Source organism: Neomonachus schauinslandi, chromosome 1, assembly GCF_002201575.2.
Source record: "Neomonachus schauinslandi chromosome 1, ASM220157v2, whole genome shotgun sequence".
NCBI lineage: Eukaryota > Metazoa > Chordata > Mammalia > Carnivora > Phocidae > Neomonachus > Neomonachus schauinslandi.
In genome coordinates this window covers 201,713,293-201,769,996 of record NC_058403.1, presented here as the reverse complement: position 1 = coordinate 201,769,996, position 56,704 = coordinate 201,713,293, and the positions used below count along the sequence as shown (strand labels likewise).

At 56.5% G+C, this 56,704-nt stretch overlaps 2 protein-coding genes and 1 pseudogene across 4 annotated transcripts; 2 read left to right on the top strand and 1 right to left on the bottom strand.

The window, feature by feature from the left end:
* Nucleotides 1–7,851: 7,851 nt before the first annotated feature.
* On the top strand, nucleotides 7,852–27,140 carry KCNN1 (potassium calcium-activated channel subfamily N member 1). Its single transcript, XM_044917473.1, has 8 exons — nucleotides 7,852–8,265; nucleotides 9,006–9,101; nucleotides 11,947–12,365; nucleotides 15,242–15,383; nucleotides 18,524–18,634; nucleotides 19,228–19,355; nucleotides 24,338–24,407; nucleotides 26,886–27,140. The coding sequence occupies exons 1-8, from the start codon at nucleotides 7,852–7,854 to the stop codon at nucleotides 27,138–27,140; spliced, it is 1,635 nt and encodes a 544-aa protein (XP_044773408.1).
* Nucleotides 27,141–28,976: 1,836 nt separating this feature from the next.
* Nucleotides 28,977–36,006, top strand: ARRDC2 (arrestin domain containing 2). Of its 3 annotated transcripts, none has more exons than XM_021683117.2 (8): nucleotides 28,977–29,426; nucleotides 32,366–32,432; nucleotides 32,671–32,818; nucleotides 33,571–33,673; nucleotides 33,762–34,018; nucleotides 34,119–34,281; nucleotides 34,541–34,698; nucleotides 34,928–36,006. In XM_021683117.2, exons 1-8 carry the CDS (start codon nucleotides 29,168–29,170, stop codon nucleotides 34,979–34,981), a joined length of 1,209 nt encoding a protein of 402 aa, XP_021538792.1. In that variant the 5' UTR covers nucleotides 28,977–29,167; the 3' UTR covers nucleotides 34,982–36,006. The 3 variants fall into 3 exon arrangements, with proteins under 3 accessions (XP_021538792.1, XP_044773413.1, XP_021538791.1); XM_044917478.1 differs by lacking the exon at nucleotides 28,977–29,426 and adding an exon at nucleotides 31,879–32,272 and having other exon boundaries at nucleotides 34,931–36,006; XM_021683116.1 differs by lacking the exon at nucleotides 28,977–29,426 and adding an exon at nucleotides 31,879–32,272.
* A 9,838-nt stretch (nucleotides 36,007–45,844) lies between these two features.
* LOC110574424 lies at nucleotides 45,845–46,069 on the bottom strand (annotated as a pseudogene).
* Between the last annotated feature and the right edge of the window lie 10,635 nt (nucleotides 46,070–56,704).

Below are 56,704 nucleotides of genomic sequence, written 5' to 3'. Positions count from 1 at the left end.
CTGTCACCCCCAGGCTCCCACCTCCTCCTCCAGAGCAGGGACCGAGGGGCTGTCAGGCAAAGCTCCTCCTCACCACTCCCTGGCCTCATTTCCTCCATGGACCATCTGCAGGGGCCAGTTGTATTTATTTGTTGACTCAAGATCTCATCTTGCCTGCTGAAAACATGAGTTTGGGGGATTCCGTGTGTCTTCTGCACCATGCTGTCTCCACTTCAGGCTCATCTCTTACATACAGGAGGTGCTCAATAAACATTGATAAAATGAGTGACGCTTCTCTAAGTCCCTGAGTTCCAGAGAGCCGAGGAACGAGCCCTCTAAGATGCCTGCCCCAGCTCCTGGGGCCTTCCTGGTCCCCTTCCTGCCCCTACAATTCACAGAACCCTAGGGGACTTAACCCTCCATGACTTGCACCCTGCTCAGAGTCCTCGTGCACACATCTCTGCAGGTGGGACCCCTGCCAGCCTCTGACTCGGTCCTTCCCTTTTGCCCCTTCCCTCTGGCCACATTGGTCTCTCTTCTCTTCCTCAAACATGCCCTCCTTGGTCCCACCTCAGCGTCTTGATCCTTGCAGTGCCCTCCACCCGGTGCCCCCTTCTAGCTCTTCCGGGCCTGGCTCCTTGGCCCCTTTGGAATGTTCCCCCTTCTGGGAGGCCTCCCATGACCACCCCAAAGTCTCCCCAGCTGTTCCTATCTTTCTCAACTTCACTGGATCGCTTTCTAATACTTGTGTATCTAGAATTCTTACTGGTCCTTTTGTTTGGAGAGGGTTGTTCCCAGAGTTCTAGAAATTCAGCTCCAAGAAGGACAGTTTTGTATCACAGACTCTGCATCCCCAGCACCAGACTCAGGCAAGGGGCTCGGTGGCTATGTGAATGAATGAATGAATGAATTGAATGAATCAGTGAATCAATGAATGCATCAATGAATGAATGAATGGGTAAATATATTCCGTACCCTGCCATCTCCATACTCATGGGGGATTCAGGGTCCAACCTCCTGGGCAGCCATCTGTCAGGCCCCAGGTGGGTCTGATATTTCTGTGGATGCCAGCTAGGGGTAGGGGTAGGTGGCCAGTCCATCCCTACTCAGGCAGCCTATGGGTCCTTCAGCCCCTGTGAGGCTCTCCCAGGTCTCTTGCACCTGGACCCTTGGTCACTGCCCTAGACTTGTGGCCCAGCCCTCAGGCCCCTGGACGAGGGGCTTCCTGATCAGCCACCACCCCATCTCCTGCCTGTTCTTTAGGCCATTTCCTGGGAATGTGAGTCCCCCTGGGTGCATCCCAACTGACAAGTTCATTTGTAGGCTCCTCTGGTCTCTTCCAGCCAACCATGGACTGATAAGAGGCTCTCTCTGCAGTGAAATCTCAGGTGGTGCCCACCCACAGCCCCACGTCCGTCCCCCGACCCCTATCCACCTCAGCCAGACTTTGTCTCCGAGAGGTGAGGTTGAATTAGGCAGGAGGGCAGACTTGGGTGGACAGTGGTCATTCACCAGGTCAACCATCCTAAGTTTAGCCCCTTGAAGGGGGTCCCTGATCCCTTAGGGCAGATGAGCCCAAAGGGGAAAGAGGGATCTTTCCAAAGAGAGAAGATGGGTGCAGAGCCTGCAGGGCCTGCTCAGGATGCGAGGGCCTAGAGGAGCCTCCAGGGTCTGTGGCCCATGCTTTTGTGAATATCCGGACGTTTACATGTTGGACTTGAATTCAAAAAGCATCCGATGTTGCGGGCACTCCACAGAAGCCTACACAGGCTGGAGTCAGCCTGTGGGCACGGTGTGAGTGCTCCTTGTGGGGCAGAGATCCGCACAGGGGCAGGCTCAGGTTGGCAGGGGCTGGGGCACTGAATGCAGTACAAGGATGTGTGCCAGGTCCCGAGGGAGGTGTGGGTGGTTCCAGCACGACCGTGCTTTAGAAAGAGCCCCCAGCAGCTCAGGCAGGCCTGGCAGGGGGGGGGCTGGTGAGTGGATGGGTGGATGGGGATTACAGAAGGCTGCTCCTTGAGCATGGCTGAGGATGCATCCATTTAGGGTCCCCCATCCTGACACCCCTGAGGTGCCCCGGCCTCCACGGCCACCACAGCCAGGCCTTCTTCAGGTGTCCCCAACAGGCTGGGATGAGATACAGAAGTCTTGTCCACCGACCCCAGGCCATCACCTGGTCCTGCTCAGCCTCATCACTGGCCCATGAGACCACCCCCTGCCCAGGCAGCCATCCACTCATCCTCATTTAGTCTAGCTCTTTTCCGGACACCACAGAGGAAACAGATCAGCTGCCTACAGGCAGTGACGAGCAGTCAGATGTTCCTGACCCTGTCCCAAGCTCCAAGCTGGGAAGAAAACAGTGGGGGACTGGGAGAGAGATGGGGGGGTCAGAGCTGGACTCAGTCACCCCAGCCAGGCGGGGACAGGGTAAGGCCTAGATAGTTTGGCAGCCTGGGGGAGGAGAAGGAAAGAGCTCCCCCTCCCCGTTCCACCCGCTTCCCCCCCCCCCCCCCGTCCCCAAGGCCCCTTCCAGCCATTATTAAGTTGAATGAATGAGTCGCCCAAGGACACCCTCTGTGCCAGGAGAAAGGAGCATGGTTTTGGACACCTCCCAAGCAGGCTTCCGCTGGCCTGCCATCCTGGTATTGTTGGTAAGGGTTAGAAGTGGGAGGAGGGGCTAAGTCTCACAGAAGATGGCCTTGAACCCATGGCCCTAGCAAGGCACCCCCTCAACTCCTAGAAGCCCCCACGTCAGGGTCCTAGGCACCCTGCACTCAGCAATAGACTGCAAGCAGGACTTCTGAGGAGGTCATTTCAGGAGGGAGGTGTCCAGTCGCTTTGCAAAGTTACCCCTCAGCAAATGCGTGTATTTGAGGGGTTGAGGGATGGTTGGAGTTTGGGGACTCGATTTTGGAAAGGGGGTGGCTAGGAGTTACCGAGAGCTGTCGGGGGCGGGAGTTGTCGCTTCGCTAAGTCAGGTCCCCTCCATTGCGTCCAGCCAGAGAGCGAGTTTGAGGACCAGCTGAGCGCTGGGGGCTTAAGGGGGCTCCCGGGAATGTGGGATCTTTAAATGTAGGCGGGGCTTGCGGGGTCGCCGGGGGCGGTGCCAACCCGGGCTCGACCAATCGGCGGCTTCGCCCGCGTCGCACCGCCCCCTCCTCTCCCGGCCCGCGCGGGCGCTCGCCCCCGGCCGGGCCCGTGGACAGGGCGGCGGGGGATGCACCCGCCGCCGCCCCCGGCCCGGCCGCCTCCGGGCCGCGCGTCCGCCGTCTGCTGCCCGCCCCGTCTGCGGCCGCGGCCCCCACGCGAGGGTCTGCGGCCGCGCGGGACCCTCTCCCCTCCAGCCTCTTCTGCCCGTGGGAGCCGAGCCCTGCAGGTACGGGGTGGGACGGACGGGAGCGCCCAAGGGGGGAGGCACGTCCCGAAGGGGGACGCGGTTCAGGACAGGGGCCAGGACAGAGGTCTCCGTAGGGTCTGGCACCCAAGGGACACAGAGAGGAGGGAATGTATGTATGTGCACTGCCTGAGTGAGTGGAGATTCACGGACCCCCCATTCCGGAGGGGGAAGGTACTGGGTTCACTTTGGCGGGGGTAGAGCAGTGAGTCTCCAAACTCCATAGATACGGTGGGGAGAGCTCTTGGGGTGAAGGCAGTGACCTGGGACTGACTTGGGAATAGGAGGGAGGAGACCCTCACCACGGCCGCCTAGATTCTGCCGTCAGGGTCGCCCCTGCAGGGCCAGGGAGCCGGGTCTCCCAGCTGTCCCTGGACAGAGGTTGGGGTACCCCAGACAGGGCACTGCCTTGGCTGTCCTGGAGGGCAGGGCTGCAGATGTGAGTGCTGGAGGCTGGGGGCCAAATGAGAGATGCTGATGGAGATGGGTCAGAGCGGAGGGTGCTGTTGGAGGCAGCCATGGGGAGAGCCGGGCAGGCTAATTGCACCCTGCTGACTGCTGGCAGGTTCTTGACTGGTGGTGATGGGGGCGGGGGTGCGCCCAAGGGAATTGGGCAGTCCGTGCCTTACTGTACCCACTTCCGGGCAGCTCAGGGCTGGGAGGGCAAGTGGATCCTTTCCACCCTGCAGAGCTAGGGCCAGAAGAGTGCTGGTGGGTGGGGTGTCTTGGGGTCCTTACCCACCCTCCACAGGGACACACGCCCCACAGCTTACCCACACATCCTGGAAGATTCCGCCATGTGATGCTCTGGCCATGGTTCCTAGAAGAGGTGGGGTGGGCATTTCGCCCCAAAGGGGCTCTGCCTTGGAGACTGACAGGCAGGGGGCACCTTCTTGCCCAGCTCTGAAGGACGGAGTGCGGCACTGGGCAACAGCGCCGCCAGAAGCGTACCCGCGACCGCGCGAAGAGCATTTTCCGCGTGAGATTTCACTTCCATCCTGGCCGCTGACCTGCTGCGGGGGGCACAGAGTCTTCCCTTTACTGAAGAGGCAGCTGAGGAGAGGGCAGTGACTTCATCCCGGCTAGGACGCCCAAGGGTCCCTCCCAGGCCGCCACTGCACCAACTCGTCATTTGTGAAAGGGCTCACTCGAGGACCTTTAGGGTCTGGCCAGTTTATATTTCTGTTGGGTGGGAAGCCTTGGAGGAGCCAGCTGCCCTGTTCCCTGCCACCTGCCTACCTCCTCCGACTCCTCAGGAGTCCACCTGGGGGCCCCCTGCCCTGTGTGGCTCACAAGATTCCCACAGCGTCTCTTGGGATGGTGTGAAAGCGGGGGCTCAGCTCATCGTCCCATCCCAGCCTTCAGTGAACAGAGGTCTCATGCCCCAGACATGTTAGGTGGTTTTGGCGATTCCAGGGACCCTCAAAACCAGATGCAGCTCAACAGTGTGTTTCGAACCTTTTAGAACTCATTGGCAAACCCACGGCCTTCACCCAGAAAAACACACCCTTCTGTAGACATCTAAACCTTGGCCAGAGTTTCAGAGGGGCTCCTGGTTCTTTGGGAATTTCTGAGGGGCCCAGGGACCCCAGCTTGATGCCCAGTTGCAGTGGGGGAGGGGAAGGCAGACCTGGAAAGGTGTGGGGTCTCTTGTCCTCTGGGCCCTCTGGTCCCACCCAGACCGCAGAAGCTGACCCTTTTTATGGAATCTCAGGCAGGCCACTCTGTCCTTCTGTGTCCTCTGAGATCACGGAAAGGGTCAGGCACCCACCATGCCTGTGTCTCGAGCTCTGTGGTCCTTCAAGGACAGGGCCGGCTGGCTCCCTTTCCAGATGGTGGCTTGTCAAGAGGGAAGTTGGCAGATCCTGCCACTCACTGCCCCCCAGATGGCACCAACTTAGTTCTTGCCCTTCCTGGCTTTGTGACCTTGGGCAAGGTGCTAAACCTCTCTGAGCCTTGTCTCCCATCTGTGAAATGGGAGCAGGATTGCCACCTGCCTCACTGAGTGGCAATGGGGATTAAGTGTAATAATTCTGATAAAGAGCTCAATAAAGCCCACAATAAGTGCTAGGTATACATTAACATCATGAGCCCCAGGAAGCCCCCGCCTCCCTCCCTCCCAGAGGCCACCTGTACCCATCCCCCCAACCCCTCCCTGCCCAGGGCACCTTAGGACCAGGCCGCCAGGCAAGGAGGAGCATGGCGGACACACGGCTGAATTTGGCCTGTGCGTCGGGCGGCTGAGTCACATCCCCAAATTGCATCTTCATCAGTGCGTTTCGGAAGGTCGTTTGCAGCACCCCCACCCCCTCCAGGCTCTGTCTGCCAGGCCACTTGCCTCTCCTGCCTGTGCCCCTGAGCCCCGAGTGAGGACCTTCTGCACTCTCAGGAGAGATGGTAGGAGTGGTGCCTGGGGTTTCCTCATCTCCTGGATGAGAACAGGGTCTGGGGTTGCTGCGTGTGTCCCGGTGACAAGCTCTCGGCCCCACCTAGCAGCTGATGGCCCTCTGCATGGCAAGCAGGGGCCCTAGCCCAGGAGGAGAGTGGCACCTGAGTGTTCGTGAAGGCGGAGTGAGAGATCAGGGCCAAGGTCAGCCTTATAAACTGAAGTACTGGGCCTGCAGGAGACCAGCCTGTGTAAACCACGAGGCGTTCGACCTGTGAGCACCAGGTGTCATCAGCAGAAGCCTCAGGCCGCAGGTGGCCATGGCTTGGTTGATGTAATGGCTGGGAGTGGCGAGGCAAGGGGCACGTTCTGATGCTCATGAGGTCACTGCCGTGGAAGGAATGTTTCTTGTGCTCCTACTCTGTGCTGGAACCAGCATCTGGGAAATGTCGTGGGTGGGACAGATGCTGTCTGGGGAGAGGCCAGACAAGGGGCTCAGGAGGTCCCGTGGTGCATGCGGTGGATCCCTGGCCAAGGTGGCCCGTGCCCTGCCTGGTAGCATGGCTCGTCTTGGCCTGTCCTGGTGTGACATTTTCCGTATCTGTCCCCCATAGAGTGTGGTTTCCAGGCTGGGGAAGCATCCTGTGTGTACACACAGCTCTCTCTCCTGGGCCTGGTACGTAGGGGCCCACAGCGCATACCAGCCTGGCCTTTTCAAAGGGGACAGCACTTGTTGGGGGAATCTCACAAGGCGGCCCAGTCTAGAATCTGCCCTATAAGGAGATGGCCCCTTTATAGCACAGTGCCTCAGTTTCCCTAGCTATAAAACTGGACCCCCTTCTTGGGGGCATTGTGAGGATGGAGGAGAAAATTTGTGGGAAGGCCAGAGCCTGGCACGTAGTAGATGTTCACTAAACATCAGCTTGTGGGAGGGGGAGATGGTGGGGTGGGAGTGCAGGGGAGGGTCTAGCAAGTTGTGACCCCGGAGGCGAGACTCCAGGCAGCCTCATCATATATGTGTTACTGTCATCAGCGTCCTAGCTCTCGAACATGATGCTAGAGGACACTGCCCTATGCAAGGGCAGAATTCAAGGATATCGGGGTGATCAGTCTGCTCCTTGGTAGCCTGGTGGGAAAACTGAGGCTGGCCTGAGGTCACAGGGCCGGGCTGAGCACATCTCCTAAGACCCTATAGAATCAATTCTGGGATCTTAGAGCTGAATACTAGGTTGCCACACTGGTCATGGAATCTCTTTGGAGATCACAGACCTCCTTCCACCCAGGCAGGAGGGAGCGGGGGTCTCTATGTGGTTTCATAGCCACAGCCATGGTCCTAATATCCCCACACTGATGTGTGTTCAGGCTTTTGGACAGCTCTAGGGGAGGAACTGGAGGCTCAGTAGGGTGAGATTAACTTGTCCAAGAGCCTGAAGGTCAGGAGGAGTCAAGCCTGGATTGGAACCACCTCCTGACCACACACTTACACAGCCTTTGGCCCTCCCCGGCAAACCTGCTGGCAAATTCCATCTCCAGACATTCAGAAGTATTTACTGAGCATCAGCTGTGTGCTGGGCATTGTTCTAGGTACCCGGAGACAGAACATCAGTGGGCAAAGTTTCGGTAAGAGGGTGTTCTAAGCAGAGGGCACAGCAGGTGCAAAGGCCCCAGGCAGGACCAGGCTTGTCCAGATCTGGTGATGGGGATGCTTATGTGGCTGGAAGGGAATGACTCTGGGGAGAGGGAGAAGGCTGAGGTGGGTGGGAGCCAGACCACAGAGGACCTCATGGCCCCAGTGAGGACTTTGGTTTTTATGCAACGGCACTCAGGAGCCTTGGGAGGCTTTTCAAGCAGGGGAGGAATGTAGGCTGACTCGGGATGGCCAAGCTGCGTGTCAGCCACTCTGGGTTCATGGCTTTCTGAGCCTCACAGTGTTCTGGGGTGGTGGCAATGGTTCATGGCCCTCTGGTCAGTTGGCCAGGCCCTGCCATGACTGTGTCCCTTATGCCCTCAGGTCAGTGCAGGAGCCCAGTCTCTGAGCCATGCTGGGCCCCGGGCGGCCTACAGCGAGCCCAAGCCCGGCGCCCACATAGCCATGAACAGCCACAGCCACGTCCACAGCCATAATGGCTGCGGGGGGCGGCCGCTGGGCAGTGGGCCGGGTGCCCTGGGCAGAGACCCTTCAGAGCCCGAGGCCGGCCACGCCCCCCAGCCCCCACATGGCCCGAGCCTCCAGGTGGTGGTGGCCAAGGGTGAGCCAGCCCAGCCCTCACCTGGCAGTCCCCGGGGGCAGCACCAGGACCAGGAAGATGAGGAAGACGATGAAGAGGATGAGGCAGGCAGGAGGAGGGACTCAGGGAAGACCCCGAACGTCGGCCACCGCCTGGGCCACCGGCGGGCACTCTTTGAGAAGCGGAAACGCCTCAGCGACTACGCCCTCATCTTCGGCATGTTCGGCATCGTTGTGATGGTGACCGAGACGGAGCTGTCCTGGGGGGTCTACACCAAGGTAGGCACGGCCCTTCCCCACGGCACCCCAGGGGGGCCCCTCTAGGCCCACCTGGCTCCCCCACCACCCCTTGCGCATGGGATTAGGGACCACATTGGCCGCAGGAGAAGCAGGTGGAGGATGCTGGGGGTGGGGGGCCCTAGAGGCCGGGGATGGGAAACTGGGCCTCCCACTGTGCCCACCTCCTGGGGGTAGCAGGCAGGCTGCACATGGGGGAGTTAGGCTCCAGCCCACTCCTTCTGCCCTTGCACCAAGAGGTCACACCCTGGCTTAAGGTGGGGGAGGGGGGCTGTCCCCCAGGCCGGGCCTGGGACAGGAGAGCACCAAAGAAGGCCTGGGCGACAGAGCCTGGAAAGAGCCTCTCCTTCTGAGAGTGGTTGGGCTGGGTTATGAGCCTGGCTATGTGTCCCCTCATGCCACCCGAGGACGTGTGAGGACAGAGAGAGATCAGGGCATATCATCCTGTAAACTATGAAACAGTGAAGGTGGATGAGGCCATATAAACTGTGAATTCCTGTGCCTACATGAGGCCAGGCCTCATAAATTGCCACATGGTAGGCCTTTAGGAGGCCAGGCCTTATACGCTGCGAAGTATAGGCCAGCCTTGCCATCACCCCAGGCCTAAGGAGTAAGGACAGGAGCATGGCTTCCTGAGTGGACAGCCCAGGTGGGGGGTCAGGAGGGCCGCCCACCCCCCAACATCCTTGTCCTCCAGCCCTCTGCTCTCTCTCTCTGCCCAGGAGTCCCTGTACTCATTTGCACTCAAATGCCTCATCAGCCTCTCTACGGTCATCCTGCTGGGCCTGGTCGTCCTCTACCACGCCCGGGAGATCCAGGTCAGTGCCCAGCTGGCCCGGGCAGCTCCCCTCCCCATGCCCCAAAGACCCCCCTCCACGCCAGCCACCTGGGACCCTAGCCCCCTAAAACATAAAAGGACCAATAGCGTCTTTCTAGAAAAAAGGAAAAAAGACCTCTGTGAAGACACACCCTTTAGATCACTCCAAATTTCTTTGGAATGCCTATGTTTTACTTTTCATTGATTATTTGGAAAAAAAAAAAAAAGAAGAAGAACAGTGAGGGAGCTGGAGATGAGCCGGGATCTTCTGAGGTTTGGCAGCCTTGGAAACCAGTGTTTATAACACCAGGCTTCTGTTCCTATTCGATCAGACCCTGCATTTGAAAGGTTTATTACATGTCAGAGAGTTTGTTCTCCTACTTCGGGAGTTAATTGAAACCTCGGTGGGCCCCAGAGAGCCCAGCTCAGGCAGGGCATGTTGGGCACCTGTGCCCACAGCAGGCAGAGGTCACCTGCAGCTGGTACCAGGGGCCTGGGGATGCCAAAGGGTATCAGGTCTGGCTCCAGAGTCTGGCCTCTGGCCTCTGACCTCTGACCTCAAGGAGCCATGGTCTGGCAGGAGACGGGTGTAGGAAAATCCTGCCTGGGTTGCACCACCCGTAGACATCCCTGGGGACACCCAGGGTCTGGCACGAAGGAGGGGCCCTGGACGTGGCTGGGGGCAGGGGAGGGGACAGTGATATGTGAGCTGGAAGGAAGCAGTTCTTAAGGTACAGCAGCTGGGGACAACGGTCAGTTCCTCATACAGTGAAACATGGAGGTACCATACGACCCAGTGATTCCACCACATCCAAGAGAAATGAAAACCTACATCCACACGGAACTTGTACTCGTGTGTACATAGCAGCCCTATTCACAATAACCGAACGGCAGACACGATCCAAATCAGCTGGTGGATGGATAAGTAAAATGTCGAATGTCCATACAATGGAGTAGGATTCAACCATTTAAAAAAAAAAAAACGAAGCCCTGGGGCACCTGGCTCAGTCGGTTAAGCATCTGACTCTTGGTTTTGGCTCAGGTCATGATCTCAGGGTTGTGAGATCAAGCCCAAGTTGGACTCCATGCTCAGCTCAGCACCGAGTCTGCTTGAGATTCTTTCCCCTTCCGTCTCCCTCTGCCCCACCCCCTGCTCATGGGTGTGCACATGCGCGCGCGCTCTCTCTCTCAAATAAATAAATAAATAAATAAAATCTTTAAAACAAAAACAAAAAATGAAGGACTGTGTGAGTGTGCTTGGGCTGCCATAACAAAGCCCCACAGCCAAGGGGCTTAAACAACAGAAACATATTCTCACAGTTCTGGGGCTAGAAGTCCAAGGTCAGGTGCTGGCAGGGTTGCTTTCTGCTGAGGCCCCTCTCCTAGGCTTGTAGGCAGCCGCCTTCTCCCTGCGTCCTCTCCGCTCTCTCTGTGTGTGCACATCTGTGGCCCTCTTAAGAGGACACCAGTCCTGTAGGATCAGGGCCCCTCCTTGATGACCCCATTTAACTTTCATTCTTTAAAGGCTCTCTCTCCAAATACAGTCACAATGGAAGTTAGGGCTTCCACTTATGAATTTTGAGGGACAGTCTAGAACACTCCACCCACCGGCCCATCCCCCAAGTTCCTGTCCTCCTCCCAAGCAAAGTGCATTTACTGCATCCCGACAGCCCACAGAGTTTTACTCCATCCCAGCACCAGCTCCAGGTCGCAAGACTCCGTTAAGTATCAGTTACGGGTAAGACTAAGGCTCACTTCCTCTCCAGCCGAGAGCCAGATAAGTCATTGTCTCCCAAAATACAGGGCTGGGACAGGAATAGGCGAGACATTCCCATTCCTAAAGAGAGAAATCCGAAAGAAGAAAAGGTGCCAGGTGCTGAGCATGTCAAAGAGCTAGCAAGGCAAATTCCATCAGATTTGCTCAAGAATAATCCTCTTGGGCTCAGTGCTCCAGCTTCCGAGCCCACTGGGGTGGCCGCATTGCCCCCTTGGCTCTGGGTGGTAACCTTTTGTGACTGCCGTCTTCGATTCAGCATGTTTATGAGGTTCTTCCACCTTGTAGCAAGTATCAGAGCTCATCCCCGCCCCCCCTTTTTTTTTAAAGATTTCATTCATTCATTTGAGAGAAAGCACAAGAGGGGAGAGGGTCAAAGGGAGAAGCAGACTCCTGCTGAACAGGGATCCTGATGTGGGGCTGGATCCCAGGACTCTGGGATCATGCCCTGAGCTGAAGGCAGACGCTTAACCATCTGAGCCACCCAGGCACCCCTCCCCCCCTTTTTTAAAAAGATTTTATTCATTTGAGAGAGAGAGTGGGGGGAGAGGAAGAGAAAGGCTCTCAAGCAGACCCCACATCCAGGACAGAGCCTGGTGCAGGGCTCGATCTCACCACCCGAGGTCATGACCTGAACCGAAATCAAGAGTCGGACACTTAACCAACTGAGCCATCCAGGCGCCCCCGGAGGGCTGAATAATGTTCCATTGTATGGAAGGACCCCGTTTTGGTTTTCCATTCATCCATAGACGGACACCTGGGTTGTTCCCACTTTCCACAATTGTTCGCCTACAGGGATTTGTTCCAATGCCTGTTTTCATCTCTCTTGCGTTATATACCTAGGAGTGAGCTGGCTGGGTCATTGGTGACTCTGTTTTCCTTTTTGGGGAGCACCCGTCCCCCATTTAACTGGAATTGTGGCTAACCCCGCGAGCTAGGGAGTTTCGCATCCAAGGCCATGTTTCTTGTAAAAGCCACGCGGGGGCGGGGCGGGGGGGGCGGCCTCGGGCTGGGGTCTCATCGCGCGGGCGCGCGCTCGAGTGCGAGCCCCACCACCGCCCGCCCTCCGCAGCTGTTCATGGTGGACAACGGGGCAGACGACTGGCGCATCGCCATGACGTGCGAGCGCGTCTTCCTCATCTCTCTGGAGCTCGCCGTGTGCGCCATCCACCCGGTGCCCGGCCACTACCGCTTCACGTGGACCGCGCGGCTGGCCTTCACGTACGCGCCGTCGGCGGCCGAGGCCGACGTGGACGTGCTGCTGTCCGTGCCCATGTTCCTGCGCCTCTACCTGCTGGGCCGCGTGATGCTGCTGCACAGCAAGATATTCACAGACGCTTCCAGCCGCAGCATCGGCGCCCTCAACAAGATCACCTTCAACACACGCTTCGTCATGAAGACGCTCATGACCATCTGCCCGGGCACCGTGCTGCTCGTCTTCAGCATCTCCTCCTGGATCATCGCCGCCTGGACCGTGCGAGTCTGTGAGAGGTACGCCCCCCGCCCCCGGCGCCCGCCGCGCCCACCCGTGGCTCCAGAGCCCCAGGGCTCCCCCGGCCATCACCCCCCCCACCCCACCCACCCATGGGATATCCACCCCCTACCCCCACTTCCTGGCCTCAGTGACCATCCCTCGAGCGCAGCCCCCTCATCCCGGGGACTCCAGCCTGGCGTGCCCCACCCCCACCCACACCCACACCCACACCCCTCTGGGACACCGGCCCTCTCCCCCAGGGAGGGGGGTCTTGTGCTCCTTTCTCTGCTCCTCGGCTGCCAGCAGCCGACCTCTGATCTCTGGCCCGGGGCAGTGGAGGCAGCAGGAGCAGGATGGCCCCCATCTGCCTGTGTTCCCCCACAGTTTAACCTGCTCTCCTTCTCCCCTCTGCCCGCCCCACCGGACTATAGGGAAAACATGTGAGTCCTACCCTTGGCCGAGCTGTGTGCACAGAGCTGCTGCCGTCCTGCCCGCCAGGAATTTAAGATTAGCTGCCGCAAGGGGAGGGCATAGGGAGGTGAGGCGGGGTGGTCGTGACCAACCCCGAGTCCCAGCAGGGCCGGGGCAGGCAAGTTTGGGGTCGGGTGGAGGACAGCGGGAGGCAGGCTGCTCTCGGGCCGTGTCCACTGGGCATCCTGGAGGGCCTTGTGTCCAAGGTTTGGGAGGGTTTTGTTTGGACAGCTGACCTTGGGGGACTGGGACATCCCCTCCCAAGAGTTGACTGGGTCTGGGGTAAATAAAAACTGGCCCAGCCTTTAGTACCTCTCCCTGCCCGGGGTTTGTTCTGAACAGCCCTGGAAAGGTGTGGGCCATCAAACCAGTTTACAGATGAGGAAACAGAGACTCTGGGGCAAAGGGACATTCCTGAGGCCTGATTCCTGGTCGGCTCTGGAGACCCGCAGGGTGCTTCAGGAAAAGGAGGGTCCCCACTGGGCCTCTCAGGGCGTGGGAGTGCCTTGCCTGGGAAGGAGCCTCTTCTACCTCATGCCTTGCTGGGGAAGGCCCTGGAGGGGTCTGTGGCACGTGGTGCTGGGACTGGGCTTCCTGGGGGGTCTCTGGGCTGGGCCTGCCCCCCAGGACCCCAGTCTTCACCCCTTTATGCCTCTCTCCATGGCTCCTGCCTCAGCCTGATGTGGGGCTCATGGCGGAGAGGCCCCAGCTCTTGCTGTCATCGAGGCCTACCCTCTCGGGACCCAATAGGGTCTCCTTGGACCCCTGATGTACCCCCATGCCAGTACCCACAGCCAATCCCCCACCCTGTCGGGGGGGTCAGGATTGTGGTCTGGGAAGTGAGAGAGGGCACCCCTCATCAGGCATCCTTGAGGTGCAGTCTGGGTCACTGCAGGGGTCCCCGGGTTGGGGCAGGGAACGGGGCAGGACCAGGGGGGCAGCCAATCCTAAATTCTGAGCCCTATGATGCTGCTTGAAGCCCCCTCGCCTGCCTCGCTCCGCCCCTGCGGCTCTGTCCCACCCCCACCCTGCCTCCCGCATGCCCCCACTCCCTGGTCCTAGGTAGTTCTGGGTGGTCCTGCGGCCCCCACCACAGCTCCAGCCAGGCCTGGGGCTCCCCCACCCACTGCTGGGGGGCCTCCCTCTTCTCTTGTCCCCTGGGTGTGGGATGCTGGTTGACCGAGAGGTGGAGACCAGGGTAACCTGGGGCTCAGGCGCCTCAGTGAAAGATAGGATTCAGTCCCAGGTCCCCCTCACCCAGCAAGCAGACTGCAGCCCAGGCAGAGGGCCCTGGAGTGGCATCCGGCACCCAGGGGTGGGCAGGGACTCCCAAACACCAGACCTGCTGGGAAGGGCTCCATCGCTCCCATCTGCCTTCGGGGCCCCTGTCGTCTCCCCCTCTCCAGCCCCTGACTCCAGCCCTCCCCACCAGCTTCCGCTGTCCTGCCCACCACCTCTGTGCCGCCTCAATTGACCTCTAACCTTGAAGTCCCCCCCCCACCCCGTCAGGGCCTGAGGCCTGGGAAGGAGTCGGTCACCTGGAAAGGGCTCCCTGAGCTGGAGGGGTTTTGCAGGCTGGGGGCTGGGCTAGAGCAGAACCCTTGAGCTGACCCCGCAGACCCCCAGCCTGGGCTGACCATTGGTAGAACTTGTTTGTAGCCCACGTGACCAGGTTCACAGGGTTGGCTATGATCAGGGACAAAACCCTGTCCCTTGGGGCCCCCCATACCAAAAGGTTAGCCCCAGGCCTCCCCACAGTGTCACGCTGCCCCCTCCCTCCTCACTCCCAAGCAAACCCCAGGCCCAGATTGGGGTAATGGGTGCTGCCCCAAACATAATGACTTCCCTTTTTCTCCCAAGTCCTGCAGTACTGCAGTCCTCCAGCCTCCTGGGTCCCCCAGTGGTCCTCTTCCCCTCATGGGGCCTTGCTGGCTGGGGAAGTTCTTCCCGGTGTCTGACCTGAATCCTTACCTCTACTCCCTGCCGCTTCTGGTGCCCGTGGCCACCTGTGTCTGCGTCTGTCTGTGTGTCTGTCTTTGGGAGGGGGATCGTGTGCACACGTGTGGACATACCCTCACTTGGCCAGCTCTGCCCCATAACCAGGGCCAGGGAGGGCACACATCCTGGGCAGTAGCTCAGGGTGGGGGTGAAGGGAGAAGATTGGAAGGGATGCTGGGAAGAGGGCGTGGGTGCCTTCTGCCCCATGGTACCCTTGGGAAGATGCTAACCAGCCCCCTCTCCCTGGCCCACAGTGGTGCCTTTATTACTTTGAGCCCTCAGAGGGATCAGCTTCTTGCAGTCAAGGTCCCCACACGGCCGGGTGGACCTGGGGCCCTGGTGTCCTGGTGCTGCCTGCCCCAGGGGGATGATGAACTCAGAGAGACCAGTGTGGACTGACTGGGCCTCCCCTGGCTCCCCTCAGGTACCATGACAAGCAGGAAGTGACCAGCAACTTTTTGGGGGCCATGTGGCTCATCTCCATCACCTTCCTCTCCATCGGCTATGGTGACATGGTGCCTCACACCTACTGCGGGAAGGGTGTGTGCCTGCTCACTGGCATCATGGTAAGGGCAAGGGCCCTTGCATACCCCCTGCTGGTGGGGAGCTCACCCCATTGCGAGCTATAATGCATCAGAGTTCCTCCTTGTGTCATCCTGCCCCTTCACCGCCCCCGCCCCTTACCTCTGCCATGACTCAGAATCTGCACCCTTGGGCTTCCTGGGGGCATCTCTTCTTGGTTCCTTCCAGCCCTAGGTATGGAGCTCCTGTGGTACCCACGGGGTTAGATGCTGTGGCCCACTCTTAGCACAGAGTTTTCTTTGCCTTTTATTCTCTGCAACCTGCTTAATTCATAGCCCTTGGGTCCAGGGCTAGGGGCTTGATGCTGCCATGCCTCAGTTTCCCCCGCTGTAACCAATGCCCACTTCTGCTCATTGTAAGGTTCCAGTCTGTTCCTTTATATAAAATGCCTAGAATCATGAATGCTGTGGACAGCCAGTCAACACCCTCTGGGTTGTGCATCACAGCCCAGTTCCCCATCCTTGCCTGACTACTGGGGTATCCCAAGCACCCCACTGAGCCCTGATGGTGTGAAGTTTGTCTCATGTGACTCAGTAGACCCTGGCAGCACCCCATCTCCCCCAAAGACTTCTCAAGGCCATCTGTGAATGTGGGCAGCCTTTGATATGGAGCACCTTCTTTCCCTGATTCCATCCTCAGTTTTCCTGTTCATCCCTTCCTTCTGGAAGCTTCTTTCTCCAAACTTCCACCTCCTTCACAAATGCTTTTCCATGTTTTGGATTATGAATTGTTGGGTGCACGGTCCCCTACTCCTCTCCCCAATGCCCAGTTAATAACAAGTTCAGTTGTGAAAATCAATGAACACCAGTAGGCCATAGAAGCCAACCTGATCCCACCCTCAGGGTCCACCCCAGGATACACTCCTTGGAGTGTATCCTTCCTTATCTCTGCACAGAGAGATGCATTTGTTCTTGCGAAAATAAGACCCCATCCCCACAACAGTGTCCTTTCCTACTGCAGACGGGAGGGCTTCTCGCAGTGGCTGTACCCATCCTGTTTCGTGGCTTGTAGACTGCTCAGTTGTCACTATCCCCCGAGGCCCGTGGCTCTGTCCCTTCTTCACCCCTCATCCCCTCTAAGCCATTTGGGCATAAGCCAGGGGTCCATGTCCTCTTCCTCCCCCCCACCAGGGCCTCCCTTCCCCTGGCCAAGCTGACATGGCCCCTGTCTTGTGAAATGGCATCACACCGATTTGTTTACGTTATTTTGCAAGAGGGGGAAAGGGGAAAGATCGGCCACAGTCCAACCCCCACAACAAGCAGATGAACTTTGCAAAATGAGCAAAGAAAAGTATTCGGGCAAGGTGAGGTCAAACCCAGAAAGCCCAAGCCAAAATGGAAGAAAAGCTGAGTTCCATTCTCTGGGACTTGGCTCCTTCCAGAAAATGAGATCCGTGTGTGGCCCGCAAATCTTGCTAGCTGCCCTCGCACCTGGCGCACACACGAGCAGTCACACTTGGGTCGGTCTCCAGCTCTCCTGTCTTTCTTTCTTTGAGAGAAAGAAAGAGAGAGCACGAGCAGGGAGAGGAGCAGAGGGAGAGGGACAAGCAGACTCCGCACTGAGCACGGAGCCCAACACGGGGCTTGATCCCAGGACCCCGAGATCATGACCTCAGCCGAAATGAAGAGTCAGTCACTTAACTGACTGCGCCACCCAGGCGCCCCGGTCTCGAGCCCTTCTGTTAGCTCTCTCCTCTTCCACCCTTGCCCAAGTGTGTCCCCTCCCGGTCACTGCCCCTCCCAGTATCTCAGCAACCATGCATTTGCCTGTTCTTGCACTTCAGGGCATCCCAGTGTGGCCCCTCTGAGCCCGGCATCTTTGGCCGGACATGGTTTCCATGCTCTTATGCAGAGCCGGCAGATGACCTTTTTTTCCACATGCATAGTATTCCATGTGGAGGCTTCCAGCACTTTTCTTTGCCCCAGTGGACAGGGCTTTTTCCAAGATCGGACCCCAGGAACCCATGACCGGGTTTTCTCAGAGGGTGACCTTGTGCCCATCCCGCCCAGGTTGGGCATGTGGCCATCCGGACCTGCCCAGGACCATCCGATGGTGTCCCTGGCCCTTGCCCACCCCTCCCCATAAGTGTTTCCTTCCATCCCTAAGAACAACTGAACTACAGCCCAGCACCCCCCACCCCGGCTCCCCGCCCCCCAAGCCCCAGGGGCTGAGCCCAGCCTCTCCCTCCTTCCTTCTTAGAGGTAGCAGCCTGGCAGGTAAGGCACCAGGAATAGACTTCGGTGCAGTTGGGGACCACCTGGCCTCACCTGCTCCTGCCACCTGCCTTGGGCACTTCTGGAGCTGATGACACCTCCTGGGTGTTCTAGGCTCCCTGGCCCCTGCTTCTTGGTGGCAGACCCTCCCCATGTCACTTTTTGCTGCCCCCCTCCACCTGTCAGCCCTCTCCTCTCTCTTGGGTCCTCACTCCTGCCCTTCTGTCACCCCTAGGCTGCCCCCCAGTAGACAAGTGAGTCCTCTCTGACCTCTTTCACTAGCCAGGAGGTCTGGCTGCCATTTAGGGCATCCTGGGGAACGTGGTTGCATCAAGCAGGGAGCCTGCCATGGGAGAGGCATCCTCCCCTCCACTTCCTCACCTCCTGGGACCTCCACTTTGCTTCTTCCTACCTGCAAATGCCACCCCCGCCAGGCAGTCAGCCTGACCCTTCCCTCACGCTGCCTTCTTCCTGCCAGCTGACCCCTACCGTGAGTGTAGGAAGACATGTCCTCTGGGTCTCTGTCCCCAGCACCCAGACCCCAAAGCCTTGATGGAAATGCTTCCAAATTCTCCCTCCTCCATGGTCATCAGTGCTGAATTTACCTGCAGATCCTTCCTTTTCTTCTCCCTTTCTTGTCTCTGAGCCTCAATTTCCCCCTCTGCCCAGCGGGGATAAGAATGGTCTTACCTCCCAGGGCTCTTGGGGATCAAATGAGACATTTGATGGTAAGCAGGTGGGGCCGGGAGTCAGTGACCTCAACAGGTGGGATTTGCCAGCTCTGTGGGCTTGGAGGGTAAAGGTGAGGGTGGAATCAGGGCAGGCTTCCCGGAGGAGGGAGGGTGTCCTGCCTGTGGCCTGGGACCTACATGAGGCAGGACACTGATGTGTTCCCCACCCTCCACATGCAGGGGGCTGGCTGCACAGCGCTCGTGGTGGCCGTGGTGGCCCGGAAACTGGAGCTCACCAAGGCAGAGAAACACGTGCACAACTTCATGATGGACACTCAGCTCACCAAGCGGGTAAAGACGTGCATCACAGCCACTTCCTTTCCCAGTCATCAAGGGCAGACGCTCCCCACCTTACTTCTGTACACAGTGGGCATGTCCACAAGCCCACAGGTCACTGCACTGCCTCGTGCTCTGCCGCCCATGCGAATGTTCATGAGCCATGCACAGAGACAGGGCCGTGGCCCCGGGTGTCCACCCATGTGCCCAGTCATCGGCCCACCCTGAGCCACACAGCAAGAGGCAGGCATTTTAGGGCCAGTCAGCCAGATACAATCTATGAGCTGTCTGACCTTGGCTGGTCAACCTCTCTGTGCCTCAGTTTCCCCTTGTATAAAGTGAGAGAGATACCAGCATGTGGAAATTCACGGATTTAACATTTGCAAGGTGTATAGGAAGGGTCTGGCCCATGCTGAATGATATAAATGAAATGCACACACACACACAGACCCAGAGAGCACAGATGTGGACATGTAAACATGGCCTCACCTTACACGTCCAGGACCCCAGAGGGGCATGTCCAGGAGTTTCGAAGAGTTTCTGGAAGTTTCCAGAACCTTCTGCAGTTTTGTGCCTACCTTGAGAAACTGTTCTTTTTCTGGGCCCAGGTAAAAAATGCCGCTGCTAACGTTCTCAGGGAGACGTGGCTCATCTACAAACACACCAGGCTGGTGAAGAAGCCAGACCACGCCCGGGTTCGGAAACACCAGCGTAAGTTCCTCCAAGCCATCCATCAGTAAGTCCAGCACCTTTCCCGCTCACGTTTCTGTGTCCACCTGGTGCAGAGGCAGCTGTGGTCCTCGGGAGGAGGCTATGGGCCAGGCCAGACAGCTCAGCATGGCCTCGTCATGGCCCCTCCCATTCTGGGTGGTCAGTTGTCTGGGGCTTGCAGCCTCTGTGCTGGGTGGGATGGTGGGATGGTCAGAAGGAGGCAGGTGATGGGCCCAGAACTTGTCTAGGGCAATCACCTTTGATAAGTCAGGCAACTCAGGGGCACCTGGGTGGCTCAGTCAGTTAAGCATTTGCCTTCGGCTCAGATCATGATCTCAGGGTCCGGGATCAAGCCCTGTGTCGGGCTCCTCACTCAGCGGGGAGTCTGCTTGTCCCTCTTCCCTTCCCCCGCTTGTGCTCTCTCTCTCTCTCTCTCTCTCAAATAAATGAAGTCCTAAAAAAAAAAAAGAAAGAAAAAGAAAAGTCTGGCAGTCCACCCAACATAAATGGCAAGAAGCATATTTTATTCTCCAAAATAGCCAAAATTATCTTACCTTTTAGATATTAAGCAATTTCCCTTTTTTGCTTTGGCTGCTAGGAAGCTCAGAATTTACTTTGTGTCCTGATCCATGTGATCAAGTGGGGTAATTAGAAATTACTTGATTTTCTCTGTTGCCCCTTTGTCCTGAGAATTTTTTAATCAAGTTAGTTCTCATCCCTCACTGCTCACTGGAATCACCCACAGGGCTTTAAAAATCCTACAGGCTGCACCCAACGCCAGTTACAGCAGAGTCTGCGATGCACCCTGGGCTTAAGTTTAAGTGAGTCCAGTGAGTCCAGTGAACAGCTGGAGTTGGCAAACTTTACCTGTAAGGGCCAGAGAGTAAATATTTGAGGCTTTTTGGACCAGACAGTCTGTCGCAACTACTCTGCTGTTGTAGCAGGAATGCGATAAAGAGTAGTGGGTGGACCATGCTCTAATAAAACTTTATTTTCCCCAACAGGCAGCTGGCCAGATTTGGGCTGGGCCAGGCTCTAATATGCCACTCACTGTCCACTAGAAATATCATGTAAACCACTATATAATTTTAAATTTTCTAGTAGCCACATTTAAAAAAAGGTAAAAGAAAACAAGTTACAAAGATTTTAATATATTCATTTAATATATTATAAATATTATTTTAATACGATCAATATAAAAATCATTTATGAGATATTTTAAAGTTTTCGACACTAAATCTTCAAAGTCTATTGTGTATTTTACATTTATAGTCCATTTGTATTCAGACCAGCCACATTTCAAGTGCTTAGTAGCCACATACAGGATGGATGGAACATGGGGTGCCTGGCTGGCTCAGTTGGTTAAGTGTCTGCCTTCGGCTCAGGTCATGATCCCAGGGTCAGTTCTGGGATCGAGTCCCTCATCAGGCTCCTTGCTCAGCGGGGAGCCTGCTTTTCTCCCTCTGCCTATGGTTTCCCCTGATTGTGCTCTCTCTCTCTCTCTCAAATAAATAAAGTCTTTAAAAAAAAATAAAATAAAATAAAACGGACAGTCTGATCAGTGTTAACATGTATATACCCAGAGTTTCCGGGGGCTCTGAACTGTTTGTCTTTTAGCTAGAGAGTTTAGTCCATTTATATTTATTGTGTTTACTGTTATAATTGGATTGGTTTCGAATGATAACAGTCTCTACTTCACAAGACTGCAGGGAGATCTAAATGGGATGATAGGCAGGAATGCCTGGCATAGTCCCTGATAACACACGGTAGCCCCCCAAGCCCTGCTCCTGCGTCTGCCCCCACCATCTAAAAAGCGGGGAGAGGAGCTGGTACCACACCTACTCAACCTTACTGTGTCCAGGTCTTAGTCCTACCTCCTCACAAGACCCCAAGGCCCTTGAGGACAGAGATCCCTCCTTGTTGAGCCCCCTACAGTTGTTCACCAACCACTGGGTCCCAGTCTGCTGTCTGCCACCTAACTGTGGGGCCTGGGCAAGTGACTGTGCTATTCCAAGCTTCGTTTTCTTATTTCTAAAGTGGAGACAGTGGTAATTAATGTGCCTTTCCTCCAGGGATGAAATATGGATCAAACACAGTTGGGGACTCAACCATGCATACCTGCCATACAGTATTTTTTACACATGGGAAATAGCGATGTTGTCATTACTGCCCTTCATACATTCACTTGTTATCGCACCAGCATTTCCTATGCCAGCTGGTGTGCCAGGCATGGGGGACACAGACGCGGCCCTGCCCTGGACTTTGCCCCAAGGAATGTTCCAGAAGTTTGTTGGGGGAAAGTGGGAGGATGGGACTTGGGAAGAGCCAAGTCTATGGAAGAAGGCACCTGCTCTGTGAGTTACTTGTGTCCCTTTGTTCTGGGGCGGGACTGTCCCACTCTTATTTATTGATTTATCTATCTATCTATCCATCTATTTATTTATTTATTTTAAGGTTTTATTTTTAAGTAATCTACTCCCAACATGGGACTTGAACTCAGGACCCCAAGATTAAGGGTCACACACTCCCCCAACTGAGCGAGCCGGGTGCCCCTCACTCATCTTTAGGTCCCCTCTAAACCTACTCCCTTCCCAGCAACAAAACAAAACAAAAAAACAAGATGCCCTGTAAAGCTGAGGAAATCAAAGAAGTTTGAACTAGGGCCTGAAGTGTGGATGGGATTTGGTTACGAAACCAAAAGGTGGGCAGGCATACCAAGGATTGTCCACAGTCTGGGCAATGGTGGGAAGGTAGGAATGAGCATGGCGCCAGGGAGACTGGAGGTCTGATACACAGGCATGAGGGAGCCCAGGCATGTTCTTGAGCTGGGGAGTCTCCATGATGGGAGCACTGTATGAGCAGCCAGTGAAAAGGAAGAAATGGTCTCAGGATGGATTGAGGAGCACAGCATGTGTCTGGAGAGTGTATGGATTTGCTAAGGATACTGGAGCAAAGTACCACAACCTGGGTTATTTAAAACAAGAGAATTTATTTTTTTTAATTATTATTATTTTTAAGATTTTATTTATTTATTTGACAGAGATGGAGACAGTGAGAGAGGGAACACAAGCAGGGGGAGTGGGAGAGGGAGAAGCAGGCTTCCCGCGGAGCGGGGAGCCTGATGTGGGGCTCGATCCCAGGACCCTGGGATCATGACCCGAGCCGAAGGCAGGCGCTTAACCACTGAGCCACCCAGGTGCCCCTAAATGATTATTTTTCAAGATTTTATTTATTTATTTATTGGACAGAGAGAGAGAGAGCAAGCAGGGGGAGGGGCAGAGGGAAAGGGAGAAGCAAACTCCCTGCTGAGCAGAGACCCTGATGAGGGGCTCGATCCTAGGACCCCAGGATCACAGCCTGAGCTGAAGGCAGATGCTTAACCAACTGAGCCACCCAGGCGCCCCAATTACGATCTCACTGTTCCAGAGGCCAGAAGTCCAAAACCAAAGAGTTGGCAAGGCCGTTTTCCCTCTGAAGGCACTAGGGGAAGATCTGTTCCAGGCCTTTCCTAGCTTCTGGGAGCCTCAGGTGGTCCTTGGCTTCTGGATATATCACTCCAGTCCCCCATCTTCACATGGCCTTCCCCCTGTGTCTTCACATCATCCTCCCTCTGTGCATGTCTGTGTCCAAATTTCCCCCTTTTTATAAGGATGCCAGTCATATTGCGTTAGGGCCTACCCCAAGACCTCATTTTAACTTGGTTAGTTCTAGAAAGACCCTGTTTCCAAATAAGGTCACATTCTGAGGTACTGGGGGGTTGGACTTCAATATATCTTTTTGCGGGGACACTGTTCAACACATAACATGGAGGTTGCGAAGAGGTCAAGACTGACTTCCCTGGGAAAGGCACCCCGGAGCTCGGCAGGCCTCAACTTCCAGTCAGGGCAGCCTCAGACCTCCAGGGCTGGGGGTGTTTGTACCCACCGTTTCTCCAGACGGAGGGCTGGGTCCTACCAGGGGTCCTAGTACCCAGCATAGATGGGCCCTGAGGGGCCTCCCCGAGCATCTATCACATGTGGGCACGCAGGGATTGAGTTTGGACCAGTGAGGAGGAGTCCTACCTGGAACTGTTTCCCTGGGCTGGTTTCACTGCACCAGGGATGGAGATGAGGGTCAAGGACACTCCGTGGCCAACTCCCCACCCCCCTACAGCTGTTGGGAGGCCAAGGTGCGAAGGCTGAGTGGCAGGTACAGGTACTGTACTGCTGGAGGGCCGGTGGGCACGGCTTTGCCTCTCCGCGCCTCGTTACCCCCCCCCCTTGGGAAACAGCATGGGCATAGTTCTCTGGACTAAGTGCCACCTTTGGGGCCAGGTGCCTGGCACACACTAGGATACAGCGGGCCCACAGGCTGAAATCAGCTGCATTGCTGGGGGCACTGTGGAGGGAGGGGAAGAGAAGAGATGCATCCCCAAGGGGCTGGCATGGCCCCCGCAGCCACCCAGGGCCCCCAGCTTGGTCCTGGGGTTGTGTGGGTGGGAGGCGGGCAGGGTTGGGCACGTGCCAGCCAGCTGCACTGAGGTTAAAATTGCCTTGTGATTTCTCTCTGCTCTGCCGGGTCCCGCCAGAGCTCAGAAGTAAGTCTCTTCCTGGGGGTGAGGGGTGCATGGTGGTCACGACGCAGGGCACAGGCCCAGGGCAGCTTTCATGGAGCACTACCCCTGGCCTCAGGTGGTAGCCAGGGCTTGTATTCACCCTGCGGATTTGTGCAGTCTTCACCTAGGCCGGGGGCCAGGGTGGGGGCGTCCAAGTTCCCCGGGACATCCTGAATCAGGCCGTGTGGACATGGCTAGAAGGGGGACACTGTGGGAGGTGGCTTAGCCACCCCCCAGGCCTTGCCACCCGATGTGTGCTGGGAGGGAACGGGCTGCATGGGGCCCGACCCTAACTCCCACCCCATCCCCCCCCGCACGTCTCGCAAGGCGACCCCAGGTGGGGTGGGTGCATGAAAGACCCCACTCCCCCTGCAGCCTCCACCCACAACCCCACCCACCCACCTGTCCCCCAGGCTCCGGAGTGTGAAGATTGAGCAGGGGAAGCTGAATGACCAGGCCAACACTCTCGCCGACCTGGCCAAGGTGAGCAGGGTGGGGCTGGGCGGGGTGTCTGCTCAGGCCAGCAGAGGCTGCTCAGGCCCCCACGGCAGGAGAAGAACTGAGCCCACCTCCTGCCAGGGAAGGAATAGTGGTGGTGCCTATCGGACCGACAGCTGACGCAGGCAAGGGATGCGAAGCAGGCAGGCACCAGCCTCCGGGGGAGACAGGCGCTGTCTGCAAGAGTCCGGAGGTTCTGAATATAAGAGAGATGCTAGGAATCTACCCCTGCATGTTGACCACTTTTTAACTTTGGCAGCTCTTTTATTAAAAAAAAAAAAATAGTATCTAATAAAATAGCTTTCATCAGAATATCTAATTAGTGGGTGAAACTGGTGAAGTGTCCTTTTGTTTTAGGCATATCTACATACAGGCTCTAAAATTGAAGAGAAAAACGAAATTCTTTTGCTATGGATATAAATTCAAATTATAGAATCAGCAGAAAGCTTATTTATGCAGCAATTAAACATCTCTTAGGAAATTAAAGTTGGTTGCAAGAGCTAAGACCAGTTTATGTTACAAACTAATCTCTCTGTTGGTTTTATTATCAAGCCTGACCCCATTTCCCACTTTTTATTCATCCACTAAAGGTGGGACAGTTGACCCAACTTCAGTCAGGCAGGCTCTTAGAATATTCGTCCCACTATTCCGAGCTCCCTTCTGAGCAGCGGCCTACCTTTCACAAGTAGTTCACGCATGAACTCTGCTCACTGGCTCCATCCCCTAATCAGTTAATTAGTCTGAGGTTCATTTAATATTATCTTTGGAAGATGTTAAGTCCTATTCTCCTTCTTATACCCAGAGCGTTTTGAACTCATTCTTTTCATCATTATCAAGAGAATGCAGTATAATATTAACCTACATAAATTTAATTTGGAAAGAAACATTATAGAGGGAAAAAAAAAATATTGTAGACCCCTGAAGAAATCACTCAGTTGGTAGTAGAAAGAACATAATCCTAAGAGATATAGAAACCCTTGCCAAGTTAATTTGATGTCCTATGAGATTATAGCTAGAAATACATATGAAATGCCTTTGAAAAACTCAGGTACTAATTATTATAATTTGGATTATCCATATCGCTCTTCCTTCCATTAGCATAGATGATTGAAGTTTGAATTTTTCAAAGTTATTTAAACCTTGCAATCATAGTAGTAGTATGCCCCTCTGAGTACATTTAACAAAGCCTGCTTTGAAGTCAGGCTTTAACTGGATGGGATTATATGGGTTCCTAATTTCTAGAATTTAACAAGGGTAAAATGTTTTCCAGCATTAAACTTTAATGCGCTCCTACCCAAGATTGCTGATTTAATTTGTGTATCTCTGACAAAAGTACAAGGTGTATTCTAAGTTTTGAAGAATTTAAACCGCAGGCCAGAAAAAAATCATCAGAGGCTGGATGCCTCCAGATGTTACCCTCTGGCCCTGGGGACTGTGGGTAAGAGGGGCCCCAAGGTGTGTGTTCGCCCTGGGGCTGGGGCCAGTAACGAGACATGGTGGGGGTCACCACTGAGGCTCAGGCACGGAGGCTGGAGGGGAGAGGCCAGGGGTGGAACGCAGCAAGATGCTGTGGTAGGTGCCTCGTCCTGTCCCCCTCCCGTGGAGCGAGGGGGTGGGGGCTCTTTCCCCACCTCAGCATCCATCCTCCCATCTCAGGCCTCCGGGTGCTGAGCCGCTGTCTGCCTGGGGGTCTGGTCAACACCTAGTTGAGGTTAGAGATAGAGGAACGATGTTCTACCGCCACCTGGTGGCAAGATTGGGCACCGCACCCAGGTCTGTCTGAGCGGCCAGCCTTCCCTTCCTGGGCCCCTGGGGGACAGTGGCAGAACCAGTTCCGGCTTGCTGGGTGGTGGGGAGCAGTCGAGGTGGTGGGGGTACCCCATCGCCTACTGCAACAGTAATTGTGGCTGCTAGGCTCCCCAGTCTGTGATTGGGTCAGATCCCTGGCGTGGTCACTGCCCCCCCCTCCCCGCTGACCCTGTCCCCTCCCCAGTCTACTGTGGGGTGCAGGGGGGCAGTTCACAAACTGAGCCTCCTCCCCAGCCTGGAGCAGCGTCAGCCCAGAACCTGCCCCTCTCCCCCACCCCGCAGCTCTGTAGGCCGTGGTTCCCCTGGGTGAAGGCAGCACCCAAGAAGACCACCCTTCGGCTTCATGTGCCTGCTGGCCAGTTCATCCCCTCAGGGCGGCTCCGGCCACATCCACCCCAGGACCTCCCCCAGCCTTCCCCAGGCCTGCTGGCCCCCAGCCTGGCATTCAAGATCTCTCTCTCCTCTTGCCTCTTCTCCTACCATTCCTTGGGGTGTGGCAAGAGACCTGTGGGCTTAGGGTGTCCTCACAGCTGTCTCCCACTTGGGTCCCTATTAGTGGGCTCCCACCAACTGGGGCTGGTCACCCATCTCTCTCTGTGTCTGTCCCTCTCTCTCACTTGGCCTCTCCTTTCTCTCCCACTCTGTCTCTGGCAGACCCAGAATGTCCTGTACGACCTCATGTCCGAGCTGCACGCCCAGCACGAGGAGCTTGAGGCCCGCCTGGCTGCCCTTGAAAGCCGCCTGGATGCACTGGGCACCTCCCTGCAGGCCCTGCCCGGCCTCATCGCCCAAGCCATACGCCCGCCCCCACCACCCCTGCCTCCCCGGCCTGGCCCCGGACCCCTGGACCAGGCAGCCCGGAGCCCCCCATGCCAGTGGCCACCCGTGGCCGCTTCAGACTGCGGGTGACAACCCTGCCCACCACCAGACCCCTCAATCTTGGCCATCGTGTGGCCGCCACCTCCACGCCATCCAGGAAGCCCTGTACAGTGGCGCCTCTTGGAGTTCAAGGAGCCGAAGCTGAGTTGGGCTGAGTGGCCCAGGGCCCTCCCCACCCAGACTGTCTGGGCAGAAGACAGGGCCGGACCGCAGGCGAGGGCAGGGGTGGGCCACCGCCCGCTTCCTCCCTGATTGGAGCCGGGCGGGGAGCCAGGAGCTTCCTTTGGTCCCCTGGCCCCCCCGACTCTCCCCAGGCCCCTGGTGGGCATGGATCAACCAGGAGAGGGGTCCTTGCCAGTTCTGAATAAAGCAGGACCCACCCAGTTGCTGCCTGTTTTGCGTAACTATGGGAGCTCATAATCACAACATGGGAGGTGACCACCTGACTCCAGGGCTCAGAACAAATGTGGGGGTCTAGCTGAGCCCGTCCCATGACTATTCTAGCCTGGTAGCGCTCCAAGCCTGAGCTCAGTTGGGTACACCTGAGGACGTCAGCATTCTCCTAACAGGCATTGACAGCCCTGGCCTGCAGGAGGCAGCAGATCGGGGAGACCTCCTTCGCTTCCCATTCTAGCACCCGACTTTGCTGGAGCATCCAGTGTGGGCCAAGCTCCAGGGGGACCATGGTCCAGTGGGGAAGGTGACATGAGTAAGGAGGACCATTCAGTCTTCGCTGGACATACGTTGAACACTTGCCCTATACAGGGGACATAATGTAAATTACCACAATTCTTCACCAGAACCTGACTAGGGTAGGATGGGGAAACTGAGGGTCAGAGAAGTGAAGCCACCTGCCTGGGCTCCAGAACAGGGTGGGGGTTGGCGGGGAGGCAGGATTCAAACTCCAGCCCATAGGCCAAAGTGAAGAACCTGGACTTGGGGGAGGGTATAGTGTGATTCCGGGGTTAGAGTGGCCTCAGGGCAGGCTGGAGGGGAAGGTTCTGGACACCAGTAGAATCAGAAAGGTCCCTCCAGGCCTTGGGCTCAGTGTGCTGGGGTGAGGCAGGGATGGCAGGCCCTTGGCAGCCGCTGGGCTCCGGGCATAGCAAAGAGATAGAAGCCTGCCTCCTGGGGAGGCTAGTCGGGACCCAGTTGAGAGCCTCAGGCCCTGGCAGCCTCTGATAAAGCCATTAGCCACCTGGTTCAGGAGATAACTTGGGCGCAAGACCCAGAAGAGTGGGGAGGTGCCAGTAGGCTCCAGACCTGCGTTGGGAGTCCTGACTGCCACCGCTGGGTGCTTCTGGGCAGAGGCTGCCCCCTATGAGAGCCTCAGTTTTCCCATCTGTCAGATCTGGTGAGGAGGACAGGGCACAGTGCCCACCTTCGGGGAGCACCTAGTCTGATGGAGGACGAGGCGCAAAAAACATAGCAGTCACAAACACAGCGACCAGAGCCTTAAAGAAAAAAACAAGACCAGGGTGTGATTAGGGGACTCTGAGAAAGTGACATTTGCGCATGGGGGTGGGGATGGGGAGATGGGAGAGCCCATGTGGGGAAGGGCGTTCCTAGCAGGGGAACCGTCCGTGCAAAAGCCAAGAGGCAAGCCTTGAGCTTGGTGTGTGTCGAGAACAGCCAGGAGACCAGAGGGGGAGGCCGGGGCGGTGCCGGGTGGGGGACACATGAAGCCACCAGATAGCCGCCTGGCTGCTCTGCTCGGGGCCAGCCACATCCGCCTCTGACTCAACAGCGCCGACCCTACAAAAACGGCCCGCCCGTGCCGGGGAGGGGGGGGGGGTGACAAAGTCAACAGCGCGGGCACGCGGGCGGCACGTCCCCGGCGGCCGGGGCGCGTCACGGGGGCGGGCGCCGAGGACCAGGAAGTCGGCGGCCAACGCGCCGGCCCGAAGCCCCCGGGCGCCGGCCCGAGTTCGCGGGGGGCCAGAGGGAGCTCGGGGGCGCCCGGGGCCGCGAGGAAGGGCGCCGAGCCGCCGGAGGGCCGCCCACACGCCCAGCCGCGGCCCGGGGCGCCTTCCCCGCCGTGCGCCCAGGCCTGCGCCATGCGCCCGGGGGCTGTGCGCAGCTTCGCGCTGGAGCTGGCCCGGGGCCCCGGCGGCGCGTACCGCGGCGGGGAGCGGCTGTGCGGCCGGGTGCTGCTGGAGGCGGCGGCGCCGCTGCGGGTGAGAGCGCTCGAGGTGGCGGCACGCGGCGGGGCGGCGACGCACTGGCTCGAGGGCCGAAGCGTGGGTGTCAACGCGGTGTCCAGCGACTACGCGGCTGCCGAGACGTACTTGCGGCGGCGGCAGCTGCTGCTCCGAGGTGAGCCGCTCGCTCCGCACCCCCCCAGCCAGGATCCCCCCGGGGCCCTCTCCCCAGGTCTGGGCGCTCCTCCCCAGTGCCCCGAGCTTCGACTTAGAGGCTGTGTGGCCGGGTGACCCTTCTTAAGAAGTGGAGACCTCCTCCCCCAGGGTCTGGACCCTCTCGCCGGGACACACACCCACCTACCCCCTCGCCCCCTACCAAACCCTCTTTCCCAGGAGCCCCTCTCAGGGTCTGGGCGCGCCCCCCCCTTTCCAAAGTCGGGAAGCCCTCCAGGTAAAGGCTATGCGGCAGGACCCCCCACTCTCCGGAGTCTGGAGAACCCCTGGGTAGAGTCAGGACATCCTCCTCTCTGGACCCAAGGATCCCCCTTTAACTCCAGGCCTGGGGTCCCTGATTTCCCAAAGAAGACCCCCACCTCACGTTCTACCCGTGCCTCCTCCCTCAGTTTACCCCTAGTGCTTGCAGCAATGAGTTCAGACCTGGGTGGGGAGTTCTGGTGGTGTTTGCAGGTAGGTTTGCATCCCGGAAAGGGAGGAGACTTGGGGTGGGGTCAGATCAGGCTGAGAGGACTCCCATCTGTCTCCCAGCTCTGAATTTCAGTCCCTCACACTCAGGCCACACAGCCGGTCAGGAGCAGGCCAGGGGTGAGTCTGTGCCTCAGCACTGAGCTATGTTTGCTGTGGAGGATGTTGGCTCCCCGGGTTGCCTTTCCACCCCCTCAGCTAAGCCAGACCTCACTATACTCTTCTGTAAAATGGGCACAGGCAGGGCTGTACACAGTAGATCCTTTGCCCACAGCCTTTCAGACTTTGCCCAACAGCCCCAGATGTGGGGACTCTCCCCTTACTAGCTGTGGAAATCCAGGCCTAGAAGGCCCTAGGGCGGGACAGGAAGAGGCCCCGGAGGCACTTCCTTTCCCCTGAGACTTAGGGAAATTGGTCCCACACCTGGTCCCACTCAACCAGCTGCTTCGTTAAGACACTGGGGTGAAGCTTGCAGAACTGCTGTGTAACCTCGAGTGAGGCCCTGCCCCTCTTTGGGCTTCTGGGGACCCATCTGTGAAAAGGACTCACCACATCCTCTACCTCCCCCTGGGCTTACAGCCTCCAGGGCTCCACTTGGCCCTGGGAGAAGGCACTAGCCCTTCATTTCAATCCGAGTCCCCTCCTCCATGCAGCCCCCCAAGCTGATCGCTGTGTCTACAGCCTCTGTTCCTCCCTTAGGTACTGCTCTGATCCAGTGCCCCTGTGGTCACTCTGACTGCAGGGGACCATGTCCGGTTATGACTGCCCCCCACTGGGGGTTCCGAGGCCTCAGGAGGTTCCCAGGGCCATCTGAAGGCAGGTCAACGGTGGCTTCCAGGTTAGGGGGTGGGTTCGAGCAGCTGCGCATCTCGCTGCCACCAGAGGGCGCCGGCGCCCTGCAGACCGCGACCAGGAAACCCTTTTCTCAGACACGCTCTTTGAGGTTCTTTTCTGAGTAAACTGAGGCCCAGAGAGGAATCATACCGTCTCGAGGGCACACTGCAGCCCTGGCCCCTGGGGTTCCTGGGACGTCCCGTCCACTTGGCTCTATCTGTGAGGGGACTGGGGCGGGGAGCGGGCCCAAGGGCTACGCCTAGGGGGCTCGTAGGAGTTTGCTGGGGGCCGCAAGTTGCGACAGGAACATCGGGTGGTGGGGAAAGCTTGGGCAAAAGCGCCGAGGCGTGACCGAGTGGTGACATGTGGGGAGTGGGTTGATGACCTGGGAGCGAGGCTCTCTGGAAGGGGAAGTTGTCCGAGCGTAGGCTACACCGCGATTCATGCACAATACTCTGAGGTCGAGGCCGATTTTCTTCCAGCTCTACAAATGACAAACGTGGAAACTTAGGTTCAAGAGGTGGTCACTAGCCCGGGGTCATCCAGCTGAGCGGGATTCGAATCACAAGACGGGGGGCAGCAGGTGCCCAAGCAGAGGGAGGCCCTACCTACTTCCTCCTCCTTCCCCCATCGCTCGGAGTGGGGAACTGACGCCCAGGCTGGTCCTAGGCTCTCAAGGCCCCGACTGGGGCTAGGCCATTCCACAGCCTTCCCGCGCGGAGCTGTACGTGCCTCGAGTCCGATCTGCAAGCGGTGGCCAGTTGATGATTAAACCTAGTGGCAGAGTGCTCTTGCTGGGTGACCTCAAGCCCGGGGCCCAACTCCGACCCTAAGTTTCCCCCGCTTTACCCCCGGGGTCCGCGAGAGACCGGCTCGGGCCCGCGATGCTTCAGGTTCACGCAGGGGTCCACGAGGGTAGAGGGTAGCTGCAGAGTTTGTTATTTTGTTTCACGCCTGGGCGGAGCCACGCCCCTCGCCGCGCCATTGGTGTATTCCTTTCTGGGGGTGGGGCCCGCGTCTCGCCCCGCCCCGCTCGCCGTATAAAGGCAGCGCCGGCGCACGGCGCATAGGAATTTCTGACCTGGTCGGCAAGTGCGCCTGCGCACCCCGGGCAGGTTCGCGTTCTGAGGCTGTAGCCTCCGCACCTCGCGCCGCCGCGTCGCGGGTTCGAGGCCAGGGTTTGTGCGTCGCGGGTTCGCATCCCGGGCGCGATGCTGTTCGACAAGGTGAAGGCGTTCGTGGTGCAGCTGGATGGCGCGAGCGCGGGCGCCGAGCCGGTTTTCAGCGGCGGCCAGGCCGTTACTGGCCGGGTGCTGCTGGAGCTGGCGAGCCCGGCGCGCGTGGGCGCCCTGAAGCTGCGCGCGCGGGGCCGCGCCCACGTGCACTGGACCGAGTCGCGCAGCGCGGGCTCGAGCACCGCGTACACGCAGAGCTACAGCGAGCGTGTGGAGGTCGTGAGCCACCGTGCCACGCTACTCGCGCCAGGTACCGGCCGGCCACCCCGACGCGGCGCACGTGCTGCGCGCTCCTGGAAGTCGGAGCGGCCGCTGAGCCTCCCCCTCTTGCTCCTACCTGCAGACACGGGAGAGACCACGACGCTGCCTCCGGGGCGCCACGAGTTCCCATTCAGCTTCCAGCTGCCTCCGTAAGTCCGGCATCTGGGGCGCGGGATTGTAGGGGAATCCCTAAGCCTGCAGCTCCTTTCACGTTTAGGTCTCCATTGCTCGGTTTCTCGGGACCCTCTGGACCCCAAGACTCCCCCCCCCCGGGGGGGAGGGGGCCTTCAGTGTCTCTGTCTCTCATTCTCCTAAGTCTCTGGGACCACCCCCACCTGCGTGTCTGTGTTTTTCTCCCCCTTGAAGTCCCTTCCTTCCACCTCGCAGGACACTGGTGACATCATTCGAGGGTAAGCATGGCAGTGTCCGATACTGCATCAAGGCCACCCTGCACCGGCCCTGGGTCCCTGCCCGCCGGGCAAGGAAGATATTTACTGTCATTGAGCCGGTGGACATCAACACGCCTGCCCTGCTGGTGAGTGGCTCCTCCCAGGGCAGATGGGTAGAGAGAGCTTTGTAGGTGGGGGCCTGGCTGCTGGGTGACCCCAATTGGTTCCTCACCCCTTCACTTCCTGCACAAAGTGGGAATCACAGCTGGGCCCTGGCAGGGCGGGGGGCAGGCATGGGAATGCTTTTGGAGTCCGGCGGAGCTGGGGGCAGATCCTACCTGCACCAATTTGGGTGTGTGCTCTGGGCAAGTGTCTCGCTCTCTCTGAGCCTCAAAGGCCTCATCTGTGAAATAGGGGACAGCCAGGGCTTGGGATAATAATGGCTTTCTGAGGACTAATTACCCGCTAAGTAATTAGCTTGTTCACTTTATCTTCAGCTTTATAAGATGGGTTTCGTCTGTGGATTTATTTTTACAGACGGTACCTGGTAGTTAAGAAAAAACCAGGAGGGCGCCTGGGTGGCTCAGTTGGTTAAGCGACGGCCTTCGGCTCGGGTCATGATCCTGGAGTCCCGGGATCGAGTCCCGCATCGGGCTCCCTGCTCGGCAGGGAGCCTGCTTCTCCCTCTGACCCTCCCCCCTCTCGTGTGCTCTCTGTCTCTCTCATTCTCTCTGTCTCAAATAAATAAATAAAATCTTAAAAAAAAAAAAAAAAACAAAACCAGGAACCCTGCCCCCCCCCCCCGAATCCTCCCTCAGCTGGGGGTGGTTTGGAAGCTCCGCGGGATCCGTGGTTTGCACAAAGCGGCCTGTCTGTATCCCTTTCCTCCACCCCCCAGGCCCCTCAGGCCGGAGCTCTGGAGAAAGTCGCCCGATCCTGGTACAGCAGCCGTGGTCTCGTCTCCCTCTCCGCCAAAATCGACCGAAAGGGTTACACACCAGGTACCAGGCAGGTGGGGCTGGATGGGGAAGAGGGCCGACCTCAAGGCTGCAGACGGGGAATCTGATGCCCCCCTGCGCCCCACCACAGGTGAGGTCATCCCAGTCTTCGCGGAGATCGACAATGGCTCCACGCGCCCAGTGCTTCCTCGGGCAGCCGTGGTCCAGACGCAGACCTTCATGGCTCGAGGTGCCCGCAAGCAGAAACGAGCGGTGGTGGCCAGTCTCGCGGGCGAGCCTGTGGGCCCCGGGCGGCGGGCGCTGTGGCAGGGCCGGGCGCTGCGGATCCCCCCTGTGGGACCTTCCATCCTGCACTGCCGGGTGCTGCACGTGGACTACTCCCTCAAGGTAGAGTCTCCCATTGGTCCGAGGGGGGCAGGGGTGGCTGCATCTGCCCGGTCCCCCCAAGGCTGCCTGGGCGCTCTCCCTCATGGCTCGCTCCCCCCAGGTCTGCGTGGACATCCCTGGCACGTCCAAGTTGCTGCTGGAGCTGCCGCTGGTCATCGGCACCATCCCCCTGCACCCTTTCGGGAGCCGCTCATCCAGCGTGGGCAGCCATGCCAGCTTCCTGCTGGACTGGGGGCTGGGAGCCCTGCCAGAGCGGCCTGAGGGTGAGCGCCCCGTCCTGCTGCAGGGGCTGGGTGGGCAGAGAGGCGGCTGCTAGGTGGACTCTCCGTCCCCCCAGCCTCAGCGCCCCCATCTGTAAAAGGGCACAGTGGTGATTACACGGGCGGCCGCAGGTCCTCCCAGAACCTCAGCCTGAGGGCCTGCAGCCCCAGAATCGGCCCAAGCCGGCTCCTGGCCGTGGTCCCCGATTCTGGGGCTCCCCTTCTCTACCAGCCTCACCCACCCCATCTGTCTCACTTGCAGCCCCTCCTGAGTACTCAGAGGTGGTGGCAGACGGGGAGGTGGCAGCCGCGGGGCAGAGCCCCTTTCCACCACTGCAGGACACCGACGTGAGCCTCGAAGGCCCCTTCTTTGCCTATATTCAGGAATTCCGTTACCGCCCGCCACCCTTGTACTCCGAGGTGAGTGTGGCGGTCCCAGAAGCCCCCGTACCTCTCCAGGCCCTGGGAGCCCAGGTGGGGGTGGGACTCAGATGAGTTTGGGGCCTGAGCCCACCTTGCACCCCAGTCTGCTCCACACGCTGCCCCCCCCTCGCTGAGTGTGGGAGTTGGAGATAAGCAGGGTGGCGGAGGGGTGTTTCTGAGCCTCTGGTGCCCCCCCCCCGAGACTGGATGGGACTGTTTCTCTCAGGAGGATCCAAACCCACCCTCAGAGGCCATGAGGCCACGCTGCATGACCTGCTGAGCAGCGAGGGGTTACCTCGAGGGATGAGGTCGCACACGTGCTTCCAGCTGCCGTGGACATGGGCAAGTGCTGGGTCAAGAGCCGACCGACCTGACTGCATTGAAGTTGGGGACTCCGAGTCTCAGAACAGGGCACAGCTTTCTGACATCACACAGGACAGAGGAAGAGCCAGTCTGGAATCTGATGTATCTGGACAGGTCCTCGTAAGGCATCAAATGCCCATTGTCGGATCCTGTCGGTCTGTGCTGGCCCGTGGACAGGGCTCGGGTCCCCCGGGAACCTCTAGTCTGGGAGAGACATAGCCAGACGTAAATACTTCCAGTCTCGTGGGACCAGAGGAAGAGGCCCAGGGCGGGGAGAGTCCCAACAGGAGCAGAGAAGGCTTCTGGGAGCAAAGGGCCTTCTAGCTGAGGCCTTGGCCTACGAACGAATGACAGCTCAGCAGGCAGACAAAGAGGAAGAAGAAGTCGGAGAAGGTCAGAGCTGAGTGATGTTTGAAGATCACCCCCTTTGGGGCTCAGAGGGCAAGTGCCTCAGTCGAGGCCACACGGCAAGGTCCGGCAGGCAAGAGGGCCCAGGAATGGGGCATTCAGGGATGCAGGTCATTGAAGCTTTGTGGGACCTGTGGGTGGCAGGGGCATCTGCCCCAGCCTTTGAAAGCCAGAGAGAGGTTGCTGGCCCAGGCTGGGACTGTCTGGGGGCTCCTCCAAGTACACCAGGACATGAGACCTTGTCTGCATATTGTATAACCCAGGAAACCCAGTTCAGGACATTGAGCCAGGCCCTGGGGACACAGGTCAGCCTGGGGTAACAGCAGGCCCCCAGTGCAGCTCTGGAAACCTCCTGGAGGGAGGGAGGGACAAAGTATGAGGGGGCAGCCGGACCAGCCCCCTGGGTTGTAGAGTCTTAGCCCTGGCTGGGGCAGGGCCCCTGCCTGGGACTCAACATTTCTGATCAGCCTTAAATTGTTCTCTTTTTTACAGTTTTGGTTTTTTGTTTTTGTTTTTTTTAAATAAAAGTGTGGGGAAAGACTGGGCTTATTGGTTTATTTCCCACAACTGCCAAAGAAGCTGAGTGGCTTTGACCTCCATCTTGGGTCAGAATCTCCGGGATTGAAGGCCAGGCCAAGGGGGGATTGAGGGGCCCATTGTCCAGCAGGAGAAACAGGCTCAGGGACACATAGGGAGGCTGAGCTCAGGTTGGAACTGGACCCCATTTCCCCTTCCCTAGTGTAGTCGTGGAGGCTTGGAAGCATGAATGGGGGAAGGCTTTTGTTTTCAAGACACAGTCTGTATACCGGGAAATGAACCGTTTTTTTGTTTTGTTTTGTTTTTAAAGATTTTATTTATTTGACAGAGAGACACAGCGAGAGAGGGAACACAAGCAGGGGGAGTGGGAGAGGGAGAAGCAGGCTTCCCGCAGAGCAGGGAGCCCGATGGGGGCTCGATCCCAGGATCCTGGGATCATGACCTGAGCCGAAGGCAGACGCTTAACGACTGAGCCACCCAGGCGCCCCGGGGAAATGAGCCGTTTTAAAGTGTACAGTTAGGTGGCATTTCGTGCGCTGACAGTGTCGGGTACCTGCCACCTCATCTAGCTCCAGGACATTCCTATTACCCCAGAGGAGGCCCTGTTGCCAGGAGCGGTCACTGCCCACCCCCTTCCCTCACTCCCAGCACCCACTGATCTGGGGATTTGCCTGTTCTGGACATTTCCTATACATGGGATCACGCTCCGTGTGGCCTCACTTGTGTTCGGCTTCCTACTCAGCTTAAATTTCCCTGGTAAGTTTCATCCACGTGGTAGCCTGCGTCAATGTTTCATTCCTAATTTTTATGGCCAAATAATATCCTGTTGTGTGGATGGACTCCCATTTTGATTGTCCCTTTACCCCCTGATAGACGTTTGGGTCATTCCCACCTTTTGGGGACTGTGGACAGGGCTGCCGTGGACATGGGTGTCCAAGGATTTGTTTGAATACGTACCGGGCTTCCAGGCAGGCCTGGCGGCACGCAGGTTCTCTTCTAGCGTTGAAAGTAGGGAAAGTGAGTCCGACAGAGTGAGGTGACTCGTGCAGGGTCCGGAGTCGCCACTCAGAACCCCCACGCCTCAACGATCAGCGGCACCCGGGGTGGGGGTGTTCCCTGCAGGGTCTGCGCTCAGGCCCCGCCCCAGGCCCGAGGCCCCTCCCTCAGCGGGGCGGGGCCAAGTTAGAACCCCATCTAATAGCTCTAGCTGGGCTCACAGTTTGCCCAAGACAGTGAAAATTCAGTGACAGTCTAGGATGACCAGTGGCAGGGCTGAGGGGCAGGGATGAGGATGGAGGGGGGCCGGGGTTGGACACTGGCAGGTATGACCACGGGCAAGTCACTTGCTTCTGAGCCAGTTTCCTCATCTGGGACTCTGGGGCACCTCTCCACCACCGCCCCAACTGCCTCCCATCCCTGGTCTGAATTTGGGTCCTGATTTCCACCTGCTTCTGGTCCTGGGGTTTACCCAGCCCTCCCTGTCCAGCAGCATCTGCCCTGGGCAGTTGACCTGGCATCAAGTTCGGAGCCTGTCACACTGGGGGTTCCTTTGGGCCCAGCAGAGGGGAGATATACCCACACAGCACAGTCACCCCAGACCCCCTCTCAGTCTCAGGAAGAGGTAAGATCCCTGTCGTCTTGGGTGTGCAGGACACAAGATCCCAGCTTCCGGATCCATGTTCCCAAACAGAGAAGAGTCTAAGGTGTCTATTGCAACAACAGATGGGGGTACTGTTTTACGAAAGGTTTCCCCCGGCAGGCTTGGGAGGATAAGCCACCTCGTGTCCCCAGGACTCCTGGGTCTGCAACTATCTGGAACCTGATCCCTAGAAGAGGTGGATTATCTGGTTCGGATAAATGAAAACCAGCATGGAGCCGTCGTCTTGGGTCGTCCAGGATTCAGGGAACTCCCCGAACACAGAATGAGGCCCACAGAGTAGAGAGGAGGGTGGCCAAATACTCTTCTCCTAAAATAAAATCCCACCCCTCTCTAGGCCCCTAAGATCTCTCACCCACCTCTCCTTCCAGCTTCCCCTGGATCTTGACTGTCACTCAGATATCCCAAGCTGGGTCCTACCTCAGGACCTTTGTACATGTGGCTCCCTCTGCTGAAAGGCTCTTCTCTAGGACTGACTCTTCTCTACCTCCTAGCCTCATCTTTTTTTTTTTTAAAAAAAGATTTTATTTATTTATTTGAGAGAGAGAGAATGAGACAGAGAGCATGAGAGGGAGGAGGGTCAGAGGGAGAAGCAGACTCCCCGCCGAGCAGGGAGCCCGATGCGGGACTCGATCCCGGGACTCCAGGATCACGACCTGAGCCGAAGACAGTCGCTCAACCAACTGAGCCACCCAGGCGCCCCCTAGCCTCATCTTTTCAGGAAACACCCCAACCTCCTGGCTAAAGGTGCCCCTCCCTGTTACTCCCTCTCCCATCCCCCTGTCCTGTTGTCTTCATAGCCCTGATCACTCTCTGAAATTTTTTATTTAGATATTCACTTGTTTGTCTGAGGTTTGAGGGCAGGGCTGGGGCAGGGCTGGCCCCAGCACACAGCAGGCATGAGAGGCATGAAGGGGGGTTGTTGACTGGAGGAGACTCCCCAAACTCTGGTGTGGACCAAGATTCTGATGGGGGTGGGGGTGTTACCACCTTACATTGTTCCCAAGACCCCCTAGAATCAGAACTTGTCACCCGTTCAGAGAGTCAAACACCGAGTCTCTCTCTGTCTCTGCCTCACCCTCCTTATCCCCCCACTGCCTCTCCATGTTGTTTTCGCACTGTCCCTTTTGCTCGATGTTTCTGTCACTCTCTCATTGTCTCTGGCTCTGGCTCACCATCTCTGCATCTCTCTCTCTCACTCTTTACTTCGTCTCTGTCTCTTGGTTATCTCTCGGTCTCTCTCAGTCTCTGACTCCTTGAGCATCTCTGTCTCCTCCCCTGGCCTGGCCAGGCCCCTGGGCCACGGGGTGACAGGCAGGCAGGGCGCCCTCCGCTTGTTTTCCACCCTCGCTGGCAGGGGGCCCAGCTGGGATGCTGTTCAGGAATCCTCCAGCTGCCCTGCTCCAGCCACCAGGCACAGCCACTGGCCTCTCCCAGCACATTCTGTCCCGAGTAGGGAGCCCTGGGGGTGGTGGGTGGGGTGGGAGTGGAGGGTTCCTGTCCGGCTCCAGTTACAGGACAGCCTGTCCTGGTGGCCTTGCTCCCCACCAGTGCTGCCCCCTGATGCCTCCCCTCCCGACTTTGGGCTTAGATCTTCCTGAATGGGGCCCCTCTGCCAGCTCATCCCTACCTCAGGGGCTTTGCACCTGCTGTGCCTTCTACCTGGAGCTCCCTCTCCCCAGGTATGCCCGGGACCTTCTCCCTGGCAGGCTTCAGGTCACAGATCACCTCCTCAGGACATCCTCCCTGTCTCTGGGCCAGAACGCCCCGCCATTCCCCTACTCCTGCCCTGATGCCTTTTGCTTCCTGATCTTTCCCCTTTCTCGGAGTTCTATATTTACTTGTTTGTTGGCAGGGTGTCTGTTACCGCAGAGCCCTGCTATATCCCCAGCACTGGGCGCGCACTAGGTGCTCAGTGAATATTTCAGAGTTCATACCATTTCATCCCAAAGCTCAGCTCTGCCTCAGCCACCCAGGCTCCCACGCACAGCTCCCGTCCCTTCAGCCCAGCTGACCAACCCCCGGCCCTGCCTCCTCCTGACCCTGCGGCCCCTGCCATGTCCCCTGCACCCCCAACACACCAGCCATATCCCAGCCCTCCCATCTGTTCCCAGAGGGTTCCCTCCCCTAGATGCACCTTTTCCAGCAAGGGGCTTGGTCTCCCTGTCTTTTAGGCCCACTGGGCTCCACATGGGGGCTGCTATGACATGCGCGTGCGCACACACACACACACACACACACACGGAGACACAGAAATAGGCCCGCGAACTCGGGGGCACACAGCCTAGACCTCGATGAGCACGGACCCACATGCACGTGCATGCACACGCGCGTAAAGCATGCCAACAGGTGCAACAGTCCTGACCGCGCTGGGCGCCCGCGGCCCTGGGTGAGGGCTTGCAGGGTGTTCACGTGTGGAGTCCCCCAACTCGGAAGGGAAGCAGGCAAGATGCCCTCATCTCACAGGTGGGTCCAGGACTGGGGCTTTTGAACCCACGCCAGGGTGTGCACAGCCTTGTCCGCGTGCGTGCACGCGCGCCCCCGCCCTCGCTTCCCCCACCTCATTTCTGATGTTCAAGGCCAGGAAAGTCCCCAGAAAGCATCACGCCGGGCAAGGGGCCCAGGAGGAAGAAGTGACTCAGCCAGTGGCCATCAGGGCCTGCCTTGCTGGGAGATCCTTGGGGGTGGGGGACTGGGGGATTCACAGAGAACAACAATAAAGGACTGGGGCGGGGCGGGGACAGGGTAAACAGGGCCTGCTGAGCAGGGTTGGAGAGGGGAGGGATGGGGCATGCCTCAGTGGGTCCCCAGTGCTCCAATACCTCCCCTCTGCTGAGCCTGATTCATAGGTGGGGAAACTGAGGCACAGAGAAGAGGTGACTTGCCCAAGGCCCTCCAGCCAGGATGGGGCAGGCAGAGGACCCCTTAGTCCTTGGTCACAGGTTTTTGCGGTTTTGGAGATACTCTCCCTGCTTGCCTTTCGGTGGGCAGATGGAGCCAGGTCGTGGCTCCAGGTGTGGACAGGTGACCAGGTCTGGCCAATTAGAGCCTTTTGTGACCACAGACTCAGGCATTGGTTCAATAACAGGCATGTGACTCTGAGTGGGCCAATCACCCCAGGAGTTTGGGGGCTCCTGGAAGTGAGAATAGGAGCCATCTTTGCTACCACAAGGAGGGGCAGAACAGAGAGTCCCAAGGTCATTGTGGTGAAATCCACAGACACCCCTAGCCCTGTGGAGTGAGGGTGGAGCCAGAGGGAAGGCCCTGGGAGGGCCCTGGGAGGGCTTCCAGGAGGAGAGGACACTGGAGTTGGGGTTTTGATGGATGAAGAGGAGTTCACCAGGGAGCTAGAGAAGGGCATTCCAAGCAGAGGGAACAGTGTGTGCAACCACAGCAGGCGAGAGAGGGCCAGGGGTGTCCTCAGCCATTCCTGTATCTCTGTGGGGCTGGAGCACAGAGGGGGCAGCTGTAGATGTGTTTGGTTATTTGCTCCTAGGCAACCCCACCAGCCCCTTAAAGGTGAGACTAAGTCTTTGCTGGCAGCTTTGTTGGCAGCTGACGTTACTTTAACATTTGTAGTGTAGGTGGCCCTTCTTTGGGGACACGGAGGAGAGACATAGGTGGGTGGTGAATGGGAGAGTTGGGTTCACGGGGCAGGAGAGCCTGGGGCTGGGTGAGGGTGGCTCTGGGAGCCCGGGAACAGGACCACAGTCCGAGGCAGGAGGGAACATTTCCCGTTTCCCCATCCGTGAGCCCCACCCCCCGGGGAATGGGGCTCCAGGGGGAGGCAGGGTGGGGTTCAGGGTCTGGACTCCCAGCACCACCTCTTCCTTCCTGTGTGACCCTGGGATAGTGGCCGCAGCTCTCTGAGCCTTGGGTTTGTCATCTGGAAACTGACTTCACTGTAGACCCGGGTAAGTACTGGGCACAGAAGCAACACAAGGTCTGTGGGACTGGACGGGGTGTGCTGAGCCAGGGGAGGAGGGGCCGGGTCTGTCCAAAACATTCCCTCAGCGGTTCCTGGCCTCTTTGAAAACAGGAAGCCAGCTCTCAAGGGAGCCCCCCAGCAGCGCTTCCTGAGCCTCCTCATGACGCGTGCTGTGCTGGGGGGGTGGTGCACACGCACATGTGTGTTTGCGGGCAGCCTGGAGATAAACAGAGCCCACCGGTGTGCGCATGTGTGTTTCCATGTCAGCCTTGGCCGTGGAGTTGCCCAGAGGCACGTGCATACGTGTCGCATGTGCTGGAGTGCGGGTTGGCACATCTCAGCCAGTACGGGAAGCAAACGGGGGCCGGTTGGTGCATTTGCAAGTCTGGGTCTAGGTGCTGGGCGTGGGTGTCTGTCGGCACTGGGGACTGGTGGGTGCTGGCAAGAGCTGGCTTGTGCTCTCCTTTCCCTCCATCTGTCCCCTCACTTGTCGGCCTCTGGCCCCTGGCTCTTCCTGGAGACTGTTAAATATGTTCTTACCTCAGAGCCTTTGCACCTGTATGCCCACTAACCAAGCTACTCTGCCCTCCATTCTTCTCCATCTCTCAGGTCTCAGGATAATGGCCTTGGGCAAGTCACCCCCCCCCCCCATTTCTTAGCTGTTCCCCTGCCCTTCCTTGAGTCCTGACTCAGCTTTGACCACTTCCCTCTGCATCCTGGGATGTGTGGGCTCCCTCTACAAATCTCAGTTTATTCTCCTGTAAACTGGGGCCAATCTTGGTGGGGGTCTCACTTACCTAGAGTCACCCCAAAAGTGGAAAAGGCTGAATTCAAGCCTGGGCCGGCCAGATCTGACAATGCATAGAGGCTTTGTCCTTGCTTACATCAAGTGGAGGAAATACCTGAGGGTCAGGGACCGTCCGGGATCACTCAGCCACCGGGGCCTCCTGTATGCCATGTTCCTGAGATGCCTTTCTCTTGCTGGCAAACTTCTACTCATCCTTCAAAACCCCATCTCAAATACCCCTTTTCTCCAGGCCAGTCCTGACACCATGGGCTGAGGGCATTTGGTGTCTGGCCATGTCTGTCCCCTCCAGACAGGCCAGGGCTGAGGTCTCTCAGTTGCATAGCCAGGAACACAAGACCATGTTTCCCACATGCTGACTTTCTGGAGCTGGCCCAGGTGTCTTCGCCATGCCCAGTCCCCAGGAGGTGATTCCTACTGCCACATCACCCTCAGAACCTGCCAAACTCTGTGGTTTAGAAAGGCAGGCAAGACATTTCCGCTTGATCCAGAGGCCTGTGTGTTCTGGAAACTCCCCTGCCCAGGCCTGTGGTCTTTCTGGCCTTGGCTCACAGCAGCTCTGTACCAGTCGGGTTTATCTGTGGAATGGACCAGAGATATTCCAAGGCCCAGACAGTGTAACGGTGGTTTCGTGCTGGTGTCTCAGTGCTCCAGCCCCAGGGCAGCCATGAGGGTTTTGAAACAAGGCTCAGATCCCATCCCTTAAATACCCTCTGCAAAGCCCACAAGGTCCTGTGTGGCTTGGCCTCAGGGCCTTTGCACTTGCTGTTCCTTCTGCTCAGAGAGTCCTTCCCTCACTCCTCACAAGTCTCCCACCTTCTCCTCCTCAGATCTAAGTTCAACTCTGCCCTCCTCAGAGGCCCCTCAGCCTCCCTGACCAAAGCTGCCCCGTTCTCTCAGCCCCTCTCTTGTGCTTCTGGCAATTCCTAATTATGACATATTAGTGGCTTCGTGGCCATCATCCACCTCCCTTCTGTAATGGGAGCTCCAAAGGGGGGGTGCACAGCACCCCTCCCCCAAATGGGAGAGTCTCCCAGCATCATCTCTCACCCTTTCCTTCCAGAGTAGGTTAGAAGGTTCCTCATTCTGGCTATGCCAACAGCATAGATGGGAAATCCAAGGTACGGAGAGGCGGTATCCCTGTGGCCAGCAAAGCACTCTCCTCTTCTGCTCCCACGTGGCCAGAGCTCCACATCACCCTTGGGAGAATGTCCAGCTCTTTGACTCAGAGTTCAAGGCCCTGCCCCTGGGTGGCAAAATCCTTCTTTTTTACTTTGCCTAATTCTCGGTTACCCTTTGGGTCTCCTTTTGGTTGCCTTTCCCGGCATGAAGTGTTGACACAGTTAGAACACATCAACTTGCTGTCAGAGTCCAAACACTTGCAGCCCTGAGCATGTCAGCCCTTCAGGCTGAAAGTGACTCTTACAAAGGGAGGGGACGCCTTTGCCCAGTATATGAACACTGCGCACCGTTGAGCTCGTAGTTTGCTCAGGATATGAACACTGTGGACCGTAGATGACCAATAGGATACGAAGGGCAGTACAGAGAACGGGGGCTGTCCAGGAGCTCAGAGCAGGAGTTGGCGTACTTTCTCTAAAAAAAGTCAGATAATGAATAGTTGCGGTTTCGCGGGGCATGCAGTCTCTCAGGCACTCGACTGCCCCCTTGAAAGCCGCCATACACAGGCACAAACGAGTGGGCGTGGCTGTGTCCCAGTAAAACTTTATTCGTGAACACTGAAACTTGAATTTCAGATCGTTTTCTTTTTCTTTTTCTTTTTTTAAATATTTTATTTATTTATTTGACAGAGAGAGGCACAGCGAGAGAGGGAACACAAGCAGGGGGAGTGGGAGAGGGAGAAGCAGGCTTCCTGCTGAGCAGGGAGCCCCATGTGGGGCTCGATCCCAGGACCCTGAGATCATGACCTGAGCCGAAGGCAGATGCTTAACGACTGAGCCACCCAGGCAACCCTCTTTTTTTTTTTTTAAGGTTTTATTTATTCATCTGAGAGAGAGCGAGAGCGAGCATGAGCGGAGGGGAGAAGCAGGCTCCCACTGAGCAGGGAGCCTGATGTGGGGCTCGATCCCAAGACCCTGGGATCATGACCTGAGCTGAAGGCAGTCGCTCAACCAACTGAGCCACCCAGGCGCCCCAGATCATTTTCATGTGTCACGAAACCCTCTTTTGGTCTGTTTCCAACCCTTTAAAAGTGTAAAAGCCACTTCTAGGTTACGGCCAGAGCTCTCGTCGGCCAGCCACTGGATGAGGCGCTCAACGGGCAACAAAGAAAGTATCAGGACTCGCTGTTTACAAAGTGTTGGAACTCTGCTCAAAGTGCTTCCAGGTCAGGCAGCTAAGACGTGGTATAGCAAGTCAGATACTAGCAGCATCTGACCACTGACAAATAACAGGCGTCAGGATTCGATGTTTACAGGGTATTAGAACAGAGCAAGTGAGGATGGCTCGCGAAGTGTCGGGACCCCATTTAAGTTGGACCCAGCCCCTGGCTCAAGCAGCGCACTGACCAAACGGGGCACTGCTGCCCATTCTCAGAACACTGTTTACCGAGTATCAAGTGACAGGGGCCGGTGGCAGGGTATCGAGTCACAGGGCAGTCACACTGAGACTTGGGCACTGTGACAACTCTGGACACCAGCTGTTTACAGTGACATGAGACCGGCTGTTTACAGGGGACCAGCTGACCAGCTTCCAGATGCCAGAGTCCAGATGGCCGGTGGGACGGGCCCCTCTGCAGGCGTTTGCAGAGGGCCCTGGGCCTGCGGACCCCTCTTGTGTGGCTGCCTCCGGCACCAGGAGTGGGAATGTGGAAAGAGTTCTTGGCCCAGGCAAGGCGAGGTCTGTGCTCACTGAGGACCCCCAGGCTCATACCTGCTCTTTGGAGGCAGGAACTGAGCCCCGCAGGTGCTGGGTCCCAGGGTCTGGCTCGCATTCTCTCTCTGCTCATCCCTGGCTGTGCCGCCTTGCACACATCACTTAACTTCCCCGAGCCTCTGCTACCCTATCTGTAAAATGGGCGTGATGATGGATCAAGGTTGCCAGATAAAAATACAGGATACCCAGTTAACATTGAATTTCAGACAAACAACCAACACGTTTTTGTTTTTTGGGGTTTTTTTTGCACATGACCTGATTTTTATGTTGTAGTAAAACAGGTGCTATGGAAAGGAACCCGTGGAAGCAGTTGATTTCTTCCGGTGAACACACCCATTGTTTTTTTGTTTGTTTTTGTTTTTAAGCTTCTATCTATTTATTTGAGAGAGAGAGAGAAAGAGCACGAGCAAGGGGAGTGGGAGAGGGAGAAGCAGACTCCCCGCTGAGCAGGGAGCCTGATGGGGGACTCGATCCCAGGACCCCGGGATCATGACTGCATCCGAAGACAGACACTTAACCCACTGAGCCACCACGCACCCCTCACACCCATTGTTTATACTCGTTCCAAGGCTTCTAACATGATGATACAATTTCCTCATATTACCGCTGTTCCAATATTGTTCTGTAGCCCACTTGTTGCCATCCCCACACATTAATCTATCGCAAGATTCCTAAAGGGATCAAACTCCCGCAGTATTCCTTGGGCATGTCTGCCACCATTTAATTTCGAGGATAATTTCTTGTCCATAAATTTTTTCCACTCAGGAGGGTGAGCTTTGCTTATGGTGTCTACTCAGCGAGCTCAAAGATCAAGCAATACATTTTCAGTATAAGTATATCCCAAATGTTGTATGGGATTTATTTATACTAAAAACCGCAAAGCAAATGAACAAGAAAATGAGATGTTCATTTGTCACATCTGCCTCTCCTCTGATGACGTCTTCCCGACAGGAAGTGGTAAAGGTCCTGAAGGGATCTCAGGCCAGGCACAGAGAAAGGGCCTGATGCATCTTAGCACTGATGTTCACCGTCCTTGTCTTCCCCAGGACCTCATCTCAGAGATAAGCCCAAGTAAGGTCTGATGATGAGCTCATAAATGCATCATGTGTCTCTGGGGAACAGAGCCTGGGTGACAAGAATGGCACCATTCAAGAGTTTCACTAGGATGTCAGCAAGGGGCTCTGGGCCACAGGAAGGAGGGGGGTTCTTCATTCATAGGATGTCCCCAGCACCTGGATGCCTGAAAGGCTCAGGGGAGATGTTGATCGAATGTAAGATGACATTCAATAAACAGTTTTGAATTCACTGTTCGATTCCATCACTCTTTATTGAATACTTACTGTATGCCAAGCACTCTAACTCCTGCTTGCCCAGGGCTCCCCATCAACAAGGGAGATGGATGTTAATGCAGTCATCATCATAAATGCCAAATTATAACTTGGACAAGACCTGCCAAAGGGAGATCCTCAGTGCTAGAACTCCCTGAGTAAGGTCCAGAAGGGCTTTCTGGGGGAGGTGACATTTGCCAGAGACCTGTAGGAGGAGATTTGCAGGTACAAACAGGGAACAGAGAACCCTAGGCAGTGGGCACCGTGTGCACAAAGGTCCTGGGGTGAGAGGGAACATAATGATTTCAGGGGCTGGCTTCATGCCACCCCCAGCTCCCTTTGACAATTTCACGCTCCAGCAGATAGTCAAGGCTAAGTTTAGGATGGCCAGGGTCGCCTGGCAAGTCGGGCAAGATGTGGTGCCTTCAACCGCCCACACGCGGAAGGACAAAAGTCTGAGCACATCCTTGGCCAGGGGGCCGGGGGAGAGTGGTGGTGGAGGGGGGCGGCAGGTGAGATGAACAGCACCCAGCCCTGCCTCTGCACGGGAATTTCCTGAGCCACCTGCCTGCCTAATGCACCCTCCTCTGCACATTGCCATGGCTGCCTCCCAGGACACAGAGCAGGAAGAAGGAGATGAGACCACAAGCTGCTGGATGGAGTCAGGAGGCAGAGGGAAGAGCTTTGGGCTGCCCAGCTGGGAACTCTCAGGACTGAAAACCAGGGCTGGGATGGCAACAGTAACAACCACTGTCATCATAGCTGCTAAGGCCTAAAAATGCCCAGCCGAGCCTTGCTGGGAACTACCTCTAATAGCCACAAAAGCCCCCAGCAGGCTGGTCCCAGAAGTATCCCCATTTTACAGACAGGAAGACAGATTCGGAAGGACAAAGCTACCGGTTGAGAGCTCACAGTGACCCCACGATGCAGCAAATCTTCGTTTTATGAATGGGGGTCTTAAACAGCAAACATGGACTTCTCACGGTTCTGGAGGCTGGCAAGTCCAAAGTCAAGGTGCCGGGAGATTTGGTGTCTGGTGAGGGCTGCTTCTGGGTTTGTGGACACCCACCTGCTCACGGTGTCCTCACATGGCAGAAAGCAGGGAGAGGAAGCCAGCTCTCCTGTGCCTCTTCTTCTAAGGGCACTAATCCCATCACAGGGGCTCCCGCCGCCATAGCTTAATCACCTCCCCAAGCCTCCCCCCAGCACCATCACATTGGGAATCAGGGCTTCCATTTATGAATGTTGGGAGGACACAAACATTCAGTCCATAGCAACACCCACCTTTCCTTTTTCTTTTTTTTTTTTTTAAAGATTTTATTTATTTATTTGACAGAGAGAGACACAGCGAGAGAGGGAACACAAGCAGGGGGAGAGGGAGAGGGAGAGCAGGGAGCCCGACGCGGGGCTCGATCCCAGGACCCTGGGATCATGACCTGAGCCAAAGGCAGACGCTTAATGACTGAGCCACCCAGGCGCCCCCCACTCTTCCTTTTTATCCTCACTTTTGAGGTGAGAAGATGGAGGCCCAGGGTCCGGGGCCGGAATTGGGGCCACTGGACCCTCTGGGCCATTTGTCTCCAGCCTCAGTAGTACTGGCTATAAAATGGGACTTTGACCAATTGCCAATATCCATAGGCAGACCTTCACCCCAGCCCAGGGGACCGTGGCATGAGGCATCTCCATCTCCCTACCAGTTGAATCTATAACTCACTGTTTCTAGTTGGTAAAGCGAATGTGTTCATCCCGTATTTATTACTTATTGTATACCCGGAGGAGGGGATCAGCTGCAAGGGGGCTTTCTGGGTAATGGAAATCTATCCAGATTGATAGTTTCAGGATTGTATACCTTTGTCAAAACTCATCCAGCTGTACCCTATTGTATGTGAGTTACGCCCTAACAAAGCTGGCCTTTAAAATAGTTATATGATATTTTATTTTAAGTCTATCGGGAAAAGGCAACATCATAACAAAATCCAAATGCTTTGATACAAAGTCTTCTGTTCCAGGAACTTGTGTGATTGGTCATAGCTACGGAAGGATGAAAAATGCTCTTACTATAGTCTAGCTGTCTAGGTGTGCCTGTTCATGTTCTTTTTCTCACTTCAAAATAAAACATATCTGTATTTTCAATCATGTAAATATTAACGCGCTACGTACAAAGCCTTTGTGCAATACACACGACCACACTGTTACGTAAACACAGAAAAGAGTTCATGAAAGCAGACAATTTAGGAACAGAGATATTACGCTGTCACAGCCACACTGCCTCTGTTTCCCCAGCTGTACAACAAGGTCATAACCCCCTGGCCACATGGGGACCGGGTGGGTTGGGGGTGGTACAGTAGGTGCTATCAAGGAGGGATAAGTAAATCCTGGGTTGGATTTCGTATCTTTTATCCTCTCTGCTGTATGTATTTGCTTTTTGCTGATGGCAATCCACAGATGGAGAGATCGCACATTGCACCATGTCCACATGCTTGAGCTGTTCATTTACAAGGCAGGCTTGCTTGCGTGGCACAGTCATGCCCAATGCACAGCTGCCCCTTGACAAGGTCCATTCGTGGTGCTGCTTCTATTCTAGAACAATCTTGGGGGTGTTGAGGAGCCCAGGCCATTGTCCTGGGGCCCCGGAGTCCCCGGGTCATCAGGAGGTTGGACTCAGGTGACCAATGGAGGAGCTCATGGCCCTTTGAGGGAAGCTTTGGTGGGGGTAGCTGTGGGGACTCAGCAGTGTGGCTCTCAGGATGGGGGTTAATGGGCGGGGCAAGGCAGCCAGGCCCTGAGTTGGGCCCAGCGTGTACAACTCTAGCCTCATTCAGAAGTCCAGCCCATCAACCATTGACTGGAGGTTCAACAGTGTGGCTCTTCCCACTCAGACTGGAGGCCCAGGGGTAGATGCAGGAGTTGGGGGAGGTGAGACATGGCACCCAATCCACCTGGGAGAGAGACAGACAGACAGTGGGAGACAAATGAGACAGACAGGGAGAGAGGACAGAGAGATGGGGGAAAGAGAGATAAAGAGAGACAGGGAGAGACAGAGATACAAGGAGACACAGGGAGAGAGAGAGGGTTTCAAGGGTGATTGTGATTTTGGAGCTGGGCTTGTCCTGTGAGAAGCATCTCAGATCTTGGGTGAGGATTGTGACCCTGGGATTAGCAGTACCCTAATAAGGTCGAGGGGGAAGGAGTGTCATGGAAATGGGGTCAGTGCCTCCTGGATCACTGTGAGTCTCAGGACAGCCCATGGGGTCACTGTGCGTTCTTGACTCCAGGGCATGTTCAAAATTTTCCATAACACAAAGCATTTTAAAATGATCTCTGGGCTCCTGGGTCTGATCCCAGGCCTAATGTCCAGGATGGAGGGAAATCTCAGCTCTTCCTGGAGACCAGCCCAGAGGCGCCAGAGTGGGGGATGCCGAGAAAACTCTGAGAATGCCCCAGGCCTGAGACAGAAGTGCCAGGCAGCCTCAAGGAGGCGGCTCGGAATTCTGCTCCTGGCATCTCCCTGCCATTTCGGGAAGAGGTGGTGCACACCCCCATACCTGCTGGGAGCGAGGCTGGAATGACCCGGGCAGTGATGCCTCTTTCCTTACCCTGGGGTGTCACTTGCAATATACAGAGTGGCCACCCCCCTATGAGCTGCCTTCTTGGGAGAGGCTGGGCGGGGGAAGGTTGGACAGGGGGAATGAGGAGGAGTGAGAAGTAATGGCCTGAGTTTTAGGGGACCTGGGCTCTCATCGCATTCCCTGAGACTGGGGGCCTGGGGCTGGCCTTATCATTGATGTCCCTGAGGAAATGGGCTGGAATCCAAATGACCAGATCTGGAGAAACCCATCGTTTCACCAGGACAAGTCTCTGAACCATGGCCTCCACCAAGAGTGGGAACAGGAGGACAGATAGGCCAGGAGCTTAAAATGAACTTGATATGCACCCCCCAAATCGACAAGGGAAGATGCTCGCCATGTGAAAACAGGTCCAATCAAAACCAGACAAACAAAGCAACTCAGTGATATCAGGAATGTAGTGGGGGAAGCGATAACCGGGTGAAACAGAAGGTCAGTTGGAGGACTCCCTACATGGGAAAGAGAAATAAATGAAATAAATGGTGTTCTCAACCCTTCAGGGAAACAGAAATGGCTGTCTTAAGAGATCCCAAGGAGAGTGCCTGGGTGGCTCAGTTGGTTAAGCATCTGCCTTCGGCTCAGGTCATGATCCCAGGGTCCTGGGATCGAGCCCGAATCAGGCTCCCTGCTCAGTGGGCGGTCTGCTTCTCCCTCTGCCCCTCCCCCTGCTCATTCTCTCTCTCTCTCTCTCTTTCAAATAAATAAATAAAATTCTTAAAAAAAAGAGAGAGAGAGAGATCCCAAGGAAGCAAGAGGGATGGTGGATGTACCATATTCATGGATGGGGAGGCTAAGGCTCAAAGGATGCTGATTCTCCCCATCTGAAGGTTTGTTTTTTTTTCCCCCATCTGAAGTTTTAACGCCATCCCAATCAAAGTCACAGCAGGAGTTTTCCCTTGGGAACTTGATAAGATGATTCAAACATTTACCTGGAAGAGCTGACAATTGCAAATAGTCAGAACACTTACACAGAACAGGCGGTGTTACCTGTCCTACCAGATATGGGAACCCATGACAAAGCTTGCAATTAAGTCAGAGGGATATTGGCACAGGGAGAGACAGGTTGACCAATGGACTGGAATTAAATGCCCACAGACACTCTATGCAGGTCAGGAATTTGCTGCAAGATGGAGAAGATCTATCCCAGCAGTGGGGAAGGGAGACTATTCTATAAAAGAATCTCTGAAGTGAGAGTCCATGTTGAAAACAATTCACTTGGGTCCTTACATCACTTCATACCAAAAACTCAGTCTTTGGGCCCAGTCTCTGCTTTCATTTTACCTGGCCTTCTCTGGTCTCAGATCTTCCCCCACCTTTCTCTTATCTTATAAGGACACTTATCATTGGATTTATGGTCCACCCTAATCCAGGATGATCATATCTCGAGATCCTTACCTTAATGAAATCTGCAGAGACCCTATTTCCAAATAAGGTCACATTCACAGGGTTCTGGATGGATATGTCTTTTGGAGGACACCATGCAGCCCACTTCAGGGGACCCTTCATTTTAAGATCACACCCTAACACACTGAACATCCATCAGCCTGAGGTTCACAGGTCATGTCCCTGATGCTGCCAATTCTTGTTTGCCTCTGTGTCCGCAGCTTCTGGCAAGGACTTGGCCCACAGTAGATAGGAGGTGATTACAGAGCAGTGAAGCGAATAGATTCAGGCTCCCGACAGCCAGGGTTTAAGTCCTAGCCCTTCAGATCAGCAACCTGATCGCTCTGTGCCTCAGTTTCCCCTAAAGTAGCACTGATAATACCTGCCTGGAGAATGTTAGATTGTGGCCCCCAATGTCTACCCAGAACCTTGGAACATGACCTTAAAGAGTGTTAAAAAGAAAACCACAGGCCCAAAATGGTTTCACCTCGGCCGAGTCACCACAAAGGGGCTTAATACCTAACCTAATTGCAGTTTCAACCTCCCCCAGGATGTAAGTCTTAACCAGTCAGCCGGGAATTTTCTGATCAGCACCAGTGAGCTGTCTGACATGTGGGCCCTCTCCATCCCACCCCCCAAGGGAAGAAGAGATAATCCACCTAACCAGTCCCCCTGCTCTTCTCCCTAAGGGAAGGTGGCCCTGCCTGGAATAACCCTTTCTTTTTTTGCTGATAACTGTCTTACCCCATCCTCCTTCCGGTAAAAACCATCTGTTTTGTACAACTCCTCAGAGCTCCCCTCTACTTGCAAGGTGTGATGCTGCCCCATCATGCATGGCTTGATAAGTCCAATTAGATCTTCAAATTTACTTGGTCCCGTTTTTACAAGGGTCCCTGCAGATGTCATGAGTTATGGATCTGGAGACAAGATCATCCTGGACTCCAGGTTCCTTAAATGCAATGACAGTTATCCTTATAAAAGACAGAGAAGACAAAGAGAGAGACAAAGCCCATGTGGACATGGAGGCAGAGATCGGGGTGATGCAGCCACAAGCCAAGGAACCCCACGGGCTGCTGGAAGCCACCAGAAGCCGGGAGAGAGGCCTGGGATGGGCTTTCCGTCTGAGCCCCCAGAAGCAACGCACCTGGCGACCTCTTTTGATTCCAGACCGCCGCCCTCCCCAACCCCCACCACGGCCCCACCGCCCCCGCCCCCGCCCCACCGCCCCACCGCCCCACCGCCCCCAGACTGTGTGAGAATAAGTTGGTTTAAACCCAGGCAGGGTACATGGGCATTTGTTCCAGCAGCCCCAGGAATCTCACACATTGCCTTCTACAGGGCTGTGGGGGGTGATAAATGAACCAGCACCTGGGACACAGCCTGCCAAACAGTAAGCACTTAACACACGCTCCCTGGGAGAATAAAATGTGCTAATTCAGCAAAGCATGAAATAATTGTCGCCTGTTGATTGAATGAGTGATCCAAGCTCAGTGGGGAGGAGGGCTCGAGGCCCTCCCCGCACTCCCGGGCCCCTGGCTCCACCGCCCACATGGGCAGCAGACCCCTGACCTCCCCTCCCCGCTCCGCCCCGGGTTGCGCGGCGTCCCCGGAGCTGCCGGCTTGTTGAGCCATCTCGCCGGCAGACGGTGGCGCCGCAAGCCTCCCCGGGCTGTGGCTGCGGCGGACAGCCAGGCAGGCAGGCGGTTGGAGCCAGACGCTATCTGCAAACCGAAACTGGGACTGAGGCTTTGGCCACCCACTTGTGAAGCCAGTGGCTATTTCCTCCTTGTGAGAAAGTCCCCCAGTGAGGCTGCATCGGGGAGGGGCAAGGCGAGTGGAGGAGGGCTGACTGTGTTCCCGGGAACCTTAGGAAGTGACGGCACCTTTGTGCCTCAGTTTACCCTCCTGCAACTGGGCGGCACTGGGTGGGGCGAAGGGAGGGATTTGCAGGCTCCTGGTTGGAGATACTGGATTCAGAGATGCTGGGTAAGTGATTCACCTCCCTGAGCCTCAGTTTCCCCATCTATGAACTGGTGAGACCCACACAGCTGCTCTTTCCCTTGGGAAACATGAATCAAATCCTATCACCTGCCTTGAGACGTCCCAGGGTGCCAGTTGCTCTGAACGTGAAGAGCAACCCCCTCCCAGTGGCTGCCCCCCCCCCGGGGCCCCAGGAGTCCAGCCTTGCTGTCCTCCCCACATCACCTCCCTACACCTCCTCCTCACAAAGAAACAAGCTCATTCTCATCTCGGAGCTCGGGCCTCAGGCCTCAATGCCACCCACTTCTTCCAGGAGGTCTGATGGGGGAAAAGACCCTCTCTCTGCTGCATCTGGCCACATGTCCTATTTTATTCATTCTGTCCATCTCCCTCCCTGCCCCCAGGCCATACGTCCCACTAGGGCAGGGATATGTCTCAGTTGTCCTCAGCTATGGCCCCATACCCCCGGCCCAGGGCCTGGCACACAGTAAGCGCCTGGTAAATGACTCTTGTTACAAATGTGATTGTGAGCACAATGATTAAACGCATTGGTTTGACATGGCTGTGAACTAAACAGACTATTGATGGCAAGAGAAAAAGAAGGGCCATGTGGGCAGACATCAGAGCTGAGACCTGACTAGAAGGAGGTGCTGGAGTCATGCGGATGTCTTGGGGAAGACTCTCCCAGGCAGAGGCACAGCCTGTGCAAAGGCCCTGGGGCAGGAGTGTGCCGGATGTGGAAGAGTTTCCAGGAGGTCAATGTGGACAAAGTGGAGTAAGGGTTGTGTTAGAGTAGGCAGCTAGTTAGGCTTTAACAGGATGCCTGGAGGCCAGCAAAGTGTGAGTCATGGTCAGCTATCTGGAAAGTCAGAGGTCTGTCCTGGCAGCTCTCCAAAACAAAGCCACAAAAAGCCGGATTGAACTAGACGGACCCAAGACAAAGAAAAAGAAAAAAGCGCAAACCCTCCTCCCCAAAAACTCTCCTCCCCAAGAAATAAATATTCCACCCCTTAGTTAACAACTGTCAACAAAGGATAGAGACCAAACCCCAGGCCCAAGAGCTCTCCCTTGAGCTCGCCTGCTCTCACATCTCAGAGAGTGTAATTTCACTTTAATTGTATGTTCCTTCTCGCACCACTCCACCGTTATGTCTGGTCTCTCCTTGAATTCTTTTTTTTTTTTTTTTTTAAGATTTTATTTATTTGACAGAGAGAGACAAAGCGAGAGAAGGAACACGAGGAGGGGGAGTGGGAGAGGGAGAAGCAGGCTTCCCGCCGAGCAGGGAGCCCGATGCGGGGCTCGATCCCAGGACCCTGGGATCATGACCTGAGCCGAAGGCAGACGCTCCACGACTGAGCCACCCACGTGCCCCTCTCCTTGAATTCTTTCTTGCAAAGAGACCAAGAGCCCTGGCAACATCCTGGGATGGGGCTGGGAGGTGGGAAACAGCAAGACCAGCAGGGTCCTGTGGCTACAAGGCGGACTTCGGCTTTTACCCTAAGGAAGATGGGAGCCATAGAGGGTTCTGGAGAGAGGAAGGACGAGTCTGACTCGGCCACCACAAAGGGGAGATTCTATGGGGGCTGAGAGCAGAAGCAAGGAGACCGGGGAGGCAGTGCCTGTGCTGGTCCCAGGAATAGATACCGGGGCTGGACCAAGTAGGGAGAATGGGTCAGGTTCAGAAGCAGTTTTGCTGGAGAATGGAGAAGAGAGTCAAGGATGTCTGTTTGATCCCACATCACAGGGAGGTAAACTGAGGATCTGGGGGTAGAGGGATCTAGGTAAAAGAGAGACTGAAAGCGACAGCAAGAAGTGAAGAGGTGGCCAGGGTCTGGGAGGGAGATTCGGGGCCTCCTCTGACTCACCAGGCCAGTCAGCCTCCTCCTGATACAAACACCATAGCTCCATCTCTGATTTTCTCTATAATTTCAGTCTTGTCAGAGGGAAGACGCTCACCACTTATGGTTGACAATAGGCCTAACCCAGCTTCACACAGGTTCATTTACTCCCCTCAGCGACTCTGAGACCAGGGCACAATCTCTGTTTTACAGAAGGGGAAACTGAGGCCCAGAGAGACAGAGCAGTCATGCTGGTTGATGAGTGGCAGAGGGGGGAATTGAACCCAGGACATCAGGCTGCAGACCCTATTGTTGGGATTCCTGGGGGTTGGGGGGCGGGGCAGCAGCATCAAATGTCCCACCCTAGAATGTATTATTTAGTACCCCCATTCAGATGGGGGCTGGGGTGGGAGGCCCCCAGGTGTGCTAGGAGTTCAGGTTTCGATCTGTATGACCTTCCATGTCTGTGGTTGTAGGATTGTTCGCTCTTTCGTTCATTCATTCTTAGCCACCTTCAGGTTCCTGCCTTGTACGGGGAGAAGTCCAAGGTCCCAGGTTGGGAGGGTTCGGGCCTAAATTCTCCTAGTTCCATAGAGTCCAGGCCAGAAGGAGGTACCCAGAGCTGGGGGTACCCAGGGGTCTGGGGGTTTCCTGAAGAAGGGACCCTCAGCCTGAGACCCCCTTCCTGCGCCACCACCCCCACAGTTAGGATGAAAGGCAGGGAGTGGGGCCAATGAGGCGCTTCGTGGGTCAGAGGCTCCCCCTTAGACCCTGCCTCGAGCCCCACTCCTGGCTGGCACCGGGCAGCCTCCAATGCCGCTGGGACATGACTTGGGCCACCCGCCAGACCACAGCCACTGGGAAACCAGCTCGGGGAGGTGAGAGTGTCGCTGCCCAGCCTTCCCCAGGTGGAAGCGTTTGCAGTAACTATTTATGGGGCAGGCCCAGGGGACAGCAGACTGGAGCGCAGTCTGAAGCCACGGAGCCTGGTGGCTGGACCAGAATGACCATTGATGCCCCTGGGGCTGGAAGCTCTGGATGAGACTCTTCGTGATACAGGCCTCAGTTTCCCCATCTAAAAACGTGGTGGCGGGGAGGTGTGCGTGTGTGTGGCTGTGTTGTGAGACTGTGGATGTTGAGCTGCTGGGTTACTGAGGTTTGAGAGGGATTCTTACACAGTTTGGGTCTTCTGGACAGCAAGTGGGGGCCCCAGGCTTCCTGGAGCCACCCCTGAGGCCACAGTGGGGACAGATGCAGA

Coding starts and splice junctions, on each gene's coding strand:
- KCNN1 (XM_044917473.1), top strand. CDS start 7,852: ATGAACAGCCACAGCCACGTCCACAGCCATAATGGCTGCGGGGGGCGG. Junction 8,266..9,005: donor CCTGGGGGGTCTACACCAAG/GTAGGCACGGCC, acceptor CTCTCTGCCCAG/GAGTCCCTGTACTCATTTGC. Junction 24,408..26,885: donor CTCTCGCCGACCTGGCCAAG/GTGAGCAGGGTG, acceptor TGTCTCTGGCAG/ACCCAGAATGTCCTGTACGA.
- ARRDC2 (XM_021683116.1), top strand. CDS start 31,999: ATGCTGTTCGACAAGGTGAAGGCGTTCGTGGTGCAGCTGGATGGCGCG. Junction 32,819..33,570: donor TCAACACGCCTGCCCTGCTG/GTGAGTGGCTCC, acceptor TCCACCCCCCAG/GCCCCTCAGGCCGGAGCTCT. Junction 34,282..34,540: donor CCTGCCAGAGCGGCCTGAGG/GTGAGCGCCCCG, acceptor TCTCACTTGCAG/CCCCTCCTGAGTACTCAGAG.